Genomic DNA, 72,089 nt, shown 5'->3' on the forward strand with positions numbered 1-72,089 from the left:
TCCTAGTGCGTCACTGTCAATGAATATATTATCAAAAAAAACTGTCACTCCGCATAAAGTTAAGAAATATAAACTTATAAAAAATATCGCAAATACAGAAAATATTGTTACGACAAAATGTTCTTCAACAGATAATGTTACGACTAAAAATATTTCAAAAGATACTAATAACGACAAGAAAGAAAACACAAAGGAAGACGCAAAGCAATATCTGATTAAGGTATAAAGGTGTTTAATAATTTTTCACACATTAAGCAATTATTACCAAATTTTGTTTTGATAACAATTTTTTATTTCCAGGTAAAAAGTATTCTCTCCAAAGAGCAGTATGCTGACTTTGGATCTTCTATGATGTGTTATAAAAAAGTAATTTTTTATTGATTTTTTTTACTAGTTTTTATGATTTTTTAGCTTAAAAATTTACATTAATCTATTATCCTTAGAATGGTGACATCCGATCCTTAATTGACGGTTTTGATAAGTTATTCGATAAAAAGAGTTTGATACATATGGATTTAATTCAAGGTAATTATTAAATATCTAATTGAGGTTTTGTTTGCGAGAAATTATCGAGTCAAAATTGATAAAAAGTATCGATTTAAAATTGAATTATTGAGTTAAAATTGAATCAAAAGGTTAATTTGATCTTTAATAAGATCATCAATTTTTTTTTTAATCATAATAAGATCATTTTTTTAATTTAGGATTTAGTTTTTTTGTTCGGAAAGACAATGACAAGAAATTATTTTCAGCAGCCATTGATAGGTGGTTAGGTACGATCAAGTAAAAAATTGATACGTGGATAGGTAGTGATCAAGTAAAAACTGTAAATTTTATACTTATAAGATAAATTTATAAATAAATTGTTTCTATTTTATACCTTTTGTAATTCGTTAAGCAAAGTCTCTTTTAAGATAAATTCTTCAAGCTTCCTTTTAATAGTATGCATCAAAATTTCACAAACAAGATTCCCTCGAAGATGGATGGATAACTTTCATAAATTTTTTTTTGATAAGGTTTCATTTTTATCTTTTAATCATTTTCATAAGCGCTAAAAATTCTTTAAAGGAACGTTGCTTTGTATCTTTTACAATTTTTTTGTTCTTTAGACTCTGTAAAGAGTTTTGTTCAAACTTTTCGATACAGTTTTTTGTATGTGTGTCATTTTTTTAAACTTTAAAAGTTTAAACGTTTTATACTGGTGCTAAAGATTTGTACCATTGTTTATGAATGGGTTTATTTGATTACAGCTACTTGGTGTGTTATTTGCAAGAATGAAGCTTTGAAGCCGCACTTCCCCCCATGCAACCATATGGGTTGTTATCCGTGTTGGTTTCAACTTAAACGAGTAATATTTTTTTGAATAACGAGAGTTATTTCAACGCGCTTATTTTGTTTGTGTTCTCCATATATATATATATATATATATATATATATATATATATATATATATATATATATATATATATATATATATATATATATATATATATATAGTATATATATATATATATATATATATATATATATATATATATATATATATATATATATACATATATATATACATCTATATATATATTTATATATATATATATATATATATATATATATATATATATATATTTTAAATGGTTTACTGCTTTAAAACTGTTAGTGTTTTTTTTCTTCTCGCAGAATTGTTTGAAGTGTCCTGAATGTGGCTTGTTATTTAAGTGGCGACAGTTGAGTAGGTCGTATTTTGACGGTATTGTTGGATTAAATGGATACGATTTTAGTCAACTTTTGTAAAAGCGTTTGAAGATTATATATTATTTATAAAAATGCTTTGACGTTCTTATGCTACATGCTTTGTCTACTACTGTAGACAATTTACTTATAACTTACTTTACTAATATTATCATTTACTTATAACTTTCTTAAGTTTAACTATTTGTTACTTGTTAGAATTGTTTTTATAACATTTTAATACATAATAGTTTTATTATCAATAGTAAAAAATAAAAAAATTCATTTACAACTTTCGACTTAAGTTCTTTAATATATAATCTGATTTTATAACAGGCCTTTTAAAATAGTTAATATCTATATTTTAAAAAGATATTTTCCTTGACAAAGATTTTAATTTTTTTAAAGGAAAAGTTGGTTTTTGATTTCATTTTTTTCTTTTGTATTCATCGAATCATGTTTGAAATATACTTCTTGATATATTTAGATGACCCACGATTTTGATGTGTAGCTTTGCTTAAAATGCGAGTTTGAAAGATTTTTAAAAGTTAATAATTAGCTATGTTTTGTGTGTTTTCTCCTTTTTGGTTTAGTAATACGTGAAAAAGGTTTTACTGTACAAGGATCAAAAATAAGGTGTTTGTGGTTGTCCATGAAGTACGTCACGCAATTTTCGACCTTTTTTGACCTCAAACCCCCTCCCCCCTCATCACAAAATAGTAACACTTTAGTAACAAGTCCCGTATAAGTCGTCACATAACCACTAACTTCCCCCCTTTAGAGTGTGAATTTAAGGACGACTCCTAACTGAATAGCTCCAAAAAAAAGGTATTTCAGAAAACGTCTATTAAACGTCAATTAAGCTAAGACGTCATTTAAAGACGAAATTGTCTAAAAACCTGAATAAGCCTTAAAAGCTGGACATCTGGCAACCCTACCTAAGGATAACTCTGTCACACTGCCAACACTTCTTTAGCTGTTATTGCATTTTTTAAGAAGAATAACATCAAGCCCGTATTCTTCCTTTTGATATTCCCATTCATATTACTAAGCTACTTGAAATCTAGCTAGTAGGAAGTACCTAGTAAATAATAGCATTTATACAACTAAGCTGCTTGAAATCTAGCTAGTAGGAAGTACCTAGTAAATAATAGCATTTATACAACTAAGCTACTTGAAATCTAGAAAGCAGGAAGTACTTAGTAAATAGAAACTAGATTGACTAAATAAAACATAGTTTTATTCTGATAAAAGTTTTTAACTTAGGGAAGTTAATGTTTATACACCCACCCACACACACACCATGACCTTTTTACCACAATGTTAAGCTGATCCTCTAAATCTTGAACTAAATTTGGTATGCTTCGCCGTGTTTCCGCAAGACTTTTCCTTGACTATCTAGGTTAAGTTTAGATCCATCACTTCAAATTACTTTCTACCAGAATTCAATAGGCATGTCCACATATTTTTTTCTAAATAATAATCTTCAGCAAACATTATACTTTTTTGAGCCCTCAAATCTTGTTTTGCTCGACTTGTAAAGAAATGTTTCAATCAATGACAGCAGATATGCAATATAATATTATGCTTTTTTGTATTATAATATTTACAATAACACTGATAAACAAATAAAATTTTATTGTGCATATCTTGTTAACTAGGTGGTTTTTTAAAACAAATTAAATATGCTGATTTCAAATATGCAAACCATTTTTCACCATCACGTCAAGTTGTAAAGATATTTGGGTTCAAATCTTTAGTATTTAAGGTAAAGTCCCTAATATTGTCGAAAAAAAAGTTATTCAAAAGTATGTCAACCTGGGTCTCAAGAGAAGCGTATTTTCATAGAGATTTTAGAAAAGATAAATATTTTTACTTAAAATTTATTGACAAAAAAAACTATGTGAAAAAATGCTAAAGACTTTTAAAAAAATATTAACAAAATGTTTCTCAGCAATAATACAAAAAGTACTTTTTTTTATTACAAACAAATACCATTTTTAAAATCTCTATGAAAATACGCTTCTTTTGAGACCCAGGTTGACATACTTTTGAATAACTTTTTTTTCGACAATATTAGGGTCTTTACCTTAAATACTAAAGATTTGAACCCAAATATCTTTACAACTTGACGTGATGGTGAAAAATGGTTTGCATATTTGAAATCAGCATATTTAATTTGTTTTAAAAAACCACCTAGTTAACAAGATATGCACAATAAAATTTTATTTGTTTATCAGTGTAATTTTTCAAATTGTTTTTCATGATGTTGCCGACTGTTCGAAAAAAAATTCCAGTGTGCTTATTAACTTCTCTATAGGTCTTATCTAAGTTTCGTTAAGATATTGTCCAATACCGTTTTATAACGCGCATTTAGGTAAAATTAATAACCTTTATTCAATTAATCAATATCTTAATTGTTTTATATATATTTTATGTGTTACATGTGTGTTTTAAAAAAATTATTCAATTTTTTTTTTTATCTAAATAAAATTCTTTGTTATCTAAATAATCTAATTTTTTTTTTTACATTCAGTGATAAAAAAAAAAATAATAATAATAAATCTATTTATAGTTTGATAAAGAGGTGCTACACCAGGCCCCTCTATGCTGATGAAAATAAAAACACAGGCGCAACAGAAAAAGCAGCAACTGTGTCTCAAAAAGTTACTTTTTTATGCTGTTTTTGAAAATATTGATTGATTGAGCGTTCACTGCTGCTTGAGAAAGCTTATTTCACGGGAAAACAACTTTATTTGAAAAAAGGTTATGTCGTTCTTCATGATTTCGTACTAGCTTGCGTTCTATTTTATGGCTATACCCTCTTAAAATATGCTTAACTTTATTGTTTGAATGTTTTTACGGGACTAAAAAACTGACAAGTTTGAGTTGACGCGTGATTTTAAATTGCTCAATGCGGTATCTTCTTTTACGGCTTCTTCAAGGTAAAATGCGGTAGTGGTGTAGTGTTATCCTCCTTTCTCAACGTTGAAATGCATGAGCCAAATATGCGACCATTCCACTGCTCTGTAAATCTCAACTTGGAGATTTACAATGCTGTCTAACTCATTTTTTAATTATGCCAGTAATTTTATTGTCTTCGGCCTTTGAATTTAAACCGTCGTAGCCTGGTTGAATTTCTTTTATAAAGGTGGTTGAGACTTTTTTGTACTATATTGATAGGAAAACTTGCTGGATCGACAACACAAATTACTTCAGAACAACTTTCAAAGGCTGGACCTTTGAGCTCCAAAATTTTGGGCTCTTATAGTATTTTTGTACAAATGAAAACCCATTAGACACAAAAAAAAACAAACTACTTTTGGACGTTCAAAAGACATTCAAAACGTTCAGAATACGTTTAAAAGACGTTTTTTTTACTAATGGGTACCTGAATATTGCGCTTGTAAACGACAGTTTTATATTTACAAAATGCAATTAAAATAAAGTTTATAAAGAAAAAATTCTAAATGTAAAACTTAAGACCTACCGTGACCCGTATTAGGGGTCCTAATAGCTAGCATTTTAATTTCTATAATACTTTTAGTGAGACATTTTAAAAGTTTCTATAAAATTTTGATATGCTTTTTTCTTAATGAGTTTATTCAAACTAATAGTTACGTATTTTTGTCCTTTGGAAAGTATTTTTGTCCTTTAGAAATCTAATAATAGGAAGACCTCAAATATTTTTTGATCCTTGTTTACACTATTTACAACTGAACAAAAGATCATCATATTTAACATTATAAGCTTTCAAAAAAATAACAAAATTATTCCTGAAAAGATAAAACTAGTTGTATTATAATTTATAATATAGGAAACTAACGGTAACGTGTTTAATAAATTTGTTTTATTGTTCAGAACATGATCCCGTAAGGCATTACATAATTCAATGCGCGGCACATATCTTTATATCATTATGTTACCTATATTTATGAATATAAATAACTTAATGAACTTTGTCAATGACATTGATACCACATACAGGTACTTTGGAAATGTAATCTATGATAGCCATGTAAGAAGATACGTTCAATATGGAATGTCTAAAGAAGAATTTGAGAATGGTAATTATCATTCATACTGTCTGGAGCTGGGTTTATATTCACAAACTCTAGTGTATTTAAAATGACACCAATATTTGAATTGAACAAAGTATTTCGAACAGATGATGCGTATGTTGGAGAAATTGCGTTTCGAGCAGGCATGTATTTATGATATTTGTTTACAATAATATTTAAAAGTATAATTTTTTCTAAATATTGTTAACAAATTCTTTTCAAAATACAAATAACAGCGCGTTATAAAAATGGTTTTTATATGAACAACGATCATGTAGGTATTTTAAAGAAATTTTGGTCACACATCCTGCTGATAATTCTGGTTGTACTAGTTTTCTGAGTAGATCATAAAAAATTAATGGAAAACTTTTAGATTTTCTTCTTTTTTTGTGGAAAATCGCTCATACTATGATGAAAATGTTTGCTAAACTAAACGTAAAAGATAAATAAATTTTATGTTTTGTAACTTCAAAATAAATATTAAACAATGCAAAACATGTAATGAATATTAAACGTCGGAGGTGTCGCAAGAGCAATCAAGCTAGAATTTTTTCTTTTTTATTTTCAATTTTATTATTTTAGGCGCCCCAAGAAATCCTTACGGTCTTATTGCAGAGCTCTGCGGAGGATTTGAAAGAAGTTCAAGTCTCCTTCCTTACCGATGCTATTAAACTTGCCCAGAGGTGGCGTTGAACAACGATTTTTAGTTTCTAAGGCAAGCGCGTTAACCACTGCGCTAGGGCTGCTCCAATTAGTAAAATTAGTAGGAATTAGAAACCAGACATTCCATCATTGAAATTAATAACAGCCGAAGCTACACCGATATCTAAAACTTCTTTGCAAACAAATACATCTTTAGGGCACCTTTTCCAAATTGTTTGATTAAATGCTTCGTTTGAATTTTGGGTAGTACCATGTAGATATCTTTTTAACAAATTTTCAGAGCATAAATCAATTAAAATCTGTTTTATTGCATTATGAATAGCTAATGGCATGTTTATAGTGAGTTTATATGTTTATACTGAGTCCTTTATTTTCACCGCAAAATGTTATTTAATCTGAGACAAAATTGATGACAAATGTTACTACCTGTCATCAATTTTGTACTATATTTGTACAATGCCATAACACTGCAAGTGTAGACTTGTTCATATTGTAAAGTGCCTTTACTTTGTCATCATTCTAACAGTCAGAAGTGTTTTGCCTAATGACCATTTAAATTAATTTTGCTCTCTATTGATGATTTTGTCTGTTAGTCTACCTTTCCCAGATATAATTTTCATATCCGATAATGGTTTTTGTTTCATATCTGTTCGCAGCTGGCGATGACGTAATCCAAGACGTTTTTGTACATGGGCAACACATTCTAACTTTTGTGGTAATAGATTTTCCCCATATGATTTGGATTCAAGAACTTTTTTAAAGGACTCAGTGTCTCCGTCCCTAATATCGTTAGCATATCGTAAATTATATTTTGTTATTGAATCTTGAAGAAATGACACTGCGCCAGCAGATTCCATTCTGCCAGATAAGCCATTATGATTCATTTTACACTTGTGTTCCTTCTTAGAGTTGGATTTTCTCTGCCTTGCACAAAAGGGACAGAACTTATTGTATACAAAATAGTCTACATCTTTTTTGTTAACAGGAGAAACCTCTGTGATTACACCATTAAGCAAAGAATGTCTCTCTTCTGCAAAGACCCATCTATTGCAATGTCAGTGTCTAAAATATCATTATCTTTTTCATTGCTATTTATAAATTTTCGAACGTGATTGACAGCCTGCTTCATACTCATGTCAGCAGCAGATATGTAAATATCGTTTTTCATTTATATCTTTATATGACGCAACAGTCATAGGTGGACACATGTACATCATGGTATTAAACATTTTCATAGCTTTGTGACCTTTTCCAATTTCTCAAAAAGCTATAATAAGGGTTTAAGCTCAATATCTTTACTAAAGTATTGATTATAAGCCAAAAATGAAACAAGTGATTCCTGGAGAACCTTCATATTTAAAAAAAATAGAAATTATTTATATCACTATCAGTTTTAAATTCATTTAAAGTTAGACTGAGTAGAAGTTTGAAATTCAGTTGATACTGGTGAAGCATTTTTGCTTGATAATGTCAATTCATTAAAACGTTAATTTCCATAGGATTCTCTTTTCTTTTTCCTATTCATACTTTTTTTATTACCCATCTAAAAAAATCATCCAAGTAAAATACTTTTAATAATATACAAGTATATAAGTATATGAATATGTAAGTCTGAAACTAATTTTATTCACAACCACTCAGAAGTTATCAATCTTTGGAAATGATTAAAATCTGCAAACTATGACTTTTAAGTAGAAAATAAAAAGGTATTAACACACTATCAAGTTTTTCGGTTGCAAAAGCTACTTCAGTACTGCAAAATTTAATATAGTTGACTTAAAAAACAGGAAATCATTGTTACAATGAGGCGTTGCAATAGAAGCTGAAAAGGCTGTACCTTAAAAGAATGGATATTACTCATAATATTGAGTTTAAATGTATATAAAGATATCTGAATCTAGAATAAACTTCAAATAAGATAGCATAAATTTTTTCTTTGATTTTTTAATGTTTTTTAACCATAGAGCCACCTTAGGCCAACATTTATTATTTAGTATTAAGATTATTTTTTTGTGAAATAGAATTTTTGAAACATTAAGTTTTTAAATTTGGTATTTATTCTTTTTTTTTTGCTTTATTTGATGTTATATTTTGGTATTAATGATAATAGTGTGACACTTACTGGTTCACTAATTGAAAAATAATCAAGAAAAAAAAGTTTTATCAACTTTTTTTATAAAAATGAAATAAAAACTAAATTTTATGAGAAAGAAACACGAGAAAGCATTGTTTGCATTGCCCTAGATAAGATTGTTTGTGATACCCCCATGTAAATAATCTATCGAGTACTAATACTATCTTACACACACACACTCACAAGAAGTAGAAATAACCTTAAGGGTAGGGGAGAGTGGGGTACCGTAATAAATGGGGCACTATGAAATATTGTAGTTGGTTTTAATAAATTTTTGTAAATATAATACAAGGAGATCCAATATCGATACAAAGCCATTATTTAATGACGCTTAAAAGTGACATTTGAAACGATATATTATCAGGTCTTCTGAAATATGATTTGGACTGTTGGATTCATGGTTTGGGTTATAATTATTATTTTGTTAATTTTAATTGTTAATTATCTTTTCTCCACGTTTTATACTTTTTATTTACCTTTTTAGTAAGGCTCATAGTGTGTACCCCATACTCAGGTAACTTGAAACAACTTTCTAACTTTACTTTAAATAGTGTCACAAGTTTAACCTGTTATATTTTGGTAATTAATAAATTTATTTTGTATGTATAATTTTATTCTACAAGTTATACCAGTACTGGTTTAATTTGTAGAATAAAATTATACCTACAAAATTAAATTACCAAAATATAACAGGTTAAATATATATATATATATATATATATATATATATATATATATATATATATATATATATATATATATATATATATATATATATATATATATATATATATATATATATATATATATATATATATATATTAGGCCCCTACTAAGCTTCAACATTTTGAATCGAATCAAAGTGATTCAAGACTTTTTTGATTTGACCCGATTTCAAGACTCGATTCAAAAAATCTCAAGTCTCAGATCTCAAAATTAAATCAAACTAATTTCATTATAAACTATTTATTAATAGTTTATAATGAAATTAGCTCAAGGTAAATTCATTATAAATTCACAAACTTTAGAGTAATAAAATTATTAAAATTGCTCTAATAACTATAGCCGTCATAGAAATTTCAAAAAATATTTTCAAAAAGACTTTTTTGAATCAAATTTATGTATGGCTCATGCGTAGATCAAATCTGAATGTTTTGCAAAAAATTTCATAAATTGTAAACAATAATACAAGCTAACTGATGTCCAAAGATGTTGGTAATGACTTAAGATAATGTTTAATTTCTCTATCATAAGCTAAATATATCTACAGTTTTTCAATTTCATCTAGTTATATTTTAGTGTTTGAAAGTTATGACTATATAAAATTAACAGCCCCCTCATTTTGATCAAACTTAGCTAACTTTTATAAATTCGAGATTCAATTCATGAATATATTCAAAATTCAATTTAATGTTTAAATTGCCAATTCGCTTGGGCCTAACTTACATACATATTGAAATATTTATGCACATATAAATTATGTTAGTGTATTCTATATATGCGTATATATATGTATATGTAAACTATGTTAGTGTATTATACAAATAGAGTGCTAGAACGGAGCAATAATAAATTAGTAAAAACTCTTATCTAACTTTATCTTTGACAAGCTTTTTCTCCTTCTGTAAGTTCATCTTAAGGTTCTTCCTGATGAACCTACAGAAAGAGAAACAGCTTGTTGAAAATAAAATTAGATTAGTGTTTTTACTAATTTATATATATATATATATATATATATATATATATATATATATATATATATATATATATATATATATATATATATATATATATATATATATATAATTTTAAATGTAACATGTAGCAGGACTACACTTACATTTAAAATTATATATATACTTTTAGACATCAACTTTTTTATACCTTTTTTTTTGTTCAGTTTATAAGGAACAAAATAAATATCTCTATGATATTGATATTCCTTATTAATTTTCTTGTATGCTTCAACAATACATATATTTAGGCTTATCCATAAATAAATTATTTGTAGACATACAATATCTGCTAAGCATATGTGCATACTTTACAGAAGTACTCCACGGAAGGAAGTGGTTTATAATTTGTGTCCCATTTGTTAAATTTCAATTTATACGGTTTACCCCACTAACAAGCTGTAATTTCTTAACATACTGAATTGCAGTAGTAGCCTGTAATTTTTGAGCATATTCCTCCATTTTTACGACAATATGAGCCCATAAGAGTAAAAGTGGACCAAGTCCATATTTCTATATTGTTAGAAATAAGCGTTCTTAGTGTTTGCATATATTATAAATCAGCCATATGTAATATTATTGATGTCTAGTATCATTTTAAATCTTTTTTCTTAGACAATAAGATATGTGAAATGCACAAATAAATTTTTGAATAATTATTAATAATATAATAATAGTTATGGACTTAGTCCATTTTTTCTCTAAACATAATCAACAAATCGCTAAATCATTTTAGTGTAAAATCATGAACAAATTTCATATTATTCGTTTACAATAGCAATTCAAATTAAGACAAGTAGTACAAATTCATACTATGTTGTAAAAAAACACAATTACTATTTACTAATTATGGGCAAAAACAGTCCTCATTATTACAAACAGTACAATAAAAACCACACGAATTTACTGATCATCATCGCCGCTGTCATCGAGCAGTTCATCTTCTAGTACCACCTTGTTGTGACCGCTGTGTTCCAACTTTTGATAGAAGTCATGATAGATGGGAGGAATATACTTTAACAGTTTTATTAGATTTGAGTATTTTTCTTTGCTCAGTTTTGTTGCTCCACAGTACAGTGGAGCCAAACTCACTTCACTAAGATTCGCTTGACGTCCGCATTTCGCTAGCGAAATGAAACTGAATGATGCGTCATCATCTAAAGAGTATTTAAAAAACAGTTTGTATGGCTCGTTTTTTCTAAGTTGCAGCCATTGCATATCCAGCCATTATACCTTCTGATCACTCTCATCCACTTTCCGATTTGTAATTAATTTCAATAAAGGCTCCACACTCTTGAAATTATCTTAATCTTGCAACACTGAAGCGCTTCTTCATAGAGCAGTTCTCGATCAATTTGTACCACTGTTCTGGCACGAAGATCTCTGTGGATTTTGGTTTTGCTCTCTCAATTATTCCAAAATCTGCATCGTTAGGCAAATAAGAATGCCCAGAGACCATAAACTTATGATTCACCAGTTCAATACTCGTCGTCTGCATCAAATGCATCCATAACAGTGCAATTTTTATATTTCGATTTTGGCCGCCGCACGAGTCGCTGAATGCTGTAATAGACGTAATATCCCTATTTGCCAGATTTTGACAATATGCCAATAAGCATGAACCGATCTCACCTGCACCTCGTGAGGCTGTTCCCTCATGCCATACATTCATCACTGCATTGTCATTTTTAAGGTCATGAATGCCTAGATTATACACTGATAATTGCCGGCAATAATAAACTTCATTGGTTGTAAGGCAAGGCATGACATGACCTTTTGCAGGTCAAAACAAAAAGATGCATGTTTATTGTCTTCATTTTCATTTTCTAGTTTTAAGGATTGACGCGCCTTCTCTGCTTTGCGCAAATGAATCTCATGCGCTGCTTTTAGTTGAGATTTTTTGTGTTCAGTTTTTTCTATTTCAATGTCTGTTTTAAAAATGTCACATTTCTTGCACGTATCTTTTAGTAGCTGATGGAACGTCAAGTTAAATTCATGATTAAAAATGTCCCGAAATTTCCACTCTTTTTGGGATTCGACTGAATCCTGTATGCATTTTTCTCTATACATGTCGTACATAGTGGATACCGTCAAATGAGCAGGTAGAAAGCGGCGAGATGCACTGTGACTTCTAGTATACTAACTTTTGTATGTGGGAAACATGCGAATATGATCTTTAATGCGAGTGATGTGTTCCTCATGAATGCGTTGTGTCTTGTGATCATATTTTTCTCGTCCATCTTTGCCTGACACACCACCATTCTCCCGTTGGTTGACTAACGCACGATTTAGTCGACCGCTGCTAATGTCAAATATCGCCAAGAAGTATGGTTTGCAAACAGTAACGGGCTTATTATCTGCAAACACAGAGTATACTCGTGCAAAATCCTTTGCATTTTTTTTTTCATTTTTCGTAATTTTGTTTTTTCTTACTCTTGGTCGTCTACGTTCTACTGTTGATTGTTTCACGCAGCCAGCAAGAAACAGATTTTGTGCATCAAAATCTCCCAATTTCCAGAAATTTTCAAACAGAGTTTTAGTCTGCTCTAAAGTCAAATTTTCAGCACATTTGTTTTTGCTACTGTGATTTATTAAATAATGTTCGTTTAATTTCTTAGCTTTTTGTAACGTTCCGCCATGCTTTACATATTCGCTACCAGTATTTCGTAAGCGCTTAATCACATTATTCTTCCAGTTCGTTACACAACGTTTTCGTTTTCGAGGGCGTTGATCGGTTACAATCGGAGATTCAGTTGTTACAATCGGAGATTCAGTTGTTACAATCGGAGATTCAGTTGTTACAATCGGAGATTCAACTGCTACAACCGGTGAATTATCGGCTACAATCGGAGATTCAGCTGCTAATGTAGAACGTTCTGTCTGTATATCTGCTGCTAAGTTAGGATCTGCAATTGTTGTATCTGTAGCTAGAGATCTCTGAACCTTCTTGCACTTTATCAATGCCAGTGACACCATGTGTGCGGCTCGTGAATGCATGTTTACACTATTCTACAATAAATATTTTTTAAATATTACATACATTCAGAATATTATTAGAAAGAATAATGTACATGTACACAACATGCATGCAAGTGCTCCCCTAGCTAGATGTTATTAAAGACACAAAATAGACCTTTCTAAAGAGGCTGTAACTTTGGTAGTGACAGACCATTATATCTACTGTCTAACAAATCAATATTTATATTCCCGCTGAGAGCAATTGAATAAATCTAATATTATCGCTCACCAAACTATTTCAGTTTTGTCACTTTATAAAGTGTGAAAGTGCTGTATATTTCACTATATTAATATAAAACCATAATCAGATATTCATTTAAAGCATCTTACCTGTACAAATGTTATTCTTGTTCTAATATAATAATAATAATTCTAAGAAAATGTGTAGTTTATGTGGTCTTGAATCTTGATTTCTTACATTAAAGCACTATCAATGGACTTGGTCCACTATTACTCTCTATACCTGGTGATTTATTGTTAGAGTAAAAATGTGCTTCCCTCTGTTGAATAAGAAATAAATGTGTTATGGACTAGGTCCATTTTTGCTCTAAAAATATAGCAAATTTTTAGCAGTTTTACATACATAAGGGTCATTTGAAAAAAATTGGACTTGGTCCACTTTTACTCTCATAGGCTCATATATACAGTTATTATCAACACCTATCATTGAAATAAAAAAGTTTACAATACTACGAATTAGGAAATAAAAATTCGAAAACTTGCTGAAGATCCTTTTTTGTGGATTTCATGGACATTTACTACTAATTTTAAGTTTTTGGGGTTTATCCTCCTAACCTTGATATCTTATAGACTTATTATTATTGTAATGGTTCTTATTTTCGAAAAAAACTACACTTTAGTTGAGTTTTTAAAACATATTTTTTAAATTAAAAATGAAAAAAAAAACTACACAGTTAAACAATCCTAAAAAAGTTAATTATATATAAATTTCAAATAATAATAAGTTAAAACAAGGATAACTAATAAGTCTCAAAAACTCAAATTCCTTTTCGAATTGAAGAATCTTCTTCTTATTCAGCTGGCTTTAATCAACTAACCCTTTCTTGACCGCTTTTTTAACCCTCGTTTCAAACATTGACTTGAGCTGTTTTTGTTTACAGATATCAAAAATAGTTTAAAATGCATCATCGAATTCAATGAAATATGACAAAACCGCACGAGTTCTAACTTTAGAGTTGTATATTAATCCATGTAGTAAAATGTAAATGTAACTAATCCATAAAGTAAAATAAATTTTTTGAGTGATAATCATTATTTTTATCTGCATTTCACAATTTTACACGGCTCACGGTTCTCTGACCTGAATACTATTTTATTACTGTTATGAGGTTTTAAAACTCTATTCAATGATGTAAGCCCTTTTTCCATTTTTTTTTTTATTTTTATTTTTTTAAGCAGCACAAGCCATAATTAATACTGCAACAGCTTCATATGATTTTAGAAGTGTTTATTTGGTGGCACGAGATCAACATATATATACAGTTATTATCACCTATCATTGAAATAAAAAAGTTTAGTGTTGTACTATATATAAAAGTCCTTGAAATGTTACAACTTATTATATAAATTTTATGATTTGATTCGTATCTTTTACTTCTTACACGGCTGTTCTACTCAATATAAAAACGAGCCTGACTGAGTTTACAAAAAAAAAGCATTTCCGCATAAAAAGTATAAAAATTCATTAACTTTAAAATTTTTTTTTGTATAAAAGCTTTCATCTTAAATAACAAAAACAAAAATAAATTTTTTTTTCCTTGTTAAATAAATATTTACATTTAACGGAATAAAAATAGATAATGTTAAAATATTACCAACGATTTGTGATCACTTTTCTGATTTTTGCGATATTTACGAAAAACCTGGCTTGGGAAAACGAAGATGGTCTGACATCAGCTACATGCTTGATCGTTGAAATTTGGAACACTTATCAATGAATGTCTGTTCTATCTGATTTTTGGTGCCCCCCTTGACTTTTTTTTGAAGAAAAGTTAGTTTTTAATGCATTTCTATTTTTAATTTAATCACTATTAAATCAAAATTGTAACTTTTTTTGTAAAGGGTACCAAATTATAGAAATTGAAATCCTTTATACATATAAAAATCAGAATATTATTTTCTGTATCTCTAGCTATGTCAGACCATATGTCTTCAACTTGGCTAGTTTACAACATTTTTTCTATTTTTATGCGCAAATTTTTGTTTACATTTTAAAACAATCACGTGACCTTTAATATTTTACGAATAAAAAAATAGTGATTTGCTTTACTGATATAAATATTGCCTGTTTCAGTTAAAAGTTAGGTTCAAATAAATTTCTTTTTAAGTTAAAGTGGTCTTACAAGCACTGCCGGTTTTAGCACTACCAGCGCCCTGGGCGAAATTTCTACGGCGCCCCTAGCTCAATTAAACCCCATTCAAAAAAAAAGGCAAAGGGTAAAATAACCAATTAGTTTCGCCCCTTTATATTCGGCGCCCTGGGCCATCGCCCAACCAGGCCCTACCCTAACACCGCCACTGCTTACAAGGTATATATTTAATATTAAATATCTAAAATATACTTTTTCAATTTTTTTTTTTTTTTGATAAAAAGTGACAACAAATTACTAAAATTTAGGCATGCTTATCATTTGGCGCGTTTTATCTAAAATCGAAGAAAATTTTTAATCATTTATTTAATATCATATGGTAAAACATTTTATTGGTGTTTATATTCTTTTTACAGAACAAAATCATCTTCAATATTTTAAAAGTTTAAAAAGTTTTAGTAACACCTATTAAGTGATTATTTAAAAAAATAAAAATAAGAAGCCAAAGCTCTCTTTGAAACAGCCATGCTTACATACCATAAATGTAAAGAGCAGTTTAATTTATGAACATCAACCATGCGAGGAGTTAAATTGTAAATAAAAAGTCTATGTTTTATGAAAAACATTCTAGAATTTCAGCTAAAGGTAAGCATAAATTTTCAATAAGTTTATAGTATTTTAGTTTATAGTAAATCGTAATCATTTGGATCTTCTACAACTTTTTTGTACGAGTGTTGATTGCCTCAAAAGTTTGTGGTATTTCTTGTTTGTATAGTATTATTATTCTAATTATTTACGATTCACTTATTTGCTAAGGTTAATTTTCTTGTTTGACAGAGTTTAGAAAATAAGTTATTTAATATCGAGTTTTAGTTTTACCAAAAAAAAAATAATTATATCATGTGAAAGAGAATTAAATTCAATTATTTGTACATTTTATCTACTTATACATTTCATTTATTTATACATTTATACAATTATTACTACAACTTATTCAAAATAATAAACTTTTTAACTGTTTTTACGACTTACGATTTTAACTGTTTTTACGATTTACGATACGCCTTGCGTTAAAATAATGCGCATATGTTTGACCTACAAGATGGCGTCGGAGTAACAATGTTTACATCGTGACGTCAATCAAACACCATCTATATGTAAAAAATTTTATACTTCCGTGCTAGGGTAAAGTGACCAAATTCGAACCAGTGACCAAATTCCAGCCACATTTTAAATTTAATATTTCTGTCTTGGTTTTAGCTTTAAGTTTATAAATACGACTTTTTTGAGACTGGTAATACCAGCGGTATGAACTCAGTTAATAAAAAAAAAAACATTTAAGTTGGCAGGTGTTTATAATAGAAGAAACATCATAACAAATATTTATCTCAAAAAGTACTAGATTTAAAATATCATGTAAGCATCCTGTTTGAAGCTTATAAACATTAAATACTTATTACTTAACGAAATGTTAATTATTTTAAACTATAAATATATTTCTTAAAAAAGCAATTTTAGCTTTATAATTATGTTGAGTCATTTCTATAGATTGTATTTCTAAATTAAATGCACCTGGTAGAAAGACCAAAATCCGGCCAGGTATAAACCTTATTCCGGCCAGAGCCGAAATTAGGTTCATGAGTGTTTAAGAGTAACTCATACTTGTAAGATATTTATATTAGTAGATTTTATTCTTTTAACATAAGTACTTTATGTTACATGTATGTCCTAAAAGTTATCAATCTTAAGTATATGCATTTATTTAGTTAAATAATTATATAATATTTTTAAAATATGAGGATGATGACTTAAAAATAAAAAAAAAAACCAAGTAATTGAAAGATATCATTGTTTCATGTAGATTATTGCTTATAAATGAAATTGTATTAAAAAATAATCTTTTATTGAAAATTTTAATAATTTATAATATAAACTTTTCATTTTAGAATGGTTGATAATAATAAAAAAAATTCGTAATAAGAACCAATGTCATCCAACTCAAGGTAAATATGTGAAATATAAAGAGGAAGTGTTACTTGAAGCTATAAACAGTGTTATTAGTTCACCTAAAATGTCTGTTAGAGCTGCTGCTAAATTTTTTAAAGTGCCCCGAGCAACTTTACAGAGCAGGATGAATGGGCATTGGTTTCGGAAAAGAACAATTCATGGTATATGCTGGCAAGCTTGCCAAAAATATGGATATTCTTTTAAGAATGGCAAACCATCTAATAAATGATGGTGACTACTTCTAAATCAACATAACAAAAAAGTAACTCTTCAACAACCAGAATCAACAGCATCAGTTTGTCATCAATGCATGAATCCGATAAAGGTGGCAAATTAGTAATATGGAACATGGATGAGACAGAGCTGCAGCTAGACTTTAAGGCGCACAAAATTGTTGCTGCAAAAGGTACTATATATTAACATATGAGAACAAGTGGAAATCGAGAAATGATTACTTTAATTGTTTGTGTGAATGCAGCAGGAAGAGCCTTACCACCTCATGTGATTCCAAAAGGGAAGACAGTAAAATCCTTTCAAAGTTTTCGAATTCTAGATGCGCCTGAAGCAACCAACTGGAGTCCAAGTGAATCTGGATAGACTAAACAAGGGATTGCAAAACTATGGTTTGAGCTTACATTTTTAAAAAACATTGGACCACAACGTCCACAAGTTTTAATTTAGGATGGCCACAATTCCCACAATTTTATAGAGTTAATAGATATGGCCATACATAACCGAATTGAAATTTTTGAATTACCTGCTCATACAAGCAATTGGCTTCAACCTTGCGATTGAACTATATTTAAGCCATTCAAAGTTTCATATAATAAAGCAGCCCAGGATATGTCTAATCACCCTGGGGTTATAATAAACAAGGTCAATTTTACAGGACTTTTAACCAAAGCCTGGAATAAAAGTATGACAAAAGCTAATATTGAATTCGGCTTTAAATCATGTGTATTTATTCCATATAATCCTTGGATTATTCTGGCTGAAACTTACTTGCCAAACTATGTGTATTCTGAAGACAGGTTTGTGACTAATCTCTTTAATCAAATTAAAACAGTTGGTAATACAACAACAATTGAGCAGATTAATCAAACAACAGAGAGCACAAAAGTACCAGATATTGAGTTAGAACAACATCTAATTACCAACCCAAGATTTGCTATAGCAAATGATCATGACTATTTAGCTGAACCAATAACCGTAGTAGAAATTCCAGAACATAACAGTGATGGTTTAGTGGAACTAAGTATGAAAACTATAGAACTAAAAGCTGAAAGTAATAAAGCTGCATTTACTAGTAAGTTTCAAGACAGCTTTAGGATTATGTCTGACTCTGAAATTGAACAGCCTATTGATTAGCATGAAATTGATTTTACAGTTTCAATTCCTTTAGCTTCTGATTTTGTAAAAACTAGATGTTTTGCCCCAAACTTCCCTGTTTAAAATTCATCTTATCCGGGAGATGGAAATAATGATATTTTGCCATATTCAGATCCAAGTTTTTTGTGCTTACTTTTAAGGAAGTATGAGTCACAGTTAAAGCAGATGCAATAAAAAAACTCAAAATAAAACGGAAAAAGAAATGCGTAAGTTGAAAAGACTACAAAACTTAAAAATAAAGGAAGCAAAGGTATTGTCAAAATATAATCCTAGAAAAAAACCATCGCTATAAAAACGAACCAATAAAAGTATAAAAAAACCCGTGTAATTTGATATAACCCGTGTTGTTATGAATTTATGTTCTTAGTGTTTAAAAAAGTCTTATATAGAACTCACTGAATTCTTTTTATTTTTTAATGTGAATATTATTTTCTATGCAAAACAGGTAGTATAGATTATTACATTGACATTAATTATTACATTGACATTAATTATCCTGATTTTCACATAATAGGTTTTTATTTAGAATATTAAACCTAGTTTTGTGTTTGGTTTTTATTTGTATTAAAAAAAATTTACTTTTATTTGTTACCAATTTGTATACGTTTTTTTTTTCTTGCCCATGGACAAGGTGGTGCAACTCCTGAAAACATTTTTTTTAAGGTTTAGGCATCTTTATTAAGTTTAGGCAAGTTTATTTATTGATGAATGCTTAGTATTAAGTTATGCAATCATTTTCTAACTGATGTTTAAGAACATGTTCATTTTAACTTTAAATAAACTTTAAGTCTAATTTTGCTAAAACTGTTTTATTTATTGTTTATCTGTCAACCGGCTAAATTTGTAGGATTAAAAAATTGTTGATTCAATATTTAGTAATACAATTAATTTTTAAATATTTTAAATGCCAACCCATAAAAGTATTAGTCAAAAGCTTGTTTTTTATATTGGCTGTATTTAGGTTCATTCCGCATACGCCTGACTGAAATTTGGTCATAGTGACTGTATTTTGGTCTAATTTTGTTATACTTTTGTTATCGTTATTTTTTTTAAAAATTTTCATTTATTATAATTGCTGTTATTATACCTAAATGCTGAAAGATTTATCTTTCTAGGAATGTATAATTTTCATATAGACCTTTTTGTTAATATGTCTGTAGAAATAATTTTGTAAAGATGCGGCTGGAATATGGTCACTTTACTCTATGATTTACAAGGTTTTAGAAAATTATTTAGTTACGGATGTAACTGCGACATATTTACTATATTTAAAAATTACCGAAAAACCACGCTTATTTATTCATTTGTTTATTTTTTTATCCATTTATTTAACCATGAAATTGAAATAATTACAAAGTTATTTATAATTTAACTAAATTAGGTTTGGTGTCACTCGTATAGTTAAAAACTACACTTTTCAAGATGTAATTGAGAACTTGAAAGTTGTAATTAAGAAAAGTAAGATGTAATTGAGAGGGTGAAAGTTGTAATTAAGAAACGTTCATGTAATTGAGAAGATGAATGCTGTAATTAAGAAAAGTAAGATGCAGTTGATAAGATAAAAGTTGTAATTAAGAAACGTCAGATGTAATTGAGAAAAGGAAAGTTGTAAATAAGAAATCGTAAAATGTAATTGAGAACATGATAATTGTAATTAAGAAAAGTATAAAGAATACAAAGTTCTTTGTATTTTGAATTTTATAGTCCTACTTTATAATTTAAGGCTGGAAATAATAATATAATATCAATAAAATTTAAAAAGTCATGAAAAAGATATTTGAGGTTTAGTCGGTAACTGGAAAAATTCTATTGGGTGTCAGTTAAAACTTTTTTTTATTTTTGTTTGTGAAAAATTAACTTAGATTTCAGATCAATAATAAATAAAATACAAGTAATTTCATAAAAACTTAAAATTTATATTTAAACAACGTCATTAAAAGTTATTGCAATATTCAGTTAAGCACCAACTTTGACGTCTTCCTTATTTAAAATTGTTGCATAATGCGTGGTCGTATGTTGTACAGCGCGTGTGCAATCACCTCCCATTATTGTATTTTTTTTGCCGGAGTAACAGTTCTTTCTAAATACTGGATTCGTTGTTCCATAATCCAAGCAACGAATACAGGTGGAATGCAAATAACATTTTTAATGTTTATTTTTATTTTGGACCAGATAAAAACCCAGTTTCCACTGGGTTTAACATTGGACTGAAGGGTCCTAATCGTAACAATTGAGACGATGAATTTTCAAATACCCTTTCCAAACGAGCGTGACATGGAGCATTGACTGTTACGACGACCAAATCCTCTAAACAATTCCCGGATGTAACCCACTGGTTAAACAAAGCCAACATTCACTCGTTACAAAAATTTGCTTTAAATGTACCTCCGCAAGTTTCCATCATGACAACATTTGTTGTTGATATAGCTGCAATCAAATGTATGTTTGTACCATTTGAAGAAGATATTTTCATTATTGCTCTTTTATCCTGTTAGGCACGTCCTTGCGTTTTCCTACAAAAAAGTTAAAATGTGTTTCATCCAACCAAACTATCTGATGACCATTTGTGATATGTTCGTTAATGTTCCTAACATATTCAGCTCTATTTTGTTTGTTCTCATTACTATTCATTGTAGTAGGCTCCTCGTGCACTTTTTTAAATGAAAATAGTCTGCCTTCGAGGTAATTGCCAATTGTGGTTGAGCTGAGGCTAATATTAAATTGTCTTAATATCCTTGTTTTAATGGCCACCAATGTCAAATGACAGTCACTTTCAATCCATGTTAGTGTTTCTTCAATTTGATCATCGATTGATTTTTTTGGTTTAAAACCACCTCTTCCAATGAAATCTAAATTTCCGCTGCGGACCCAATTGTATGCTGTCTTATATTTGACACCTAAAGTTTGCGCCAGAGTTACCCAATCGTCATTTCGCTCAGCACATTCAATAACTCTTTTTCTATCATTCGATGAAGATAAAACATGTTTTCTTTCAACTTGTTCAATTGTATGTATTTCATGTCTACAAATTGGACAAGGTGGTTCTGGTTGTTCCAGAAGTGGATGGAAACAAATTTGACGAAATAAATGCTTGCACGGATTCAATTTAATAACAGACTTTCTGTTCATAGTGTATTGACAAATAACACAAAGATCTTTCAATTCCATTACTGTATTATTGTATTGCTATTGTATTGTGTTGCTACCGCATACAAATGCTAAATTTGATATTATTAACTTATTAAAATGCATGTTCAAGAAGAACTTTTATAATGACCTTTACATTGTGAATTCGCAATTACAAATAATGTATTCTCATTTACATATTACGATTTCTTAATTACAACTTTTGTTTTTCTAATTACATATTGCGATTTCTTATTAACATGTTGGGTCTCTCAATTACATTTTAAAATTTTTAAATTACATGTGTGTTTCTTTATTACATATGTCAACTTTAAAATTAAATGTTGTATTTCTCAATTACATCTTACTTTTCTCAATTACAACTTTCAAGTTCTTAATTACATCTTGAAAAGGTGTAGTCATCGGAGTGACACTTTAATAAAATAAACAAATAAAGCAAAAAAAAAGTAATATAGAAAGCGACCAAAATAAAATTAAACAAAATAAAAAGAGAAACAAAAATATTTAAAAAAAAGAACAAATAACACACACACAAAAAAAAAGGGAATAAACTTACATGAGAGATAAAGAATTAATGAGATAACACAACGTTTAACAATTAGAAGGATGATAGAAAACAAAAAAGAAAACAAAATGATATTTTTAAATTTTATGAGAAAAAAAATAAGAAATAACTTGATTATTAGCAACAAACATAAAAAGCAACAATAATAAAAATAATGAAAATAACCATCAAAACAAAAAAAATACGCTTCAACATAAACAATACACAAATGTATACGTCAATATAAACGATGCATAAAATTACCCAACAGTATAAACAAAATTATAATATACTAATTTTAATAATAAGTAATTTTACATATTACTAACTTTTAACCATGCATTTCTTTAATACTACTATTTGCTAAAAAATTTTAAAAGATTATAAAAAGTCATTTTCTTTTGAAAAAATTGTTTTTTGAACACTCCCAATATAACTGTCTAAACACATATCTAATTGGTTTGTATTAAAAAGAAAACTCATTCTAAAAATTATGTGAAATGGGCTAAACAGAAAGGTCTAGTTGAAGGTTGGGTTGCACTAAAAGAAAAACTCAAATATAAATATGTTTTTTATAAATACACAATATATACAAGTACTATACGAATGAAACAAACAAAAAATTATATTTTTATTTAAATTAAAACAATTATATTACTTCATATACATAAGCTTTATACAAACATAAGATAAAATAACTGGGTATAAAACTAAATTTTAAAAATATGAGCATACACAATATATATTGGCATGTGATAACAACAAATATAAACAATTAAAACTAATTACGTTGAAATAATGCTAGAGACTTTTTGCCAGGTAGCAATGCCATGATTACATAATGCAGAGTAGTAGTACTACAAAATTTAATAGTCTATAATAAATTCTAAGCCAACATAGAAGGCTTTACTCTTCCTATAATAATATGTAAACTAAAATATACAAACAGGGTAGTTTTAATTTACACATAACAAAATTCAACAAGGATAATAATAAGAAGAATCAGCACATTCTACCATGCACAGCACATTCAACACATTATACCATGCTAAATAAAACAATATTGTTAAATAAGTTTAAATGGTTCAGTTATAGTCATTTAAATATCGAGGAGGATTCCAGGATCTTCCTGAACAACGATTGACTGATTCTTCAATAGAAATTCCAAAGACGTTTTTTAAAGACGCCAATAAGACATCTTTATAAATACATCTTTTAAACGTCTTTGTAAAGACGTCTTTTAATTGTCTTTTTTAAGACATTATTTAGCCTTATGATCTAGACGTCTATGAATGCGTCTTTTAGACTTTTCAAAACTGTGCCTTTTAAACGTCTTTTATACGTCTTCAGACGTGTTAAAGACACGCTAAAGACGTATTTTATAAAGTCTATATTAAAAAATATCTGCAATAATATCTATGCGTCTTTTAGACTTTTCAAAACTGTGCCTTTTAAACGTCTTTTATACGTCTTCAGACGTGTTAAAGACACGCTAAAGACGTATTTTATAAAGTCTATATTAAAAAATATCTGCAATAATATCTACATCACGAAGTTGATATATCAACTTCATGAGCTAGACATTAATGCAGATGTATTAAACGTCTAAGCATAGACTTTTCACATTAAAAACCAGGTTACTGAAAAGTACCTCAAAGCCAGAATACTGAAAGCATCACAACTTTAGGCAGATATATCTACCTAAAGTTGTAGTACTTTCAGTATTTTCAGTACTTTCAGAATACTGAAAGCATCACAACTTTAGGTAGATATATCTACCTAAAGTCGTGGTACTTTCAATATTCTGGCCTTGAGGTACCCTTAAGTAATCTGGCTCTTGATCTGGCTTTTAATGTGAAACGTCTATGTTTAAAGTTTTATAAAGACTTCAGCCACCTAGATATATAGATGGCTGAAGTCTTTTTAGCTGAACTAAATATTTGAAATTTTTGAAATTATTTAAGTAGAAAGAAGGTGAATTTCAATCGAATTAAGAATTAAACTCTTGAGGGAAATATTTAATAAATAAACACAGTTACATATGTATTAAAAACGAATGCAATTAAAGAAAGTTTGTTTTTCTCAAAAAGAAGTAAAAAGTAGATTTAATGCACTATTTGTCAGTATTTTGAATTTTTCGTCCATCGCCACTTTTTCTACCAGGAGCATTCGTTAATTTTACACTCGCTCTTTCACGAATTTCTGCTTCCCTAACTTGTGGGAAAATGGCAAAAACGCTTTCTAAAAACAAGAACGATTTAAATATTAAATAAAAATTTAAATATTCCAATTACAACATAAATTTAATTTTTTTTAAAATAAAAATATTAACCAAACACAGAATGAAAATCAAAACATAAAGTTGACAGAATTTTGTCATAAAAATCAAGCACATAAATATACATAACCATAATTTATGAATAATTAAAAAACAATTAAATCAAAATATTTTCTTTTTTGATTAATTTTCTTTTACTTTGATAACTAAATTACCTTTTATTACTTTCCATATCAATTTATCTGATTATTATGCCAAGCTTATGACTCGTCCTTTTCATATTAAGTTTAGACTGAAGTTGGAGAGAAAAAACTCGATCTATTATTCTTCGAATTGCGTCTATGCCGTCACCTCCCCCCCCCCTACTTGTTTAAAATGCTCAATCTAAAATACACCCAGAAAAATGATAATAATTTTAGTTCTGCAAAGAAATAAATACATTAATTAAAAGAAGAAGAATATATAGCAATACTAGACATACTAGTATCGAGTTAAATTCAAATGGCCTTAACATTCAAGTTGTTCAGTATTTTATCTTTAAACATAAAAATAAGTTAAAGTATACTATTTTGGTCCGGAATACTGGTTCCACAATGTTCTCTTCAAACTGCAAAAACTCATCTATATCAAGCAGTTGTTTTAATTCTTCCCGATTACTTTCACCCCGATTATTTATCTGCTTTCCCATAAATGTGTTCATGTCATTCATGAAAATCTTTACTTCTGCCATAAATTTCATTACTCCTTTTTGGAACTCTTAAAAAAGAATATATACATATATATATATTATATATATATATATATATATATATATATATATATATATATATATATATATATATATATATATATATATATATATATATATATATATATATATATATATACATATATATATATATATATATATATATATATATATATATATATATATATATATATATATATATATATATATATATATATTATCTCTCCTGATGATCCAGCAATGGTGAAACTCCAAGTCGAAGATAAAAGTTAGATAAGTGTTTTTTACTAATTAATTATTGCTCTGTTCTTTAAGAACATTGAGCACTCTATTTGTAAAATACACTAACATAATTTACATATATATATATATATTATATATATATATATATATATATATATATATATATATATATATGTATATATATATATATATATATATATATATATATATATATATATATATATATATATATATATATATATATATATATATATATATATATATATATCAATATAATATATATATATTTATATATAACCTGATTTATATAATATATAATTTTTCTACAATAAAAATCAAATATCTTTAATATAAATTAAATATCTTTAACATAAAAGCAATTCAATGCATCTTCCATGATGAATACAATATTATTTAATTTGTTAATACAATATTTATTCAAAGTTTTTAGACAGATATTCAGCAAGTAGAACAAAAACTTACTTCCAGTCTCAATAGGATAACTGATGTTTTGCGAAGCATCTGTAAAATTCCTAAATATGACAAAACCATTCAGGATTAGTGTTAGGTTAGTCACTTTTAAAAATCCAAATTTAACTTTACTTTAGCATAACGTTTTAAGAAAAAGTATTCTCCAAAATGTTTTATATAAACTAAGTTATTAAAAAAATTATTAAAACCCTTTTTCATTGAATGATTCTTCCAGTCTATTTGTAACATTTGATGACTGTTTGGATGATGATTTAGTTGGAGATTCGGAACTAGAAGAAATTGACCTTGAAGTTTGTTAACGATGAGGAGGTCTTTTCCAATTAGCTTTTTTACTTTGGCTATTGACTTTTGTATTATACTGTCTGGAAGAAGATCTAGAGTTGTGAAGAGTAGGAGACTTAGAAGGGGATCGGCTATTGTGTGCTGCACTATTGTATCTGTAACGATGAATTGGAGATCTAGATGGGAATCGGTGTGTTGAATTATGACATCTAGATACATCATCATAATTTTTTTTGGTATTTTAATAAATTTTATTAGATCTACACTAGATTGGAATCTGTTAAAATCACAATCATCCATTTCATTGAACTCAGATATCTTTTCAGGTATAGGTGGAAGGCCTAAAGAGATTATAATATTATTACTATTAAGTTACAGAACAGTTGTAATGGTTTACTAAACTTTAATTTGGAAAGTGAACTATACATTTTTCAAATAATTTTCCAACAATATATAATTATATTTCCATAATATAATATTCTATATATTTTTTCTATTACCAATATTCACCTCCCCAAGGCCGAATGGGTCACTTCAGGCGAGGAAACTACTCTTTTTTTTTGTATTTTATTGTCTTAACCCTTTACCTACGAACCTTGATGAACAAAGCAACTGCGCTGAGAAAATAAGTTGATACACATATATACATATACAGTTTAATGTCATTTAGGGGATCCCAATAGATAATTGTATAAAAACTTTGTTTTGAGGTCACCCTAATGTTCCGTTTAAGTACAAAACTAACAAAAACATACACTTATTCAAAATCTAAGAAGATTTTAATTAGGATAATCTACAAAAACTCAATTTTCTAACGGCTAAATAAATAATAACATAAGTGTATTCAATATGTACTATCTGTATACATATGTACAAACCGCTGTACGTATGTAAGCTTACATATGTATGACTGTTATAAAAAATTTAATGCACGTATATATGCATTAGAATGCGCGCTAATTAAAGACGTTTAACAGATGTCTTTTTATAAATGCGCATTTTAAAAGACATATAAAAGACGCCAAGTGAAAAGACGTATAGGTTTTCAAGTATAGAAGACGTATTTAAGATGTCTTTAGAGATGCGTCTTTATCTAGACCAGTTTTAGACGTCTACAAACGTCTAGAATGCGTCTTGTGCTTACTGGGTTGTAGCAACAGTGGTCTCGTGCCCATTACATGAGAATACTTACTATTAGCCTCGGGAATAGTATGAGAAAATACAAAGGACTCGATGGTGAGAAGCACTATCAGTGGGAGCAGTCATCTCAATTAATTGGCTTTAAGCAATCTGGATCAGGAGAAAAAGGGCCACTTTTTATAATAAAACCTAGGAAGTTTATACACGAAGTCGACAATATAGACTTTCTTTATTGTACATAACATATCTTTCTTAGAAGCTTTAAGAAATCTCTCTAAATTGAAATCACATTTGTTTTTAGAAGAACCACAAACAAGCAAGTATCTAGATTTACAAAGGTGTCTTCTAATTTGTTTTCTTGAATAAATTTATCCATGATTCTTTGAAATTGTGCGACAGCATTAGTGAGGCCAAAAGGAATTCTTTTAAATTGGAAAAGATGTCTATTGGACTCAAAGACTCTAGGAGAGGTATTTGGTGATAAGGACTTTTTAAATCAAATGTGCCTAATAATGAATATTTTGCAACAGAGTTAACTAATTCATTGATGTTGGGTTAAGGATAAACATCAAGTAGTGTAAAGTGATTTATTGTTTTAGAGTAATCAATGACCATGCGTTTTTTATGTCTCTCATTTCTGGTAACAACTATTTGTGATCACCAAGGAGAGTTACTGAGTTCAATTATGTCTAGTTCCAAAAGTTCTTTTATTTCTAGTTCAATGAATGCTTTGTCCTCTGAGTTATATTGTCTAGAAGGTGAAGCAATTGGTCTACATCCTGGAAAAGGGGAAAGAGTGCTAGTTAACTAATTCAAGTCCTGTATTGCTAAAAAGGCATGTTCGACACAGCAAATGTGAATCTCTGGTTGAAGAGATTGAGTTTTTATTGTAACACTTGTTAGAGAACAGATTTTTAAAGAATCTTTTTCGCCACCATTATTCATATAAAGACTTTTGTACAACTGTAGGAAATCTTTACCAAGTATGACTTGTTCGCAAGAATTGGTTATAACCAAAAAGTATGTATTAGAGTATTCCATACCAAATAAAGTGAAGTTAGTTAAAACTTTACCTATAACTTGACAAGATAAGGAAGGCGTGATGCAAATTTCCGTTTTTACAACCTTTTATTCAAACTCATGTGTTTTTTATGTTCGGTATCGGTGGTAAAACGATGCAGAATCTTGCATTGTATTTCCTCATACATATAATTAAACACATTTCATTCACAATTTTCAATTAATCAACTTATTTTGAATGACGAATAGGGAATTTTCAGTTGAAAATCAGTACGTAATAGCAACATTATTGATAAGGGACTTTTGAAATAAAAATATATTGCATACATGAAACACAATTTAAATTAAAACAATAAACCCAACTAAAAAATGCTATTTTGGTCTTCAAATTTTTTTTTTAACTTGAGGCTAAGAATAAGAATAAGAGTAATATGCTTGCATTTCAATGGTCACTTTATTTTTTAAATAACTGGTAATTTTTGAATATTTGGTCGGTATATGCTGGCGAAATTAAAAAATACAGTTGGTGTATGTATTTAGATATATATTAAATGTATTTATGACTTTTTTTATATTTTCTTTAACTTTCATAAGATATATTAACTTGAACAAAATAAACAAAACAGTAAAAAATAACAAAATAATTTTTAAAAAATCTAGTGTTTGTTTAGCCGGGGTCAGGTTTGTAAAAAGGTCTGTTTTCGGCCTGACTTAGGTCTGTTTTCGACTGACTTAGTAAGTAATCGGGCCCTGATCACTTACTAAGTCAGTCGATGGATATTTTCCCTAAACCAGTTCATATAACAAAAAAAAAATCACATAGTCGAAAAACCTATAAAAAACGATAAAAAAACAACATAAAAAACAATTAAATTAAACTAGCTTCCTTGATAATAATTATATATATAAAAAAAAAGGTAAGTTAAGCTATCTTCATGATTCAATCGGATCAACTGGTGGAGCAGAGACATGGATAGCACAAAAAATAAACACTAAAATAATGCACTTATATTGAGTGAAACAATGCACTATGATAAATCCAGAGATTTGCCATACTTTGCATTTCCATTAATAAATTGCACCAAAAAGACAGAAAATTTTGGTAAGTTTAGCAATCTTGAACATTCACTTGGATCAACTAGTGGAGCAGAGACACAGGTAGCATGAAAAATGCACAGTAAATTAAGTACATTGAAGAAATGGCATTGTAAGAAATGTTAAAACCATAAAGCATGAAAACAAGCAGATGTAAATGATAATAATGATGATTATGATAATGATGTGTATATATAATACAAAATATTTCTAATTAAAAGTAATACATTTATAGAATCTATCAATAATAATGCAATGCCAGTCATAAACCTAGCCCTGGTTTTATTTTATCAAACCCAGCATTGATCCTGGTCAAATATTATTATTGGTCGCTTTGGTACAAAGGCCGTTAAGCAGACAGAATATGGCTGACAGCGTAAATTATAGTTTATCAATATATTGAGTTTATTAATCGCTGATTTCCAGATTACAAATTAATCAATAAATCAGTTACGAAAGTGTTATGTAAATAAAAAACAACAAATATTCTAAATCAGTAGTTGAAAACATAATATTAGACTATCAAACAAATCATAGCAACTCCTAAATGTGCTTCAAATGGTACAATTTTTAATCTTTTTTTTTATTTTTTCATTTATTTCTTTAGTTTTCTTTCATTTATTTCTTAGGATTATTTATTTTATTATTTATTTATTTTTCTTCAGTTTTTTAGCGTATATAGTTTTACTTATTATTTTTTGTTAGTCATTTATTTATTTTCAATTATTATTTATTTTTAATGATATACAAATTTTTTTATACAGTTACATATTATTTGTTTTTATTTTCATTTTAGCCATTTATTACATATGTTTTATTCTACCGCGTATTATTATTTTTTTTAATCCTTTTTTTTTGTTTTTTTTTGTTTGTTTTTTGCCAAAGGTAATTTTTTGTTTTGTTTTTAATGTTTGATGTAACTTTTGTTTTGTTTTGATTTTCTCAGTGTTTTTCTGTTTATATTGTATTTATTTATGTGGTCATAATATTTGCAATATATTTTGATTATTATATTATAACAACTATGATTATATTAATATATTTACTAAATCTTTATAATTTTTTTAGCAGTAGTCGTTTTTATGTCCTCGTTAATTGTTACGTTTTGTCAGTTTATTAGTGTTTGTAACTGTAACTTTGTAAGTAAAAACGATTGCTGTATGAAAAGTAATACCGATTTATTTAAATTATTATAATTACTTTATTATTATTATTATTATTACTATTATTGTTATTGTTATTATTGTTATTACTATTATTATTATTATTATTATTATTATTATTATTATTATTATTATTATTATTATTATTATTATTATTATTATTATTATTATTATTATTATTACAAAGATTAATTGTATATAAGTAAACTATTTTTTTAAGGTATTTACTTGAGATTAGTATTTCAATACTATTTGTAAATAGCCGTGAAAATTTATTTTCAGAATACATATGATTGATTGATTGATTGATTTAGTACTTTAATGGATAGAAGAACACAGGTAAGCTAGACCACAATGGTTTCTAAAATAATTTTTGTCTTATATCATATAAGATATATAATGAATCTTATGGTGCCCTTTTACATCTCCACGTCTAATCAGCATTTCATTTACTCTAACACTTTTTCAAACATTAGAATAGAATAGAATAAAAAAGATGATGCACACACTCGAGGTGTGTTGAGTCTTAATTATGTAGAATTAAGACTATGCCGATACAAAAAGTAGTGTTCAGAAACCAAAATATTTATCGATGCTGTTTTTTAAAAGGTTTAAGTTATCTTTGTTTATTATTCATTGAGGAAGAGAATTCCAATCGTTTGTAACTCTGTTTGTAAAGAATGGTGACGAATTCTCGAATTGGTAAATTGTCTACAATTGTTACTTCTACCTGATTGTTCCAGCTCAAAATTTAATGGAGGTTGGTGAAAATTAATAATAAATTTCCGTTTTGAGATCTTATACATTTGAATCAGATCACCTCTTCTTCTTCTATCATGCAAAGTTGGCAAATCAAAATTTTTAATCTTTTTTCACGCAATTTCCTCCTTAAAGATTTGATTCTAATAGCCCTGTGTTGCACGAGTTCAAGATCTTCAATGTCTTTCTTCCTAAATGGACTCCAAACTGTTGCTCCATATTCATATCCATATTAGTTATAATACCACTATGTAGCTTTATTGCTTTGATAGAGTCTTTAAATCTTGTTTTGTTATTTATATATGCACAGACACTTTTAGGATTGCTTTTTGAACTAAGTGCCAAGTTTCTTTCAAAATTGCGAATACTTTTTTTAACAAATTTTTTTATATCTTTATTTAATTTTTAATACTTATTGATTTCTAAATGGCTTTTAAAACCTGAGTTTCTGTTTCTAAACCAACTTTTTTGTTTTTCTTTACACTTACTTTTAAGTTCACTTGTCATCCGCAGTGAGTTGTTTCTTTGTGTTGAAAAGAATTTTTATCTAAATTCAGTGTTGGAACAAAAGTATTATTAATAATAAGAGTATTGTATGGACTAGAATTAAGATTACAATTCGAACAGTGCATGCAAAATTTGTTTAGAATGTTGCTTATTAATCATTAAATTATAATAAATGTAATACAACTTTTGTAAAAATTGTAAAACATTTATTATAATATTATAATCGAACAGGAAATCATTATTTAAAAAACACATAAACTTATGAAGGTTTTTGTTTTCCCTCACCACTATATTTAAATTTTTGACCACCATGGATACAACAATACTTGATGAAATAATATTTAATCTGAGGTGTCATACCAGCAGCATTCTTGGGAGTAGATTTTCTAGTACTCTCAATAGCTCTGGCATCTCCAATCCATTACTTGGTAAAATTACTATCTTCTTATTTCTTTATGTTTTCTTTTAAGACGACAAATGACGAAAAAGAATCTAAGCAAGTAAACACGAAAGCCATTTTCACTATGTAATATTATTATGTGAGTTTATATATTAAATAAAAAATTAATTTGTTTTGAAACGTGACATTCTTAACCAATGAAACAGATTTTCGAATATCTTTGTTTATATTCTTACGCATCAAATAATAACATTACGCTTACATTAATAAATTTAAAAAGTCTATTATGGTTTCTGAGTCATCTTTTTGATCGGTAAAATAACTAACTTACAAACTCTTAGATAGCCTTAATCTATGATAAATCATATGATTTGAAAATTCCCGCATGGATTCCCAGGGCCATAACGAAGAGATTTGAATAAAGAGAGGAGGGGGGAGGGGGAGGGAGGTTACCTATCAGTTTTTTGCCGACTAAAGCGAAAAAAATTTTTTAGACTATTCAAAAAAAAAAAAAATTCCTTGTCAGCCAACATTTGCCGACTGCCAACTATAGTTTCAATTTTGCCGACTCCAGTGTCCGATGCGCCGACTAATAAAATTCGTAGGGGGGCTAGACACCCTCCCCTCCTCTTCAGGTGGATTCCTAATATATTCATCTACAACTCCAGTTTACAACATATATCTTCTTTTTAGTGATGTCATAAATATATTTGTATTTCTTTTAAAAAACTGACATTTTGATGGTGATTTTGCTTAAAATATAAGTCAAGTTTAAGTCATAATAACCATCACATTAATAACATAATTTGATAATACGTTATCAATGTGAGACTCTAATCTCAAGATATAATTTAAAATGGTAGGATGATTCTATGATCTGTACGCTTGTTTTCTTATAAATCAAAGTAATACAAGTTTAGCGCAAAGCGTCTATACCGATAAAAACCACTTACAGAAAAATTTTTATAATAGAATTTTATGGTTATTTTAACATGGTTTCCATTTCCACCAGTGAGTTTAAAAACACGCGCAAGCTGGCAACACACAGTTTTCATAACTCAACTTTTGTTATGCAAAATATATATACAAGAATATACAGAACAAAAAATTTCGAGTAAACAAACCGATTATCGTTGTAAAAAACATGCAAAACATCTTATTAAAATGAGCAATAATAACGGTTTTAGTTCTTCAAACACAATCTATTGATAACTTTAAACTATTTAGTGTAATAGCATTAAACTCGTTTCTACCAGTACGTAAAAAATAGGCATTTGGATCAAATTTAAGATAATTTGGATAGAATTTAACAAGGAAGTTTATGCCTCATTACCAACCAATCCATTGGTAAAAAATGAGGTTTGAACTACTGAAATATGATATGACCGTTAGAACTTCTGGAAGGACCTAAATAACTGAAAAAAACAACAACTTAACAGCCCATTGCAGTGATGCATATATGGTCAGAGCTGACATCAAATTTACTAGGATATTCTATCCAATGATAAAAAATGATATTTTATTTCTGAAGATAGAATATCCTGAGTAGGAAATGGAAGATATGTAGTCAGAAGAAGACAGCTACTTAAGACATAAGTATATAGCTTGCTTTCAGGTCTTCAATAGCCTTAGCAGTCTGCTAATTAGACCCAGGATATTATTGTTCTATCCCACCCCCTCAGTCTAATAGAGGTTTAAAAATAGATCAAAAATCCTTCTTGTTATTTTATATAGTAAACCATATGGCGACTTTGAACTTATCATAAAGAACACTTTACCTACTAACAAAGGATTAGGAGTAACAGGATATAAAAAGATTCTATTAAATTACTCGTAAATCAAAACTGTAACAAAAATAAAGACTGTGATTACTTTTTTGTAATATATAAAACAACTTATTATTGTTGGGTATCATTTGAGAAGTTGCTTGTTTTCCAGCTGGGGAAATAAAGGTAATCCTATAAGCAGAACACTTATTAACAATATTAAAACCTTTATCAGCCTTAATTGATGTATAAGGATGGAATTTAGTAAGGTAGCCACAATCCAATGTTATTACCTTATCCTACATTCTTCCAGTATATGCCTTTGAATCAAAATTAATGAAAGAACTAGAGGTCACTGATACAAGGAACTTCATTGCATTGTGGTACTTGTATTCAAGCCACGTTGTACTTTGCAGTTCTAAATCTTTTTGTGCTTCTATAAAAATTTCAGAGCAGTCAAATATTCCTTGGATTTGGACTTGGATTATATTTAAAACAGTCAAGATGCCTCAAACAAACTTTTTTTTCATCTGGAAAGTAAACAAATGATTCAAAATATTATGACATGCCTCATATCCAAGATTTAATGAGTTTGTAATTTTCTGTTTTGAAAAAGAAGATAGCGATTTAATTATTGTAATTTGTCAATAGTTTTTTTTAGGTTACTTATTAAAAAAATTGAGTCTTGAGCTTGAGAGAACTTATTAAGATTAGAAAGTGGATGAATATAATTTTCATTTCTATCTACTACTTTTATTACTACTGGTTCAATCATAAAGTCAATGTTTTTTTTTGAACTGAAGTTGACACTAAGTAATGAGGAGCTAGAACATGGCTGTTTAACAGAAAAATTGTCTCGATTTGGATCAACAAAATATGGTATTACAGTATGTAGTAGAGTTTACGTTTGGTTTATATTTTTTAAGTAAAGGCTGAGTGGTGTCAGGATTTATTGTACTATTTCTATTTAGAGGCACAAAAAATCAACTTTATGTCTAAAATCGTATCTAAGTTTTTTAATGGGAAAAAGATTTTTAAATTTAGGCTCTTTATCTTTAAAATGATTGAAGCAAACTGGTGCATCTTTCTTTGGACAGAAAAAAAATCTGTTGTTCCAGCATCACTTTTTAGGCGGTTATCAAGTTTAATTAAAATTTCACGTAGAAAAGAAAAATTTTTATAGAAGGAAAAGGATAATAACTGAAAAGGTGATCCACAACTACATCCAATTTCCTCTTTTTTACATTTATGTTCTGTGCTTATTTCAGGTTTCCATTTCATAAGTCTATAACTTCTATTTGAGCAACTTTTTACGACACAATGATATGCCATTACACCAAAAACAACTAATTAAAATTAAATCAAGAATGAGAATAATTAATTTTTAAAACGTTTTAACTTCAAAATAATTACTTCAGTTTAAAAAAACACCTTCTGTTCGAAAAATAACTTGACTCCTTTATAAAATGTACCATTTTTAATGTTTGTTTACTGGAAATTTATTTGTATCACAACTTTCGGGAATATCGAAAATCGTGTATTGGGAGATTTTTGATAAAATCAAAGAAGAACTTTTGACTTTTATTTTAATATGTTATGCTTGATATCATCAGGTGTTTGAGTTTGGTTATTCTAATAATAAAACTCAACACCAGTTTGGCGCAAACAACTTAATGTGAAGTAGCTCTTATTATCAACAATAAACTTGGAATTTTTTGGTCGTAATAAATATATTTTGGATAAGCAACAAGTCACAGTTCATGCATTTTGTTCTAGTTTTTTTTTAACTATAGTAATTTAAGTTCTTTGGTGTTCACAAAAAACTCTTTTTTTGTCTATAAGATTAGTTTGCCAGAAAAAAAAAATACTGGTTTTATTTTTGTGGCACTTTTTGTTTAACATTAAATTAAATTTTAAAATATAAATTTACCTTAAAATATTACTAGATTTGTTTTGAGGACTCTTTATGCACTTAACTTTTAAAATATACAAAAAATTGACATCTTCAAAAATATGATCTTTGAAACTTCTGTTTCTGTTTCTGATGATTCACATCAACTTGACACTCCCATCCTGATCTGACATTGAAGAACTTTTTATTTATTTTTATATATCTGACTTTTTTTGATTTTAACTATTTGATTTTAACTATTTATTTGATTTTAACTATTTATTTTTATATATCTGACATTGACGAACTCCATCCTGATCTGACATTGAAGAACAATTTATTTACTAAACTAAAATTATTAGCATATGTGCCGCTAGATAACGGTACTTTTTCTAAAATTTTAAGGTTCATATACAACAGCAGATTGCAAGACGTTCCAAATATCTGGAGTCGGGCTTTTATAACAAGGGCATCGCTTTGGAAGGTAGGGGGGAGTCTGCCCCCCAGAATCTTGGAAAGAGAAAAGTTGGGAATTTCTTTGCCACGAGTTGGGACAACCGGTGATAAAATGAAAAAATATTTTCTAATTAAATAAAATAAAAAAGTTTGCGAAAGTCCTTAAATTGTTTAATAAACTTTACGTTTATTAAACGATTTAAGACCGCTTTCTACAAGACGGAATAAATCGCGAAGCGAACTTTTTCGTCACGACGAAACGCCCTTTTGGTTTCTACTTATTTATTTTCACTTTATTTTTTTGTTATCAACAATAAAAAAGACAGCAACAAGTTTACACCAAAAATTTATTTCCATGCATTGGTTTTAACATTTCTGTTTTTGTATGTAACATATCATTTAAATGATATGATTTATTTTTTAAAATAATAATTTAATATAAAACTCTTTAAAAAAAGTATAAGAAAATAAATACTAAACTCTGATATGAACGCTTTGCACCAGTTATAACTTCCAATTATCAGTATACTTAAATAGGTCGGAATTAGGTTTGTAGGATAAGGTCTAATATGAATAAGAATATATAATAAGGTTATTCGTCTTATTCTATTATCATAAGAGTGATAACTTTTATAAACATTAACTCTAAATTAAATTTAAAAATTACAGTGTATGCGTTTAATTATAGTATATGCGTTTGTTTTTCAGATCAAAAAATTTGAAGAGAACGCAAGTTCGGAAATTCAAGATAAGGATGCAAAAAGGGAAAACCCGGGTTATATTGTTGTCCAGGAACAAGCAGAGAAATTTACAGAATTAAATTCTGAATCAGATCATTTACCCCAGTTTCCTGGACGAGAAGAAAAGGATGACACGAATATTATTAACTTGGATACTATTGAAGTAAGCAGTAAGACAACAAGTTGGTTTTTGCTCATGGGGAATTTGGCTGTTTTAATTTATAATCTTAAAAATTGTAATGACATTTATATAAAAAATAGTAAAAAAGAATTAGTAAATTTGATGCAATTGAAATTGTGAATGCTACAAGTACAAAAAAAAAATTTGATGCAATTGAAATTGTGAATGCTACAAGTTCTGTGGTGGAAATCTCAAAAAATGTATTGGAAACGGGAGACGCTTCTATAAGAAAACTCGATATCAAAGCTTAAAATATCATAATTGACAAATCAGATTAATCAGCATTGATAAGTCAAGATCCAGGTTTACGTCCTCATACAATTACAGACAATCAAAAATTGTATTTACTCCAGTTAGGGCCACACCAACCAAAACTTCCTCGTTTTCCAAGTGACGGTAAATATAGATTTAATCCTTAGTGGTACAAAGAGTTTGAACATTTAGAATACAGCACCCAGAAAGATGTCACATTTTGTTTTGTCTGCTGCCTTTTCCCAAAGGGTTTTGGAAAGAAGGGAAAAACTGAAGATGCTTGGATAAATTTTGGGGTAAGATCTTGGTCCAAGATGAAAAGCTATGGTAAAAACAAACTTAGGAAGCGTCAGACGCACTTTACCTTTCAAGCACATAAAGTTGCATTAAGTGAACATTGTAACTTTCTTATGAAAAAGGGATATATAGATCAGCTTATTGATAAATCCAAGAGACTTGCTTTGATAGAAAAGCAAAAAATAGAGGTGCAGAATCAAAAAACTGTCGAAATTCTTATCGATACATGCGAGACTTTAGGAAGCCAAGGGCTGGGAATCTGACAGTGCCAAATTAACTTTGTTGCACAAGTGAATCTAATCTCTCGCAACAATCCTACACTAAAAGCCTGGATTGAAGATAGAGATTTTCGTCTATATAGAGTTACCTACACGATTCCATCATCTCAAAATGAAATGATTAGTTTAATTGCAACTGAATTAAAGAGCCAGGTCATTGATAAAATTAACAGCTCTAATTTTTTTTCTGTGATGACCGAAACTACTCCTAATATGTTACACAAGGATATAATGAATATAGTTGTGAGAATAGCCAGTGAAAACAGTAAGATTCGGGAAAGGCTTTTGAAAGACTAGAAAAGGGATGGCTGAGCAAATTTTATCTTCTTTATATAAAGAAGGGATTGAGACATCAAAGATAGCCTTTCAGTCGTATGACTACGCGAGTTCAATGTCTGGACAATTTACGGGAGTACAAAAGTATATAACAGAAACAGTAGACCATAATGTGCCCTGCGTACTTTGTCAAGACCACAGAACAAGTGAAATGTTAATACTTTGATACGATAATTGTTTAATGTTCTCGAACAGTTGCATGTTTTTTTTATTTCAAGCACAAAAAGATTTAGTCATTTAAAGGAAAAACTTGAAAACGTTGAAAATTCAATACAGCTTGTAAACCTGTCTAGAACAACATGGATCACACGAGCAAAGTCACCATAGATTAACAGCAATGGAGATGAAAGCTTTTTACCGAAAAGAATTCAAAGAGGTCATAGACTTTTTGGTAGAAATTTTGATAGATAACTATTAGGAAGAAGGTGATAAAGATTTTAAGTTATCAAGAATACCAGTTAAGGCACTGTAGGACATTTTGTGCCATATTGTAAAATTAAAGGACATACTGAAACAAGCCCATAAACTATGCATTTTTGTAATCACAGCTGCTTATGGTGTAGCATCAAATGAGCATTTTTTCAATCCACTCAAGATTGTAAAATCACATCTGAGAACAACAATGAGTGATGAGAGATTGAGTAGTCTCATGCTACTGAAGTGCGAAAAAGAACTTTGTAAAGGAATTCAACCGGAACATCTTGTTAAAGGATGGGTTCAATTGAAGAAATGTGATATTAAAATCAAACAGTAGACAAAAAATGATAGACTAAAGATAAAGTATTGTATGTAACGTTTCAACCTTTCGTCGTTAGTCACATTCCTCAACAAAGGAACAATTTTTGTAGAGCGATGTTGCACTTTTTCTAAAACTTTTGTTTCAATAATATTTTCCGTATTACTATGTACTGTTTTATATCCCTAAAATTTTAAACTGCTATATCTGTTTCCAGATTGTTTGTAAAGTTTTTTGGATTTGTAACTTGTAACATTTTTTTAGACTAATACAATTTCACTATGAATAGATAGAACTTTTAGACGTTTTTTGAATTGCATATTTTGTATATATGTAATGTTTTGTTAATAAAAGTTAATAAATTTAAGCAGCTGTGGTGCAGTGATTAGAGATCTGGCTCAGCACCCAGAGGTCTGAGGTTCGTCGCCAACTCTAGCTTAATAAGCGACATTAGTAAGGAAGAAGGCGTGAACTTTATTTAAATTAAATGCTCTTCCACGGTGCTCTGTGATAAGACTGTAAGGACTTCTTGGAGCACCTAAGTAGCCTAAAAATATATATATATATACTGATAATTGAGTGTGAGTGCAGTGTAGTGTAATTATTAGTAGATTTTACAAACAGGGCTGATATTGATTTCTTCGTTAAGCATCTGGGAAAATCGAGGTCTCTCCCCCCTTCCATCCTTGAATTTTCCTACGCACCGCCACTATTGTATATGAATATATATATATATATATATATATATATATATATATATATATATATATATATATATATATATATATTATATAGTTATATATATATATATATATATATATATATATATATATATATATATATATATATATATATATATATATATATATAGTTATATATATATATATATATATATATATATATATATATATATATATATTTAAAGTCATTTTACGTCTTACATTTAGTTAATCAAATTATTGATATATGATATGATATATGGTGAATAAATATACGAAGATGACTAAATTAAAGTTTATCAATTCATTGTTAATTGTAGTATAATATATATATATATATATATATATATATATATATATATATATATATATATATATATATATATATATATATATATATATATATATATATATATATTATATGGATTCATTAACAATGATATAACTTATAACATAATGGTATAACAAAAAGTTTTTCGAACATTATTATGAGCATTATTAACTGCTGCAGTAAAATGAAACTATGATTTAAGGGGTGGTTTTAAACTGAAGCTTTTAAATATTCTTGAAAGAAACTGATTATCCTTGCAAATGCCTAAACTGGAAAAGAATCTCATGACAATTTAAAACAAAAATAAAAAATAATTAGTAGTAAAAAAATGGTTTTAAAGTGACAGTTGGTACAAAAACTGTCTAATAACTTTTATATTTATGTTTTTCTGCGTCAACATTTTATGTCAAAGGTGAGTTTAAGAAAAGTTTAACTCAATAGCCATTAATAGCTATTGAGTTCGACTTTTCATAAACAAATATATTTGGTATTGGATTTGCGTACGTAGACTTGATGATTAAACTTTTATAAAACTAAGCTTATTCAGACAAAAAAAGGTTATTTGCTGCAGGTTTACAGGTTTGTTGATTTTTATCTTTGCTTTTTTAGTATTTGAAATAAATAACAGATTTCAGACGTGTAGAAAACTTTAAAATTAGGTTTTTATTTATGCTTTTATCAAATTTTTAGCCAAAACCTACAGTTATAAAGCTCCAGTTAGGAACGTGGGAACAACAGAATCTTGTGCCCCCCATTCCTTAGGAGCCGTCCATAAACTACGTCATGCACTTTTCGACCGTTTTTGATCTTTACCGCCCCCCCCCCCCCTACTCCTCACAATATCTTAACATTTTAGTAACAAGTCGTTCCTAACAAAACGCGTTGGTTTGACAAGGTTCTAACTGATTTTTTTTATATTAGGAGAGTAGCAAATAAATAGTTTTTTCTTTTTTTTTTTTATTGTCTAAATAAAAATATCTATATAATAGTTTTTTGATTATTTATGTATTTTTATACATCAACCAAATAAAAAACAATAATATAAATAGTTTTAATTAAATATTAAAAAAAAGATTTTTTCTAAATTCTCCTAAAATAAAAAATTTTAATCAAAATCTTGTCAAACCAACGCGATGAGGTCCCGTATGAGTCGTCACAAAACTACTAATATTCCCCTCCCCTCGAGAGAGACGTAGTTTATGGACAACCCTAACCCCAAATGTGAGGGCATTAAATTACTGAGTAATCTACTACTTTTATTCTAAACCAAATTTAAATTCATAAACATATTTCAAATTTTATCTTATAATACTTTTTTTTTTTTTTTGGGGGGGGGGGGGGAGACAAGTTTTAGGGTTTCTTAATTCTCGATCTCAAATAACTGCAATTTTTTGAAAAGGATTTTTATTTGATATAGATATAAAAATACCCAAATTTGGTTTTCGCTCTTGATCACCAAATAAAGCAATACCAAAACAACAATAACTATTTTGAAAGAATAACTTAGAATGTTTTAAAAGCTTTTGTTAATAATAAAACAAAATCTTTTTTTGCACTTTTGATCAAAATTAAACTTTTCCCGCGTGAACATCAACGATTTTGTAACACGTGAAAAAGTTTCCACTTAGATCTGAGCTATACGACAACTTTGTTCAAATTGGTTTTGTTGCATAGATTAAATTTTGTTTACAATATCAATTGATTTTGTTTGTTTATTTTTACAAACAAAAACTTTGCAAATTATTCACTGAAACAGAAACACCTGTGGAGATGCATAAACGCTTTTAATATTACGCGCATTCATAATTATCGAACCATGAAAGAATAATTCATACAGAAACTGAGTCTAAGCATGTCAGTCCAAGGGTATACCTATACAATAGTATTACTTTGGTGTGTATGAACTGGCTTTTTTATGTTTAAAATTATTGACTTATAAAAGACAATGAGAGTATTTTTTAAACTTTTATTAAACGCAAACTATTTAACATGAGATGACATAAAAATTTATAGGTATTTTTAACTATTTTTCTTCGAGATGATTACACCATTAAAATGTTGTAGACTTAACAATGCGAAAGTTCCTTTTTGTTATTGTTTTGCTATTAAAGTTTGTTTAATAATTGCCTTGGTCAAATCTGCCAGCATAAAATATGACTTATAAAGAATAGTTTTGAAATTAGTTTTTAATTTTCTTTATTAATTGATTTTAACTTCTCAAGTTCTTAAGTTGAAAAATTCAAAATTTATCTACTTTCCCAAATTTTTTTTAATTCAGTTTCTGTTCCAACATACTGGATAATGATTAGTTATTTCGTGTTTCTCCTTCTCCCTCAGCTATACTTGCTCCAGTTAGTAAAACTACCAGATACCACTCAAAATGGAGCCAAAAGGTTTACCTTGCAAGATTTGTTAGCCAATCAACAACTACAACAGCAACAAGAGCAACCAAAAACACAAACTGTTGATCTTGGCACATTAATTGCAGCCGCCAGAAACGCTGCAATAAACCAGCAACAGCAAACCCAAACACAAGAGGTCTTATTACCTTCACAAAATTTAATGCAGCAGTTTTCACCTAATCCGAATAACAATAAAGAAATAGACATTGATGTTCAGCCTGATAAAAATGGTAATATAAATTTAGATGATTTGCAAGGTATGCTTAGTAGCCCCTCTGGAAGTCTTAGCAGCCCCTCTGGCAGTCTTAGCAGCCCTTCGACAAATAAAAATAACGCTATTGAAAAAACTCAAATCTCAGCTTCTACTGAAGGAAGTATGATAAATGACTTAATTGCACAACCGCAGAGTTCTTCTTTAGAAAACCACATTGTGCATGAAGAACTTGATCTGGGAAAACAAAAAATTGAGTTAGAAGCAGCAGGAAAAAGAACTACTCACTACACATTAGCTCGAAGCAAAGATGGTGGTCTAAATTTAATACCAATTGTTGAAGGTGGTAGTGGAAAGTTAGAAATGCTACAATCCAAGGGTTACGAAGAACAAGGCAAAAGTAGACAACAGATGCAACTGACCACTCTTGTATGATCGTTTTTATGTAAATTTCTATTTTAGTACTCTCCAACTTGAAGCTAACTATATTTTTTAATAGTTCTTTTAAATTTTTATCAGAAACCTTTCAATTTAAAATTGTACTTCTTTTTTTTAGTCCCAAGCATTATATAGTCCCTTCCCATCCGATCAAAATATATTACATCTCCATTTGAAAGGAAAGGATGGTAAAGACGGTAAACCGGGAAATAAAGTATGCGTTTTTTTTACCATGTTCATTTAGTTCATTTTTATAAACATTTTTAGGTTTGCAAGTTTATTATTTGTGTGTATGTGTGTTTGTGTGTGTAAGGTAATTTTTACATGTTCTGTTGCTTTCACACGCTCTAGTTTTTATACAATATAGAGTTAATTTTGGGAAAGAGGCTGTAGATAGGCAAGTTAAGGTTAGATATGTTTTGCCAGGAATAATTTTAAAATAAAATGGCTTTTAAAGTATTTTAATTCAAAATTATATTTTTGTCGAAACCCTTTTAAAAACACATTACCTCAGATCTGACATAAAAATTTCAAATAAAAGTTTAATAAAAAACAAATGTGAAATATTTATTTTATTTACATGAAATATTTATTTTATTTACAAAACGTAACATCTAATGTGTCAACTTTAAATGATTGGAGTAAACTTCTATTAAATTGATTAAATTTTATTATAATTTTTAAAAGATTTAAATAGTTTAGTTTTAAAATTTAATCCAATTGATTTAATGTCATTAGAATTTTTATTTTATAACTTTAGTTTAAAAAACTGATCTGTTTTTAATTTATTTATATTATTAGAATTAAAAAAAAAATTATCAAAATTTCTACCTTAGGATAGGATATGTGATATACATTTAATAACAGGGGCAGATGCAGCTTTCTTTGATATTTGAGATATCTAACTTATAGACATGGAAAGCTCTAAACATTTATATGTTTATACTTATGTCAAATAAAGATGCATTGCAAAAAAATTTGTATGACATAAGACAAAAGTTTGTTTATTTATATTTAAAACAATAATAATCATAAAATGATGGTTTTAGTATCTTTAATTTTTTGTGGGGGATAGAAACATTATTACAAAATTTATTGGAGACTGGGAACAAAAAGCCCTAAAATTTTTAGCTGCACCTGCCCCAAACGTGAGCGCAACAAGTTGATAAAATATATTTTATATTATTCTCAACTAAATTAATCCTCATCGATAAATTTTAAATATCATAACCTGTTAGCCTTCAAAGAATATGACCATATAAAGTTTGTACCCCCTCAACTTGAGGGGTTACAAATTTTACAAGGTTATAATTTTTGAAACCTAAGAGATTATTGTCTGAAATTTAAAATTTATTAATAAAGTTGATCATAGTAAAAAAAATATTTTATCTACTTGTTGCTCTCTTGTTTGTGGTAGGTTTAGCTAAAAACTTAGAGCTTTTTTGTTCTTAAGGTATAACTTTTTACCTTCTAAGGTAGAAAGTTGTACCTTTAAGGTAAAAAGTTGTATGATAAATTTGTAATAAAGTTTTCTATGAAGATTGAAAGTTATACCTTACCAAGGGTAGTTAACCTGCCCAAAGGTAGAAACTCCTGCTTTTTTTATTAGAGTGTAACCTTATTATAGTTGTTTTGAACTCAATTAGATCAATTAGATCAATTAGATCAATTAAATCAATTAGAACAATTAGATCAATTAGAACAATTAAATCAATTAGAGCTATTAGATCAATTAGAACTATTAGATCAATTAGAACTATTAGATCAATTAAAACATTAAGATGAAGAAAGAGAACTAAAATAAGTTTTTCTGAATCAGAAATCAAAAAATTATAATTACAACTATGTGATGATAAATAATCACGTAAAAATTTTGGTTTTTGGTTTTTTGTCCCAAAAATTGCTGAAAATCAGTGGAAGAAAACTTTATCTTATTATTGTATATTTTTATTGTTTATTATCTGCCCGAAATGTAGCTAAAAAGATAAAAGTGACGCAAAAAGAAAAATTATTTTGATACAATTATGACTTTTTACGTCGGTAACCCAACTTGCCAATTTAAATCTTTTTCCCTCTATCTTTTTTTTTTATCAAATTTCTTATTTCAAAACTTTTTTCATAGGGTCCCATGGGTCCGATGGGTCCAAGAGGGCCTGAAGGTTCACGTGGCCCTAAAGGAGATGCTGGAACATGTTCTTCACAGGTATGTAAATAGATATAAAATGTTATGTTTTGCTTAAAACATAAAACTAAACTTCGAATTGCAAATTTTTTTTTTTTTTTTTTTTTTAGATCAATGGATTGTTTGAGTGCACGCCTGACGAACTCGACAGTTTGTCCAATAGAATTGATTATTTGGAAAAGATATGCAAAAAGGTACAACAACGAGCTACAAAAAAACATAATGTACTTTCTAATATAACTGATGTCTCTACTCCCAAAGGAGATTCTAATAAAAATAAGGACTCAATAAACGCGTCTCAAAGGGATCAAATTAAAAAAAAGTACATCAAGCCAAAAGTATTGCCAAAAGAGGAAGTAAAGACTGAAAATATACAAAAAGAAGAAATAAAGACTGAAAAAAAAGAAGTTGACGCTGAAACTTCAAAAGCAGATAAAACTGAAAAAACTAAAGATGTTAGTGTCACAAAAGTTACAAGTGACACAAAAGATTCTAGTGTGTCTAAAGAACCTAACATTTCTAAAGACACTAGTGTCTCTAAAGACTCTAAAACTTCAAAAGAACCAAATGACACAAAAGATTTGTTAAAAAAAGATAAAGAGTTAAATTCTGATACCCTCAAATCTGGGCAAGCAAAAGAAACGAATCAGTCTAAAGAAATAACAGACGAATCTGATCAGAAAGAATCTGTTGTAAATAATAAAAAGGAGAAAACTGAAAAGGTTCGTCAAGAAGAAAGCAGCACAAACGAGGATTCTGTTGCAGTTAAGAAACAACTTAAAAAGAACGGAAACGAGGAAGCTATTAAGGAACCAATTGAAGATGCACGTCCAATGAGAGTGTGGCATGATCCTACGACAGCTGCTCTTCGTTCAATGGTTGATATAAAAGCCAAATTGAAAATGGCAGAACTAGATTTGATGGATCGAGTGAAAGAAGCTAAAGACTTGACGTCACACTTGTAAAATTAAGGCTTATATTAACCAGTAGAAAATCAGTCATGCAGAACAGGACAATCTTTAGAAAATTAATTATAATTAGTAACCTAATTACTTGACCGTTTGATCCTTTTGTATAAAATAGCAATCTAAAAAAATTTGGGCATGAAATTACTTATGTAACGAGTGAGAATTTGTCCTAAATGTTATCACTAATTAATAGTAAATTATACTTTACATAGACTAAGTTTTGGTTTTTAATCTGTCTTCAATGGCTCTTGTTTGGGTGGGCATTGGTTTTTTACTTTGTTTGGAAATGCTGAGGCCTTCTACGCATGCTAATATCCCGTAAATCTTTTATTTAAATCGTCATTTCTTCATGGAACATAAGACAAAATTTTGTTAATTTATATTTAAAACAATAATAATCATGAAATGATGATGGTTTTAGTATCTTGAATTTTTTGTGGGGGATGGGAACATTATTGCGAACCAGATGTGCCCAGTATTTCCGGTCTGTAAAATTAATTTCTATTTCGTAAATTAAATAAATAAATTAATGCCGAGAACGATTTTTACAAGAATTTTGAACAGCCGGAAAATACATAGGGGCGCGACTAACAATTTTTTTTCTTTTTTTTTAGAAAGCTCCGCCTCCTCCATTTAGGCCTATTGGCGTACCGGGAACGTAAGTACATTACTAACTATTACTTTAAATTATTCTGTTTGCATATTATCAATAGTTAAACTTTATATTTTAAATTTTTAAACGTTAAATTTTTAGTGAAGGCAATCCACTTCCAAGCTGTCAGGCAATTTATGAGAAAAATCCTAATGCCAAATCTGGGCCCTATTGGTTAATGGTTAGTGGGATTCGCTTCAAGGTTTGTTATACTTGTTGCTGTTTTTTGGTTATTTTTATTTAAGCTATTTTTAAAAAATCCATAAATTATAACTTTTAATGTTGTGTAGACTTACTGTGACTTTGATGGTCATCGTGGTTGGACTTTAGTTGCCCGAGTCAACGGCACAAGCAACGACTTTAACGGCGTTTCAAACGCTTGGGCAGACAACAGTGTTTTTAATCACGAGACATCTTCAGATATTTATTTAAGATCTGCAATGAAAAATCATGGCTGGTTTCTCATGAGAGCAAACGTAATAAAAGTCTGTTTTGACGGTGCACAAAAAGATTGTGCAGAGTTTTCTCACAACATGGGAATGCGTTTGAACGAACTTTTTTCTCAAGAGTTTGGTGTCGTTGTTGAACAGAAATGGAAGTTTGACGACCTTCTTAGAGCCCTAGGTAAAAGTTGTGATACTTCTAAGATTAAAAGGCAATGGTGTGGGCTAAATTTAGCTAATATTTGTCATCCAGAAGACATGAATCCAAATTTAAATCCAACTAATCATATTGTTAGAATAGGTTGTATTGGAGCTGCATCGTTTACATGTACACCTGCCGACTACGCAATTGGACTCGGTGTATCTAGTTGTTACGATGGATACGGTTGCGATAGAGTTGGTCCAAAAACACCTAGTATGCATTGGAGTTGTCCTCCATTCTATGGGACTTTTGATCAGACCGGATTTATTTACATCAATTAATTTTGCATTAAGTTTTATTTTCAACAATAAAAATACCGGTCGTTGCTTGTGCTTAACTTGGGCTGCTAGAGATCTGCTATTTTTATTTCTATTTTAATATTGAATTTATTATCTAGACTTGGTGTGAGTTTTTTAAAGGAGGTGGCAGCGGTGATGATGAACGCCCTGCACTTGCCGGTGGATGGACTCTGGTAGCCCGAGTCAAAGGTCAAGCTACTGACTGGTCACCTGTATCTGAGCTTTGGGCTAATAACGAAACATTAGACGAAGGTACAGCTTCCGATATCAAAAGAACAACTTCTATGAAAAATATAGGCTTTAATCTTATTACAAGTAATGTTCTGCTTTTATGTTTTACTGGTCCAAATACGGGTTGTGCTATATTCACGCATGGAAAAAACATGCCTCTATCTGAACTATTTGCAACAAAGTTTGGTGTTGTTCCCGAAGAGCAATACACAATGGCTAATTTCATGAAAGCCGTAGGGAAGTCATGTGATTTATCAATACTACGGCAAAGTTGGTGTGGATTAAATTTAGCTAATGTTTGTGATGCAAAAAGAAGTAATCCTAATGACAAACCTCCAACAACGACTCATATTGTTCGAATAGGCTGTATTGGAGACAGGAGTGCAACTTGTTTTCCAGATGATTATGCAGTTGGCATAGGAGTAACAAGTTGTAAAGACGGTTATGGTTGCAGCAATGTAGGACCATCTAAAAATATGCATTATAGATGTGATTATGTTTATGGCGCTTTTTCTCAAACGGCGTTTATATATGTTTTGTAAATAATAATGAATTGTAAATATGTTTATACTTAGTAACTTTTCAAATAAAAACTTTGTTATCTCATTTTCTTTGTTAAAATACAATATTACCGAATTCAAAATTAATCACAAATCGAGTTTTCCTTAAGGAATATTAAGTATCAATATTAATTTAAATATTAAGTTAAATTATATTATACTAAGTTAAATAATTATTAGGAATACTTAGTAAATAATTTAATATTAAGTTAAATAATTTTTATTCTTAGTTGTTTTTTAAAAAAAGTTTCAAGTTGTTAAAGTGCTACAAGAATACCAAACAGTTTTGTCACAAAACACTGCGGAAGAGCATTTAAATAAGAAGAATACACCGCTTTTACTACTAATGTTGCTTTTACAGCCAAATCAGACATTGAACCTTGGACCTCTTGATTCATTGCCCAGCACTTTAACCATTGCGCTGCAGCTGCTTACAAATTTAAGTAACCACATTTGTACTTTAATTTGAACAATGATTTTAATAAAAGGAACTAAATGTGGCGTGTAAATACCATAAAAGTTTTAAAAACCACTACTTAACAACTTCAAAACATTTTCTAGTAGAATCTTTTAATGATACTAAGAGGAAGTGCAAAAATGACTAGATTACGAAAACAAAATGTTAGTTTATACGTTATATTTAAATATGTAATGCAATTTTGAACTCGATTTTCTCAAAAACACCTGTTTATGAGATGACCTTTAAAAGAAAATTTTAAAATGAACAATAGTTTTCTGAAATTACTGAAAAGTAATTTCAGAATGTTTGTTATAAGTTTAATAATAACATTTAACATTTTTATCAGTTTAAAAATAAGTCTTGCAATTTCAGAAAACTATTGTTCATTTTGAAGTGTTCTTTTAAAAGTATTCTCATAAACAGATGTTTTTATGAGAATTAGGCCTTTCCACAATTATTCTTATCTACTCTTAAAAAGTGAGCTGAACATTTTTTCCTTTTTCAATTAGTTGATTTTTAGTAGGTAATCTTGGTAAACACTTCTTGAATGACGAATTGCAGGCTATGTGGATTAAGCATTTGAATTTTCATCCTGATGTATGTAGGATTAAGACTTTTTTTAATAAGATGCTTCTCACTCTTTAGACTCCTATTGTTACAACCTGATCACGTGTTTGTTTGAGCCGCCAAAACCAGCTTTGTATATCAGAACGGCTTTAGTATACTCTTTGTCATTTACATGCCTATAAAAGTTCAGTAACTTTTCTATACTTAGATCTTTCTTTTTCATTTTTTTCCTTCAAAATCATTATTATATATTTCAACAAATAATATTTTCATGTCTCCAGTTTATATATATATATATATATATATATATATATATATATATATATATATATATATATATATATATATATATATATATATATATATATATATATATATATATATATATATGCACAAAATCACACAAAAAAGTTATTACATATTTACAATTCGTAAAGAAAGCTAAAAATGCTGTTCTGTGCATGCGTATTCGGCAGTGGATTGAACCAATAAATTTAAAATTCGTTATTTATAATACAAAATGCTGGCTATTAACCTGTACATTTTTTAATGATTGGAAAATTTAAATAAATCACCTTCAGGTGGTCGGTAGCGAGGATCGACCCTACCCAAGGCCGCCGAGAGCTTTTATGACGCTCGGGATATAGCAGCAATTAGGCGCCCGAATAAGTTTGCATATTTCTAAGAGGAATTTAAATTAAAAACATGTACAACTGTACAAATTAATGATCGTGTTTTTATTTCTGGTTTATATAACACTTATGCTACACGTTTAACATCCTGCACTAAACTATTCCAACGGTTTACGACACGGTTCGTAAAAAAGTACTGATGTTCTGGATAACCTTTGGTTCGTTAGAGTTTCAAACAGGCCATTTTTCTTAAACTAAATGCCCAGTTTAATGAGAAAGGCTGTAGTTGTAGAATATAAAATTCAACCTATTGTAAATGATGAGCAATTTTGTATTGCAGTTTGAAATGGGATGACAGGCTTGTACACAAAACTCTAGATGAAGTTTAATATACAGCATGTTAAAACTAGATTGTGTCCGTTACCATCAATATCAGCCATGGCGTTGATATTGCTAGTTTTTCCGACAACCATTTTTCATAACTTTTCAGTTCTACCCATTAAAATTCACGAGTTTGACAAAAACGCTGACTTTATTTTGTACTATTTTATTTTTATTTTTTTTATATAAAATTTGAGAAGTTTTTTATTTCCATTTTTTATATTCAATTTAAATTTGTTTAAAGCTAAAACAATTTCATTACGATTACTAGTTACGATTACGTACTTAAGATTACGATTACTAGTATACGTACTTAAGTTGTTTTATACAAAGTTAAAATGAATATAAGCAAATGAAAAAATAAAAACTTTTTAAATTTGAAATATAAAAAAAAAAAAAAAAAAAAAATAGTATAACCAGGTTTTTGTCAAACATTGGTAATAGATACAAAGTTTGATCAAAACAGGTAAAAAGTTTGATCAAAAAATTGGTAATAGATAAAAAAACTACTAGTATACTAATAGTAAACTTATCAATGAGTCTTTTTTACCTATTATCAACTCTGTACAAATATTTATCAAAACTAAACTATTTGGGTGGAGGTCCTGTACCATGGTGCTTCACATATAATTCTTTTAGGTGCCAAAGTGAAGAAAATGTGCACTTACAATCATATGACGTTAATGGAAAGGTAGCAAGTAAATTTCTAATGTTTACAATTCAGTAATATTAAAATAGATATCACCTTTTTAAATTTAACTAGAAAGCTTCCCATAACTAAAGGTCACAAGGTAAAGCAAAGGATTTCAGTAAATCTGTTCCATAAAAGCCATTAAAATATATGAGAGAGTACTGCTAGTGTTACAAAAAAATTTGACTTCTGAAATCTTTTTTGTAGGAACTAGCACTAAGTTCTTAAAAAGTATCCAAACCATTTACTTTTTACACCCAACTGTTCTGCAAAAACCTTTTAATTATTTTTTAACAGTCATACGAACAGTACTTTTAATTTACTCCTCTAACTTTTGTTGCCTGGTAGGTAAAAGTTTAAAAAAAGTATGATACCTCATTTATGTGTACCAAAAGATACTTGAAGTACTGCACTTTGTACGAGGCACAAGTAACTAAATTAAGCCTATGGCTGTTGCAATGAGCGTATGTAGCTTTTTCATTCAGATGTAAAATACAAGAGGACAAACCTTTAGTGTGACTATCAATTGCTCAGGCACCATCATATCAATACCCTCTGCAATTCATGAAATATAAAGAAAAATCTGAAATACTTTTTAACAAAACATGAAATAATCCTTAACCAGTAACACCATTTGTGCATTTGTGCATCTAAAAAACTGATAAATTCTTTAATTGAACTTTGAATCGACAAACCATAAAGTTATTATAAGTTGTTCTTCACTTTAACTGTCAGAGGTTTAATTAGCAAAACTAGAAAAATGTTTAGAGTTTTAAATTTTTGTTATTATTGGGTCAATAATAAATTCTCCAAAACAATTTATTACCTGATGATGTGATGTCTCAGATATGTAAGAAGCGTTTTTTTTTTTATAATATCTAAATTATTCTTGAAGAATTTTATCCCCAGTTTTACCTCGGAAATTTTGCAAAAACTTAATTTTCTTAAATTTTGTCTTCATTTTCAGATATTTTGTAAAAAACAATGAAAGTAAGCATTTGGTAAATTTTTTTGGGAAAATTCTTATTTATTCCAGAGATGTTGGGTCCCAAAATTTGGCCCATTTTATTAAATAATTGCTCATGGAGTGCAAATGCTACTTTGAGGGGCAATTTTAGCAACATGAATATAACAGACACATTTCTTTTTAATTTTTCTGCTAATCTGGCTAGATTTCTACAGTAAAAGTAAAAATTCAACATAGTTACATTTTTGGTTGTCTAGAAATCATGGTCCGAAACCACTAAATTTGAAACTTTGCCCTAACTTTAAGCTCTAATATCTCTTAAGGCCATTACTTGCACGTAGTTTTCTAAGGTGTTTTTGAATGACACTAAGACATAAATTGATTATACGAAACACAAATCATGTGCATCAAGGACCTGGGAAGGAGTAACCTACCAAAAGTCACTTTTTGCGTTCAACGCGCTTTGATAAATTACCCATAACAACCGTGGCCTTAGGTCTGTCATAAACAGTGCAAGTTATTAAATATAGTTAAACATGCATCTTAATAATTAGTACTGTAAATAAAATTTTTGATATAACACATTTTTATAACGGAACTGTACATGAACACTTGATAAAAATTACATTGTAAGCTTTTTTATTGAAACAATGTACTTAACAAAAAGTTCAAGTGATGCAATGACAACAGACTTGTCAAATGTTAATTTGCACTCCTTAATTTTTCTTCTTATGTAACGCAGTAAAAACTTCTAAATGTCATGATTAATATTTTATTATGTCAAATTGTAATTCTAGTTCTACTTTTAAAACACTCTTTTTTTTTTAAATATCTTGTTATATGATGTATTGTATTAGTTTCGAAATAACATTCGGCAGCTAAATTTTACATTGAAGTTTTATAATAAGTGCTCACTGAGAAATAATGATTTGCTAAATGAACCATTTTGTTGAACAAAGTTTAATAAATTTTGTATCACTTATCGCGCACCTTACCTTTGGAATAAAATAGTTTTGCCTAATCTTCATCCTTTTATTCTTTAGCCTGTTTTTAAAAATAAGTTAAAAGATTTTATTCTTGGTATGGATAACATTTTAAGTTACTATTATTTTGAAATAAACCTTAATTTATGACATTTATATTAATATATATTTGTTTTCTTTGATTTATAACAGAAAGTTAAAAACAAATTTGAAAAACTTAAAATGCAGCTTGAGAAAATATTTGCTAAAGCAATTGTACCTGGTCAATAAGAGGCACTGATTTCTAAACTGTTACACAATGAGGATTTAGATGCTTCAACTCAACTCAACCTGCTAACCTCATTTTAGCAATCAACCAGGTTGGTGATTAATTGCTAAAATGAGGTTAGCAGAGTTCAGGTAAATGGTCAATTAAGAAAAAAAAGTTGATTTCACTGCTGTCTATAGATGACAGCAAATCCTTGTTGATGTACTCAGTCTTGCTGATGTTGTTTTGGCCAAAGTTATAAATGATTTTCCTGGTTTATAAAACCCTTATGCTAAGTCAGATAACGCATCATCTTCTCATGCCAACTTCTACTTAGAAGCCATTTACAAAGTTTGCAAAGCAAAACAATTCTTTCTTAAAAGGTATGGTTACAATAAGCTGTCATGTGGAAAAGATCAATGTGACAGAGAGTCAGCAGTAGCAAAATGTGTCATAAGGAATTTTGTTGATGTTGGAAAAAAATTGTTGACTGCAGAAGATATTTATGAGGCTCTTCATAATGGCAAAGGAATTCAACATGCTGACGTCGCTGAAGTTACAATAGACTCCAAAGCTTCTACTTTATCAGGACCAAATCTGATTACAACATAAACAGTTATCATTATTTTCAGTTTTTCTCTGGTCACATGATAATGTGGAGATACTTCTGAATTAGTAAAGGTAAGAGATGGAACTATACTAATGTGACATTCCATTCTTCAGTTCAAACTATTAAACGCTGTAGCTCAAATTGCAAAAGTTACATTGCACCATCAGTTTCCAAAAAAAAACGTGTTGAAAGAAGTATTAACGCTCTTAGGTTTTGTACACAAATTGGTTGTGCTGAATAATTTTATGATACTGAATTATTAGCAGAACACATGCTTTCAGAAAATCACACTTCTCGATCTGTGGCAAAATCTATGGTAGACAGGGCGAGCCTTTCCTATGTCAACAAAATGAACCTAAATTTGAGCCTTAATTCTTCTGATCACCTGCTATTGTCCCATTCTATCGTTAAACAAGAGATTGAAAACTTCACAAACATCACTGGATAAGCATTACCAAAAAGAAAAATATTTAGATACTCTTCAAAGCAAAAACATTGCTAATCCAGATTTTTATGATTGGAGAAGAACGTGGGAAGAAAAGTCTAGAGCAAGTTCGCCAGCAGCTGAGGACAATGTTAAAGCCAAGTGAACAACTCAACAAACTCAATCATTATTCATCTTTGTGTTTTGAGATCTATTGTTTTGAAATACAAAATTATTGGTTAATTAACCATATTAATTAATTGTAAGGAATAGTTAGGTAGCAGCAATGATTAGACGTTACTTTGTCTTTACCTCAACCATTAGGTGAATGATGATGGCATATATGCTTTTTGTATGGAATATTTTGCTGCAGCTGGAAAGAACTGCTTCAATTGACCAACTAAAAAAAATAGCCTCCAATATTTATCTCTTGACGTTGGTTGAAGAATTGATGCACCAACACCAAATAATCAAAGAGGAGATTATTCTTTCTCAATATTAACAACGTGGAAATTCAGATTGGCAATTAATAAACTTCTTAAAATTTTTTGTTTGTTTATAATTCCTAGAAAACTGTATTTCTCATCCATTTTAAATGTAAAAAACGTTGATGTTAAAGTTTAATGGTTCTTTCATTGACAAAGTTAAAAAACTAGTTTTTATCAAGTGTTCATGTACAGTTCCATTATAAAAATGTGTTATATCAAAATTCCGTTACAAAAATGTATTAAAATTTTTCTTTATATCAAAATTTTTAATTACAGTACTAATTATTAGGTTGTAAAGTATCCGTTGCTAAGCATGTTTATACCGTTACAAGGGTATTTTTTTAATAAAAATTTGGCGAAATAAGGCTACTTCTAGAACTTTTATCATCCGAGCACATGGATTTTTTTTCAGATATTGTAAGATGCATGTTTGAGGAAATTAAATAACTTATACTGTTTATGGCAGACCTAAGGCCACGGTTGTTATGAGTAATTTATCAAGGCGCGTTGAACGCAAAAAGTGACTTTTGGCAGGTTACTCTTTCCCAGGTCTTTGCATTCACATGATTTTTGTTCCATGTAATCAATGTATATCTTTGTGCCTTTCAAAACACCTATGAAAACTATATGCAATTTATGGCCTTAAGAGATAACAACAAAGAGATAACAAACTGTCACTTAATGTTGAGAAAACAAATTATACTCTATTTCATAAAAAAAAACAAGAATTAAACATTCCACTTAAGTTGCCTAAACTTTATTTAAATGATAAATTAATTAAAAAGCAAACAAGTATAAAGTTCCAAGGAATTCTTGTCGATGGAAATTTTTCCTGGCTTCCCCAGATAAACTATATTCAATCGAAAATCGCCAGAACTATTGGCGTAATGTATCGAGTCCGCCCATACGTGAACATTTCAAGTCTCAAATTGATATATTTTGGGCTGATTCACTGTTTCATTAACTATGCTAATATATCATGGACAAGTACGCATAAAACAAAACTTGAAAAAATTTATAAGCAACAAAAACACGCTTGCCGAATCATATACTCTAAATTTAAACGTGAACATGCAAAACCTCTTATGAAAGATATGAAAATGATGGATATACTTGAAATAAATATCTACCAGCATCTAATTTTTATGTATAGATACTACAACAATCTTTTACCAGTAAATTTTGATGATAAGTTCGAAATAAAGCTAAATGATAAGTATAATCTAAGATCAAATAGAAACATTAACTATAAATTGCCTCGGAAATGTAACAAACTCTCAGAATATTGTATATCTTATCGAGGACCTAAATTATGGAATGAATGTCAAAAGGATTTTACGGTGAAGTCCTTAAGTTCATTTAAGTTTCAAGCAAAAAAAGAAATTTTTAAAATGTAATGATCTCAATAATTAAAAAATCATTTTTATTTTAACTAATTAATTTTTTGTTTGTTTGACTATTTCCCCGGTAACATTGCTACTTATTTGTTTCTTAATACGAGCTTTATATTAAAAGTGTTATATACTTCTTAATACGATCTCTTTAGTATATTTATTATGAGTTTTATATTTTCATACTATACTCGATATTAATGCTGTATATTTACAATTTGTTAAAACGATTTATTACTCTTCTTATTTATTATTTATCTACGATTTATTATTCTTTTAAAAAGGGACTCTATGAAAAGATTGCGATAACGTAATGTTATCCTCATCTTCTTTGAGTTCCTATCTGCTTAAACCTTATATCAATGTAATAATAGTGTATATTTATTTTATATATATTTAAACGAGCATTGTAAAAGTTATTATACTATGTTTAACAGAAAAAAAGGAAGATATTAGAGCTCTAAGTTGGGGTAAAATTTCAAATTTAGTGGTTTCGGACCATGATTTCTAGACAACCAAATATGTAACCATGTTGAATTTTTACTTTTACTGTAGAAATCTACCCAGATTAGCAGAAAAATTAAAAAGAAATGTTTCTGTCAAATTCATGTTGCTAAAATTGCCTCACAAAGTAGCAATTACACTCCTTGTGCAAATATTTTCACAAAATGGGCCAAATTTTGGGACCAAATATCTCCAAAATAAATAGGAATTTTCAAAAAATACTTTCATTGTTTTTCACAAAATATCTGAAAATGAGAATTTGCCTAGATTTCTCAGACAATGGCTCTTAAGTAAAAAATTATTTTTATACGCCATATTAAAAAATTATATTAACTTTTTTTTTTTTTCGAAATTTAATTTTTTTTTTTATTAAATTTGGGTATGTTTACAGACATACTAGACGTAACCTAGATCCACCACTGGATAAGATCTAGTGTCTACTTTAATGTCGACCAAGGAAAGATAAATTAATTAAAACATTAACTCTTTGATAATTTAAATAAAGCAGGTTGATTGTTATACACACACTATGAATTAAATAAAACTTAATCAACAAAAACCATTTTTTACTTTTTTGTAATTAAAATCTCATCGTATAAGGTTAAAAAGTCAATTTTACACAAAATTGGTTCATAAACTAGAGATTTATTTTTTCAAAAAAACTAATATTTAACTATATAAGATAAGTTCTTTATAGACACTCAAAGGTACTGTCTCGACATCAGAAAAAGCAATAAAATATTAAAATATTATTATTTGAAAACTGAAAACAATATCAACCTGAATTATATGTTATCTTCCTATTTTTATTAGGTTTACAAATAAAATTACCATGATTAGTGTATAATTTATTAAAAACCCTGATTAGTTTATAATTTACTTGCCTATTAATCCATAGCAACAATAACTGCCATATATACACCCATAGCAACAATAACTGCCATATATATTCTTGGAACTCTACCTAACGACTTATCTAATTAGACAATTTTATGTCACTAAGTTTTTTCGAAAAAGAGGTAATACACATGTATTAACTGTAAATCAATTTATTTATACATAATAACAAAACAAAATATATTTAAAATGTTTTATTTACAAAAAAAATGAAACTACAGCAGCATCATCAACTATCAATTGGTAGATTAACTACAAAGATACTAATTATAGATATAGCATATTTTCCCACCGCTCCCTCTTCTCATACTTTATTTTTTACAGGATTTGAACTCATTAAAAAAAAAAAAGAAAAGTGAGAAAGAGTGAGCTTTTGTCCTAAATTAGGTCCCACAACTTATGTGCCTTATGTAACTTTTTTTCAAGATCATGCTTTTGAGTCGATAAGACGTGTTTATTTAAGCGAAAGTTTTCCGTGATTTTTTTTTTCGTTATCTTTTTTCCGTTCATGCCAATTATTTTATTATCTACATATACTTTCTTATATTGCTATTCGTTCGATTCGGCGTTTTTCAAGTTATTCGAATATAGTTTTTTTTGTTTGTTTGTTTGTTTTAATCATATACATATATTTAAATATTATTTTATATAAATTTATAAATTATTGTGAAAAAATATATTTATAAGCAAATATTTATGCTTCATTTATATTTATTTTCGTTTGCTTATATTTGTATAGAGTTTTGACAAGTTTTGACATCTTTACAAACGAGTTTTTTTTAATATTTTCATTTCTAGTAGTTTTTTTTTTTTTTTTTTTTTTTTTTTTTTGGTGCTCCAAGAAGTCCTAACGGTCTTGTCACAGAGCACCGCGGAAGTGCATTTAACCAGGAAGTTCACGCCTCCTTCCTTACCGTGACGCTTTACCGTGACGAGTTTACCGTCAATAGTTGCGTTGCACCTGATTTTTAATCTGTTTGTTTAGGGGTCGTCCATAAAGTACGTACGCCAAAAAATTTGAAATTTGACACCCCCTTTCCCATGTTGCCATGCATATTTTTAAGTCTCTACCCCTTAAAAAGTACGTACATTTTCAAATATCCCCCCCCCCCACAAATTTTTTTTTTTAATGAAAAAGTTTATTGAAAAAAAAAGGGTGGAGGTACCTTAGATACTTTATACGACTCAAAAGCCCTTTTTTTGTGGCACAGGATCCTAATTTAAAAAACGTCTATATGCAAATACTAATTTTAGTAAAGTTAAATTCCTTACTTTCAATGTGTGTGCTTGGCCTAGAGGTTAATGATATAAGGAGTTTGAGTCATATTATATTTTTTGTTTTAATGACGGATTAAATAAAAATAAACTATACTTAAACCGGACGTTATTTTCAGGCACTCCTCTTCAGTAAGTCCGTTAAAAAAGAGTCTCACGCAAGATCAGTAGTATTGAAAGCAAAGCCTAAAACCCAGTGCCGAGGGTAAGCTACCCATACCCGTTAATTAAGTGGGGGGGGGGGGAGAAGCAGCAAATTTTGTGCCCTTTTGCTAATTTAAGGAGCTTTTTATTATAGCAAAACCTTGCGGTAAAATTTGGAAGATTCAAAGACCCTAATGACATGTTTTTTTTAGGGGGTCTCCACCCATTAGCCACGGCACTGCTAAAACCTGTTTTTTGTTGACTCAAAAAATAGGTTGCCTAAAATACCCCTTAAGCAAGCGGTTAAGAGTTTTTTTGTTCCCAGTCTTTTGTCATTCTAATTTTTTGCAAGACCTCCTCATTTGGTATAGGTATAAACATACTTAAGTTTGGAGTTTGCACAATGTGTAAAGTGTCTTATCTGGAACATCCAAAAAAATCCTGCGGGCACCCGAGGGTATAGTTTCCCTCTATGCATGTGTGTGCATAGAGGGCAACTATACCCTCTACTCCCTATATCATACATCTTTTTATGTTGGCAAACTAGGATCTCCAGTCAAAATTTTAACTTTTAATTGATTAATAGAAAAGTTAATATTCTGGTGGCTGGTTAATTGTGATAAATTAGAAAATTGAATTACGTACTTTTAAATTGAACCCTAAACCACACCCCCACCCCAAAAAAAGCTTTTATACACTTTTTGAAGACCTCCCCTCCCCCATATGAGCGTACGCACTTTATGGACAACTCCTTATTCATAATTTTTAAACAATGGTTTTTCAGATCTTTATATTGTAAATATATATATATATATATATATATATATATATATATATATATATATATATATATATATATATATATATATTTTCAAAAAAGTGAATTGAAACTTCACGGATATAAACTATATCGAAGAGCATTTATCGAGTTAAAAGCAATTCATATATATATATACACCTTAAAATCGCTACCACAGGTAATTGCTAAAAATGGTAACACAAAAACAACTTAAAGACGTTCTGGAAAACGCTGATAAAATTGCCAAAGAAGAGCTTAAAAAAGCTCTTCTTTGGCAATTTTATCAGTAAGTGTTTTAATTACATGAAGTAATTAAAACACTTAATGCCAGAATCGATTTGCAGGACATTGAAATAAAGTCCATGAAAGATAGCAAAGTTATGAAAAACCTTTGTTATCTAAATTAGTAGCAAATCCGGTACATTAGTATACGTAGCGGTAAGAAGCACGCTCAATAAACATAGTAGGGACGTGACTAATAGAGAGAAGAGAATTGTTGTGTTTGGTCTACCTGAATCTGTAAAAACTCAACCAAGCAATATAACTAAAGATGACACCGCGGAATTCAAAAAGGTTGTGGCATCCTTAAGTAAATCAGTCAATATAGTTAGAATTGAACGTTTCAAAAAAAGTAAGAACTTTAATTCTGTTAAACCTGCTCCGCTTATGATCGAAGTTGATTTGGTATCTATCAGAAACAACGTTATAGCATCGGCTAAACAATTAGCATTGGGCAATTTTAAAGATATATGTATACGCCCTGACCGCACAGAAACAAAACAAAGTGAGTTCAATAAACTTAGAAAGAAAAGCAGCTAATTCTGACCTTGACAAGCTTGGAAAACTTGACAAGCCCTTTAGATTTGTCATCCGCAGCAATAAATTGCGATGCATTGATGTCTCACAGGAAGTTGAAATCAATGGACGTAAAAAGCATTAAATGGAGAGACGCACAAGCAGCCAGAATTGCAAAAATACTATGAATCAAAATTTTTACCTGCGAATACTTATTTAAATGCAATTAAAATCTGCTAAATCTAACCCTAAAAATACATTTTTAAAATGTTTTTATACTAATAAAACTTCTCTTTATCCGAATAAAATGAACGAATTATCAGCACTCTGTGACATAAACATGTATAATTTAATCTTTATTTCTGAGACATGGTTTACTGAAATATCTGCTTCTCAGTCGAACAACTACCCACTAGAAAAGAAAAATCAAAATGTTCACGCCAGATGTGTTGCTATCTACATCAAGCGTGATCTAGTTGTAAATGAGGTATATCGTCATCTAAGAGAAATCTTAAACACAGCAACTCCAAGCAAATATGGTGTGAAATTAAAATCGGTTACGAAATTGTTCTTATTGGTTGTGTCTGTAGACCAACTTTATTGCATATAAATGATATAAATAAAATAATTATGTTGGCTAAGCAAACTGTTGGCAGAAAAGCGTATAGTTGTTTTTTCAACTTTCCGGATATCAAATGGCACGATGATGACAGGATCGAATTACTAAGCGGTCAAAATAGTGCGACAAGTGTTTTTCTTAATACTTTGGCTAATCATAACCTAGAAAAATTAGTTGATTTCTTAACTTTTGAAGCATCTAATGGTAAAGCAAAAAACATTTTGGATTTAATTATTACAGACCCTTCAACTAGAGTACTCAACTTATCTAGCTCTCTGCCGTTAGGTAATTCGTCGCAAAGTCATCGCATATTGAGTTGGGAATACATCGTCCTTTCTAAAAATGAGACTACTTTCTCAAACAAAAAATATAACTTTAATAAAGGTGACTGTATAAATTTCGGTAAAAAGATTATGGAAACTACCTGGAAGCAAGTATTTGAAAATAAAAACACTAATGAGTGCTATGAACTTTTCTGCAATAAATACGATAAACTCAGCAAGCAATTTATTCGTTAAAAAAAGTCCATACCACTCGTAATGCGCCGTGGATGAATAATGAAGTACTTGCTATGAAAAAGCAAAAAAAACAACTGGGCAATTACTTATCTGCGACTAACTGGTGATCAGGGACTCTGATTAGTGAATATAGGAAACTAAGAAGCCAAGTGCAAAAAGCATGTAAATGTTGTATTCGAGTATTTGATGCACAACTAGCATCAGATAAAAATAATCCTGAAAGGGTGTACGCTTATGCAATGGCGCAACTAATAGATGTATCTATTAGTGCTATATCTGATGCAAAAGGTGAAACGTTAACAGAGGGAACACATACCGCAAACAGACTTAACAAACACTTCAAATCAGTTTTTGTTGATGGTAGTAAAAGGAGTCAGTTACCTATGTTTGAGAGAAGTCAATATTAAGAGGGCTTAGGTGATATAATTGTTAATTTTGAAGCGACGCTAGCTTATTTGAACCCGAATAAATCCATTGGTGATGATAACATTCGTCCAAAGGTACTTATAAAATGCGCAGCTCAAATGATTTGCCCTCTTACTTTACTTTACAATAAAGCACTGTCCGAAGGCTCAACACCTACAGCTTGGAAATAGTCACACGTCACACCATTGTTTAAAAAAGGAAGTCGTCTTGATGCCGCTAATTACAGACCAGTGTCTGTAAATCAGTTCCATCACATCAGTTCCATGTAAATTAATAGAAAAGATTATTAGGGAACAGATAAATGAATATGTTGAAAAAACGAGCTGCATCTCACATTATAAACATGGATTTATGTCCAAAAAAGGATGCACGTCTAACTTATTGGAGAGTGTTGACTACATCACAAAAGCGTTAAGTAAAAGAAATTTTGTCAATATTGCATTTTTGGACTTCTTGAAAACGTTTGATAAAGTTTCTCACCGTAGACTACTTCATAAATTGAAAGCATATGAGATTAATGGCAATGTTCTTAAATGGATTGAGTCATTTTTGATTAGTTGAAAACAGCGAACTGTTTTAGGTGAACACTCTAGCGACTGGACCAGTGTTCTAAGCGGAGTTCCTCAAGGGTCTGTACTTGGTCCAACATTATTTATCATTTATATAAACAACTTAACGGATAAGATAAAATCAGTTCATAAAATCTATGCCGACGACACTAAGCTGTTACAAGAAATAAGACCTGAGTTTCACTATGCTGATGGCCTGATCCTTCAAAACAGCTTAAATACTGTCACAGAATAGTCAAAGAAATGGCTAATGGAATTAAATGTTCCAAAATGTAAAGTTATGCACCTTGGCTATGGAAATAGTAATCATGAATATGTAATGAATGATGGAAATACATCACCTACTCTTGAGGCAACGGATATTGAGAGAGACCTGGGTATCTTTATATCTAATGATCTAAAATTAAATCAACACATACAGGTTGCAATACGTAAAGCGAATATGATACTTAACCTATTAAAAAAAATATTTAGATCAAGAGATATGAAGCTTTGGAGTAAATTATACACTACGCATGTTAAGACGCATCTGGAATTCGCTGTTCCGGTATGGTGTCCTTACTTAAAAGGCGACATCAAAGAAATTGACAAAATTCAGCACAAAGCAACAAAAGTACCTCATGATTTAATAGGATTACCTTATGTTGAAAGGTGTTGGCGGCTCAATTTTACTACTTTGGAAACTTGCAGGAGATGTGGCGACTTAATCCAACAGTTTTAGCAAGAAAACGGTTTGAGATTATCAATTGGCATAACCCACCAATTTGCAGATCGTCTTCCAACGTCCTAATACGTGAATTCACATATAATAATGCTCGTCACAATTTTTTTACAAATCGTATAGTCAATGATTGGAATAACTTGTCGTCAGCATGTAAAAAGTCTCCGTCAGTTAACACATTTTAGAATAGAATTGACAAGTATTTTTTTTCTAAAGCTGCAAACAGTATATCTTTTACTGAAGATGAGCTGTACGTTTATTAATTAATTCTTGCTTTAGAAGCTACAAATAATGAATTCTTAGATATTATTTGTCATAGATGTAAACTTTAATTAAATGAAAGCAATCTTTTTTCTCTTTTTCTCAATTTTGATGTCAACTTACTTGCTATGAAATAAGAAATGCTTTTTTTTACTTAAAGTTTATATTTTACAAACCATAAATTTTTGTATAATTTGATGGTTTTGTTTGTTTGTTTTTTAATTATTTATCATGTTATCTAAAAAGACTTATTTAAATATGCAACTATTACTATTACTATTTGACATTTCTAAACAATTGATTTTATCCTTCGAATTTTATCGCCTCTATTACCTTGGTGCCTGGGGTAAGTTTACCCCTTTTGCTCCTCCCTCTCGTCGGCTCTGACCCTACCATTATGGCAAAGTAGATGATTGCCCAAGGCGTTGGCACCGTCAGTAACTTGTGGAAACCAGTATGTTTTTTTGGTTTGTTACTAGTTATTTCAATTGCCAAAACCTCATTATCCACATCTGAGATCAAAAAGTCATCTTTAGTTTTAATAACTTTATCAGAATATATGTTATTATTCCTTTTTAGTTAGTTTTTCTTTCGGATGATATTAATTTGTAATTAAAAAATTCTAAACTTGAATTTATTCTTCATGATTCGTCAAAACACTACGTTTCTGTCAGGTATATCATACTACAAAAAAAATCACATTCGATAAGAAAATGTTTTAGCTTACCAATGCTGCTATTTATTTGTCTTATGTTAGCAGTAACATATGTTATTTTTTTATGTTAATATTTATACCGTAAAATTACTTTTAAATTCATTTTTAAAAGTTTTTATTTCAAAGAAATACAAACTAAAATTATTGGGCTCCCGTGACTTCAAGAGAATCTTTAACAGTATCAACAATAAGGGCAAGTATGTTATTCCACCTCTCTTGTATGATTCAGACTTTGTCACCTCACCTAAAGACAAAGCTAAACTATTTGCTTAGAACTTTTTATTAATATCATCTCTTGATTCCACTAGCTGCATTCTACCTGATATAGCCGGCAAGCATGTTGATCCATTCCTTGACATTCGTATCACTCCTGCTTCTGTATCTAAAGTGATTTCCTGCTTAAACTCTTCTACAGCTTGTGGTCTGGACAGCATACCTGTTATAGTCGCTGAATATTCGGAGCTTCGGGTAAGGGACTAGCCAAATATTTGTGTTCGGAAAAAATTACGATTTGTGGTATCTCTACCAAAAATGGTAAACATAAAATACCAAAATAAAATATCACATCGAATTGTTTTAATCTAACTTTTACAAACAATGATGTCTTTGCAGTAACTTTTCACTAGTTAAATCTTACATCCTGCAAAGGTCAGCAGCCTTGCTACTAGTGAGACTAATTTAAATAAAGATGTTTCATCTTTAAAACTTTGGACTGTTGATGGCTATTATTCCTTGATTTGCAAAGACTCGAGTAGTGCCATGATTGGCCTGGTCAAATACTTACTCATCAATTCAGCCATTGGTCGTGAAATCAGGTTTGAACCCTGTGAATCCTCCAGGATTGAATTATGTGCTACCATTGCACATATAGCACCTCTTTACTTAATTATCTTTCTATTTTTTCTTTATTGTTTTTCTTCTTCCCAAAACAGTAAAGTTTTTGATGTTTTGTTTTGACCTTCAGTCTGACTGAACCAAACTGGCCTTTAGTCAGGATCTTTATTTTTAGTGACTTTAATGTTCATCAAACTGAATATCTTGGCTCTAACTTCATTGATCCTGCTGGAACCAAAGCTCATAGTTGTTTTATTTTTCAATCTTCCATCCAGATAGTTTACTTTGTGACTTGTCTATAAACGCATGGATTTGTATTTTGTTTCTGACCCTAGCTTGTGCTCACTTTCTCATTGTTTTCCTTTAGGTGCTTCAACAATATTTATCTTTATAAAACTTTTATCTTCTTCTTCAGAAGAAGATAAAAGTTTTATAAAGATAAATATTGTTTAATCTCACTACTTACTACCACCATAAAGCTGACTGGGGTTCTCTATGTGATTTTTTTTGTGACTGTCCTAGGGCTGATGTTTTTTGTCTCTCTACTGATGATTGCACCTCCGACGTAATCTCTTGAGTCCAGGAAGATATCTTTTTTTTGAAGGAAGACTTTTATCTAGTTAGATATAAGTCAAGCTTCATTCTACCCCATGGTTTTCCTCTTCTTTTTTAGCCGCTTTTTCTAATCGTAACCATTTTTTTACTTTTTTTGTATAAACAACTCTTCTGAGAACAAATGTTCTCTTGTTATTGAAAGAAACCAATGTAAAAGGTGCTGTCTGACGCTAAGTTTTAATATTTTAAGTTTACTAAATCTCTTTTATCTTAGAAGTAATGTTCTAGAGATCTTTGCATAATCTTCTACAGTGTTATTAACACAGATTGGTCATTCCTTCTCTAATACATGGTCATATCTATAATACGTCTTATCATTAGCTCTCCTTGGTGCAAATCCAGCATTTCTTGGTGTTTTAGATAGCTAACTTCAAGACATGGAGTAAGCTCCAAACATCAATATGTCTATACTTATGTTAAACCAGGATGTTTTTGTAAACCATTCCGATGATTTGAGCGTATAAGACTACAAAAAAATGTGTAACCCCCTCAAATTTATGCAATGTCCAGAAAGTGAGTGTTATATTTCATAAATTTGATGAAAATCTTACATGGAAAAGTTGCATTAAAAACTTATCAAGTAAAATTTCAAAAAGTATCGGAATATTGTACAAAGCAAGAAATGTTTTAAATAAACGTACTTTAATACAATTTTATCACTCAATTATTAATTGTCACATAAACTATGCAAACATTGCTTGGGGTAGTGCAAAGAAAATTAAACTTAATCCTCTTTATTGTCAGCAGAAGCATGTAGTACGTCTCATATATTTTAAAGACCGTTATAGTCATGCCAAGCCTCTATTATTTGAAATGAAAGTTTTTAATATATATGAGGTTAACATTTTTAATGTTCTTTGTTTTATGTTTAAATGTAAAACCAATTCATCCCCTATTTCTTTCCATAACTTGTATTCATCGAAAGATAAAAATAAATACATTTTGCGGAATGATAATTTTATTAAGCAGCCCATTTTTCAAACAAATCTTTTTAAATTTTGTATTGATTATCGCGGACCATTCTTATGGAATAAAATAGTTTTAAAAAATTTTACTAAGGATTTTATTCATCAAAGTAACTACTTTTCTTTTAAACAAAAGCTTAAAGAACTCATTTTTACAATTGAAGATGTAACAATATATCCTTTTTAACAATATCTTCCTTTTTACCCCCTGTTGTACCTATTGTACCCTATTGTAACAATATCTTCCTTTTTACCCCCTATTTAACTATTGATTTATAAAAATTATATATGCATCATTAACAACTGTAATATATAATAATGTATCTTGTATTTGTAACGGAATATTTTAAGTTTCTTACTTCGTTAACTTATTTTTTATCTTGCAAATATCTTATAAATTTTAACACGATCATTTCTTAGCAAACTCGATGACAAGACCGTATGGTTCCCGCGTTGTTTTATTATTTAATAACGATTATTATATATATATATATATATATATATATATATATATATATATATATATATATATATATATATATATATATATGTATATATATATATACATTGCAAGTTAGCATCTGCTAAGATTGCATCTCTTTATCGTACTTGCTATTTTCTTACTCCTGATTCCATTCTCTATCTCTGCAAATCTTTTATTTTTCTCTGCATTGAATACTCTTGTCATATTTTGGCTAGTTCTTGTAAAGATGCCCTTTCTTTACTTTGCGATGTCTAAAAAGATGTTGTAAATGTAGTTGACCTGCTCTTTTTGTTAAGCTTAAGCCACTATCCCACCATCGAAAGGTTGCATCTTTCTCTTCTCTAAAAATACTATTATGGTCGCTGTTCAAACAAGCTATGATTTTACATATATTAGCTAAAACACGTGTTTACATGGTTGTAGACAAGTGAGGCTATACCCTCCCCCTCCCCCTCCCCTCCCCACCCTACCTCACACTTTTGTTTGGTTGCGCCTCTGGTTAAATATATTTATAAACAGTTTGAAAAGTTAAAATAATTTTGTTTTGTAATTTTTTTAATTTTTTTTCAACATCTCCACTTCCATAATCACTGTTAGCAAAAAATACATTATTGTTAAGGATAACTCGTTGGAAGAGTAGAGAGTTTTTTCGTCGAGTTCTTTAATTTGATGCTTTATATGGTCATCATTGTTAAATAACATTGATACACATAATAAATGTTTAACACATATCAACAAAACTGCTCGAATTGAGTATGTGGTATTTTTGTGTTTTTTTTTTCAAAGTGACAAGAATATTTATTGTTCAGAGTTCTATATTTTTGGATTTTGTTTTGTTGTATAGGTACGGACCTCGGTATGAAATAAAGAATCTTAGCTTTGTTGTTTTTATTAGCAATGTAAACTTTCTTGTTTCTCTTGTGATATATCCCCCCCCCCCCCCCCCAATACACACACACCTCTGTAAAATCGCCTCTGTTTATATCAATTGATGTGATTTTTTGTGGAAAAAAAATCAGTATTAGTGTATTAGGGTCATCCATTAAAAACGTCATTCAGAATTTAAATACTAACCTTTATGGATGAACCCTAAGCCAATATATTTATATCCGATTTATATATATCCGACTTGAGTGATTTATTCAAAAAATGCTAAGTGAAAATTAACTTTTATAGTTAAAGACATGCTTGACTGCATAAAGTTGCGATCAGGTTCGTTTGCAGGGTTCGAAGTACTCATGAAAAAAAAAAAAAAAAAGAAGTACTCATGAAAAATCTGATATTTTTTTAATTTGATATATTTGATGTATTTGACTGATCAAATATATCAAACCAAATAAAATCAGATTTTTCATCTTTTTAACGAATTATCTGGTTCGTTAAAAAAAATTACTTTTCTTAGTAATGTATTATGGGAGAAATTTTGTCTTCCTGATTATGTCTTCAGCCTAATTAGAATAGTCCGTACCTCGGTTAAGTCGCGATTGCTTGTGGATTTTTAAGATTTTTTTTATAAAATTGTTTTCGTAACTGTCGGCTTTAAAATTTTTAAGCATGTCTTATAATTCATGAAGTTTGAAGTTGATGATTAACTTAATCTAAATATATTGTAAATATATTTAGATTGATTAAAAAAGAAATTGTCATTAATGAAGAAATTTTGAAAATCGTTGTTTTTTCTCGCTTAAAAGACTGAGGTAAGATAGCTTTATTTTCATTTCAAAAACCGGTTTTGTATTTATCAAATAAAACAAGATAATAAAGATCAAAAAATTATTTTATTTACATATAATATCTTTTATATCTCTATACAATATTTTTTTTTTGCAAAGTGTCACGATTTGTCAAACTGTATTAACTTAGTCAATTGATACAACAACAACCATAATAACCATATATTTACCAGTAAATATTATACGAAGGTGTTAAATAACATAATACCGACTGGAAGGTTCACTCTCATATAGCCTGGCTAAAACAAGGAGAGCGACCTTGTAAACAATACAAATTTATAAAGGACAAGGACAAGAAAATAAACAAGTGTCAAAAAATAAATATAAATAAAATTAAATTAAATTAAAGAAAACAAACCCCAAAAAATAGAATAGAATATATATAAATATATGAATATATCACTATAACACTAATGGAAAACTGTTGTCTCTAATTAAGTGAATTTAAGAAGAATAATTTAAGTTTTTCTTTTAGACTTTTATTATTTAGTTCACAGAAATGAAGAGTATTTCGCTTTCTTTGCAAGAAATTCCGGTCACTAATTGCAGAGTTTTTAAAGGAATGTCAACCATAAAATTTTGTATCAACAGCTTGAACACAAAGTCTTTTTAAGGCATCCTAGTAGATTGGGTATGGGCATGTATTAATGGAGTAAACCATTCTGTAAAGATAGAGCGCATCTTATCATTAATGCAACTGTGAATAAAAAGACAGTTTTCAATTTTTATGTAGTTAAAAAAATTAATCTGAGTTCCTTGAATAAATCTATTGTGTGGGAGTTATTTGGTAAAAAAAATTTATTATTCATATAGCTTTTTTTTGAATAACAGAGAGACGATTCGTGATAGAAGAGCCTTGTCCCCAAGATAAACAACCATAAGTAAGGTGTGAACTAAATAAGGCAAAATATATAGATTTTAATGTTTTTTTGTCAGCAAGATGTCCAAGTTTAGACAGAATTACATGCTATTTAATTTTATTGTTAAATGTGATCATTCCAGGTTAAACTTTTATTAATCTTTATGCCAAGTACATTTTAGGGGGGAAAGTTTTTGACCATTTAATTTTATTTTAAATTGATGATGAGTATTTTTGAACCTTGGTTTGAAAATAATCAGTAAAACTCAGTTTTACTTGTATTTAAAGAAATTTTGTTGGCATTTAACCAGTTGCAGAGCTTTTTTAGATTATATTTGACATATTTATTAATTTTATTGATTGGCTTATTAAGATACAGCAGATTTGTGTCATCAGTGAAGTGTTGGACTCTTCGGAATTTTATGGCATTTAATAAATCATTTATATAGATTAAAAACAATAATGGACCCAGCACAGACCCTTGAGGCACACCGACAGTGACATCACAAATATTAGAGTTTGATCCGTTGATAGACACAAACTGTTTTCTATTTGTAAGGAATATTGGATGTCTAAGCTGACATTGGAAAAATAGTTGTTAAAAGCATTACAAATGTCAATGGGATTAGTTAGAGTATTGTTGTTTTAAAAAGTTATGGTTGGTGAAACTTGTTCAGTAGACTTAAAGTTGATGATGTTAGCAATACCTTTCCATGTTGCTTTCATATTAAATATATATTTTTTAAATAGTTATAGTAATTTTTTTAATTATTAATTAAAGTAATTACAGTACTTTTTGTAATCATTATAAAATACAGTTTTATTATCAGAATCTTTTGATTATATATATTTTTTAAAAAGCTTATTTTTATATTTAATAGAGAGTTTTTAATCATCAGAGATCCATGGTTTTATTTTGAATTTTATATTCATTTTAGTTAATTTTTTAAAAGGAACATTAATATTGAGTAATTTGTTTATGGTGTTGATAGTTTTAAGAAGCAAGCTATTACAGTCATTATCACAAGACTCATTGGCAATCTTATCATTAAAATCTTTTTTT

At 29.0% G+C, this 72,089-nt stretch overlaps 2 protein-coding genes and 1 long non-coding RNA gene across 9 annotated transcripts in view; all 3 read left to right on the forward strand.

The window, feature by feature from the left end:
• Positions 1 to 2,283, forward strand: part of LOC100209743 (regulator of telomere elongation helicase 1) — a 64,950-nt gene extending 62,667 nt beyond the window's left edge. The window contains exons 22-27 of one of the 6 annotated variants that reach the window (XR_010642517.1): positions 1 to 220; positions 301 to 366; positions 444 to 525; positions 705 to 817; positions 1,251 to 1,348; positions 1,678 to 2,283. The exon at positions 1 to 220 is cut by the window's left edge and continues 296 nt beyond it. Coding sequence is in view for 4 of the 6 variants with exons in the window: in XM_065813682.1 (XP_065669754.1) it covers positions 1 to 220; positions 301 to 366; positions 444 to 525; positions 705 to 773; positions 1,251 to 1,348; positions 1,678 to 1,791 (649 nt within the window). In the remaining 2 variants the exon portion in view is untranslated. Of the gene's footprint in view, positions 221 to 300; positions 367 to 443; positions 526 to 704; positions 827 to 1,250; positions 1,349 to 1,677 lie in introns of all 6 variants that reach the window. The other 5 variants (XR_010642518.1, XM_065813682.1, XM_065813684.1 and 2 more) reach the window with 5 other exon arrangements.
• Positions 2,284 to 42,695: 40,412 nt separating this feature from the next.
• Positions 42,696 to 49,485, forward strand: LOC100214365 (uncharacterized). Of its 2 annotated transcripts, none has more exons than XM_065813688.1 (8): positions 42,696 to 42,877; positions 43,143 to 43,906; positions 44,034 to 44,129; positions 46,038 to 46,118; positions 46,208 to 46,291; positions 47,680 to 47,723; positions 47,820 to 47,919; positions 48,008 to 49,485. In XM_065813688.1, the coding sequence occupies exons 2-8, from the start codon at positions 43,166 to 43,168 to the stop codon at positions 48,641 to 48,643; spliced, it is 1,782 nt and encodes a 593-aa protein (XP_065669760.1). In that variant the 5' UTR covers positions 42,696 to 42,877; positions 43,143 to 43,165; the 3' UTR covers positions 48,644 to 49,485. The 2 variants fall into 2 exon arrangements, with proteins under 2 accessions (XP_065669760.1, XP_065669759.1); XM_065813687.1 differs by having other exon boundaries at positions 48,760 to 49,485.
• A 20,472-nt stretch (positions 49,486 to 69,957) lies between these two features.
• Positions 69,958 to 72,089, forward strand: part of LOC124807630 (uncharacterized) — a 17,988-nt gene continuing 15,856 nt past the window's right edge. The window contains exon 1 of the long non-coding RNA XR_010642519.1: positions 69,958 to 70,131. This is a non-coding gene — a long non-coding RNA (uncharacterized LOC124807630). The remainder of the gene's footprint in view (positions 70,132 to 72,089) is intronic.

The sequence above is a fragment of the Hydra vulgaris genome, chromosome 12, assembly GCF_038396675.1.
Source record: "Hydra vulgaris chromosome 12, alternate assembly HydraT2T_AEP".
Lineage (NCBI taxonomy): Eukaryota > Metazoa > Cnidaria > Hydrozoa > Anthoathecata > Hydridae > Hydra > Hydra vulgaris.

Bases quoted from the DNA above. Each gene is read 5' to 3' on its own strand.
- LOC100214365 (XM_065813687.1), top strand. From the start codon at position 43,166: ATGATTAGTTATTTCGTGTTTCTCCTTCTCCCTCAGCTATACTTGCTC. The intron at 44,130-46,037 runs GTATGCGTTTTT...CTTTTTTCATAG, and splicing joins ACGGTAAACCGGGAAATAAA to GGTCCCATGGGTCCGATGGG. The intron at 46,292-47,679 runs GTACAACAACGA...CTTTTTTTTTAG, and splicing joins TGGAAAAGATATGCAAAAAG to AAAGCTCCGCCTCCTCCATT.